This window comes from Ipomoea nil, unplaced genomic scaffold, assembly GCF_001879475.1.
Source record: "Ipomoea nil cultivar Tokyo-kokei standard unplaced genomic scaffold, Asagao_1.1 scaffold1416, whole genome shotgun sequence".
Lineage (NCBI taxonomy): Eukaryota > Viridiplantae > Streptophyta > Magnoliopsida > Solanales > Convolvulaceae > Ipomoea > Ipomoea nil.
In genome coordinates this window covers 1,938,302-2,010,390 of record NW_017617844.1, presented here as the reverse complement: position 1 = coordinate 2,010,390, position 72,089 = coordinate 1,938,302, and the positions used below count along the sequence as shown (strand labels likewise).

Sequence of the window (72,089 nt, the reverse complement as noted above, 5' to 3'; positions counted from 1 at the left end):
TATTAAATTAAATATATTATTACGCCCTAATAATATATATATATATATATATATATATATATATATATATATATATATATGTACGTTATATATGTTACAACACTAATAAATAAATAAATAAGCACACACACACACACACATTTCCCAATGATCATCATTATCTTTCTAAACCTACTTAGTATTCTAACTCCTACTCCTAATATATAAGCATATACGTACACACGAATTTCCCAATATATATACTAATCAACATCTTCCTAATCTCTTCATCGACTTCTGTTTTTGTTCTTCGTTTGTTCCTCATCTTTCTCTACGCGCGCGCGCGCGCACACACACACACAGAGCTGATGGTGAGTCCGGCGGTTCTGTTGCGCAGACGGTGGCGGTGTTGACCAACGGTGTAGTCGGATAAGGTAACGGCGGCGTATGTATTGATGTTGAAGGTGATGATGACGGTGAGTTTTTAATGATGTAGTAATATGTATTCTGTTATAAATTAAAAATGATAGGATAATTTTGGATTATGATGAGCAATTGGTTCAAAATAGTGTAGATGATGATGAACAATTATGTTTATAGGTGAACAACAAAACCTGCAAATGAAAAATGAGAGGGACATTGAATGCAGAGCACACCATGAAGTCTCTGGGCTGCTTTTGCTTCTTCAGATTGTCTCCATAGTCGTCAAACTGAAACCACTATATCCTCTCTGTGTCTCTCTATAACAAAGTTCTAGACAAATTTGTTTTCGAAGCTTTGCAATCTGAAGGATGCAAATAAATCATAATTTACACCAACTACGAGCCGCAACAACATCTTTTTACATTAGAAAGAGCCATCTTATTTTTTAATATATGTAATTAAATACTGAATATAAATAAATAAATAAATGCATAAATAAATAAATAATGAATATAAACATCAGTATATTGTTTTTATTTTATTATTAAGTATGTTAATATCTACAATTTATTATATATGTTAATATTTAAGTAACATTGGTGAGTGTTTTTTTTTTTTTATATAGTTAAATTGATTGATTTGATTTTTTGCATTGTGATGGTTTAATTTCAATATGTTAGAGATATAAATGCCCAAACATTCTAATGTAAATAAAATAACTCTTCAATTAGTTTACAATAATTAAACAAATATAGTTTACAAATAAAAGTGTGTACATTTATCCCAATGTGAAGTCATTGAAAACATCAGTATATTATTTTTATTTTATTATTAAGTATGTTGCTATTTACAATTTATAATATATGTTAATATTTAAGTAACATTACTTAACATAAGTCATATCCGTGCATCGCACCGGTACAATACTAGTTACATAACTATATATACATCCATAATTACAAAACTATATATTCACAATTTCAAAAATACTATATTCAGAATTTAATAACTTGACTTTCCAAATTTCATGTATCTATATTTATAACTTCATAACTATATATTTAGAATTGCATAAAATTCAGTCAATTAAATTAAAGACGCTTTATTCATAATAAGAAGTTACCAGTATCAATGTCATTGGACCAACGAAGTATCTTAAAGTTTTTTCCTTGTATGACTCAATTGAATTAATAAGAGAGGTGTACGTGTAGCGGCACCAATTGTAGTCCTTAATCTCCCCAACGTTGATCAATGACTTCAAGACTCGGTAGTTGGCGTTCCTAATCTAGTTTTCTCGAAGCATACAGGAAACTGTGAAGACTATGAAATCTCTTTTGAATTCATCCCCATGGTCTGCCCTATTCACCATAACATCTGACATTTGGGTTGTTATTGGTGACCCTATGGAGATGTTCCATCGCTGCCTCCATGCAGTTATCAGATTTGTGTATTCGGGGCTTGATTTTTCTTCAGATTTTGATCACTCCTCAACATCCTTCTGCCCTCGCGGGATCCCCAATGTGTACTCCACATCTTCTTCGTCTATGTGCATAACATCATCCTCCAATACAAAGTCACATTTGAAAAGGTTAAATCTTTCTAGCAAGTATTTCACCAAATGTGATTCGTTGGTGCAAAGTTGAAGATGTAGCAGTCCTCCAAATCAGATATCAATCACAGCTTGTTTCTGCTATGATGATAGCCGTTGAACAAGGTCGAACATTAGTTTGGGCCCCATCCTTGTATTGAAATAGTTTGACTTTCCCTATTTATTCTTGGTTGCTCGGTGTCTCTTCCGTGTAATTGTTTGCTCCCTTGTTGAAGTCTTTACATGGCTTCTTTGTGCCCTGTCATGTATTGTTTTTTTTTATCTTGTTTCTCTAGCTGGCTCACCACTGCTCTGTCGCTCAGGGCTCAGGCTGTGGTTGGGATGGCTCAACAGATTGCAAATCCAATACTGCCTTCGTTGTTTTTCTTTTTCTTGTTGTCCTGACAATTTCTTTGATGGTAAGATCACGCTCCATTGCTGTAAATAAAAATGTTATAAAGTTATCACACAAAGCTAGGGATGCCTTTTGTTATATATTTAAGAAGATATAAACTATTTATTCATAAATATAAAGCTATACATTCATAATTACATAACTACATGTTCAAAATTATACCAAAAGCATCAAAGAAAGTCAAGAATGTTATTGTCCTAAATTCAGTAGTTAGGAACTATACATTCATAATTATAAAGCCATACATTTATAATTACATAACTACATGTTCATAGTTATTTCAAAAGAATCACATAGCCAGGAATGCCATTGTTATATATTCAGAAGTTATGAACTATATATTCATAATTATAAAGCTATAAATTCATAATTATACAACTACATGTTCATAGTTATATCAAAAGCACCAAAGAAAGATAGGACTGATATTGTCCTATATTTAGAAGTTATGAACTACACATTCATATTCAGAAGTTATGAAGTATACATTCATAATTATAAAGCTACACATTCATAATTACATAACTACATGTTCATAATTATATCAAAAGAATCACATACCCAGGAATGCCATTGTTATATATTCAAAAGTTATGAACTATATATTCATAATTATAAAGCTATAAATTCATAATTACACAACTACATGTTCATAGTTATATCAAAAGTACCAAAGAAAGACATGAATTCTATTGTCCTATATTCAGAAGTTATGAACTATACATTCATAATTATAAAGCTACACATTCATAATTATATAACTATATGTTCATAGTTATTTCAAAAGCACCAAAGAAAGACAAGAATGCTATTGTCTTATATTCAGAAGTTATGAACTATACATTCATAATTATAAACCTATACATTTATAATTACATAAATACATGTTCATAATTATATCAAAAGAATCACATAGCCAGGAATGCCATTGTTATATATTCAGAAGTTATGAGCTACATATTCATAATTATAAAGCTACACATTCATAATTACATAACTACATGTTCATAGTTATATCAAAAGTATCACAGAAAAACAGGAATGCTTTTGTCCTATATTCAAAAGTTATGAACTATACACTCATAATTATAAAGCTACACATTCATAATTACATAACTACATGTTCATAGTTATTTCAAAAGCACCAAAGAAAGACGGGAATGCTATTGTCTTATATTCAGAAGTTATGAAGTATACATTCGTAATTATAAATCTACACATTCATAATTATCATAACTACATGTTCATAGTTATTTCAAAAGAATCACAGAAAGACAGGAAATTACTCTGTATTTTAATGTGAACAATCACACAATTTTTGAATCCATATTTATAATTTTTGAATTCTATATTCATAACTTTTGAACTTTATATTAAAAATCTTTTTACTCTGTTTTCATAATGTTCATATTTACACGATTTGTTTGCTTAAAGTTCATAAATCGACACTAAAAATTCAAAATCATTGTCCAAAACTCTACTCTAAAATCACAAAATATAAACTGAATCTACATACTTATATTCTATAAACCCATAGTGTGAGAATGTGAAATGCATAATTCCTGTTTGAAGAAGAAGTAGAGCTTTGTTTGACAATGTCAAGAAAAGCGGACTGCACACAGGTTTGCGGTGAAAACAGTGATAATGGTGACTCCGAGGAAACCGCAAAAATGGCGATGAAGACGGTGATAGTGACGATGGAACTCTGTAGTGAGGGAAACTTGATGGAGAGGAAAGTGCGAATATGGTGAAAATATCGTCACTTGAAATTTTTATAATTAAAAAAAAAATTGATTGGTGAAAGAAAACGGTGCTACTAACAGCACCGTTAGTCCACCATAGCAAAACGTCATCGTTTGGAACCGTGTCCACCATGCATGGTGGACACGGTTCCACAGCATAACAATTGCCCCATTAATTATCCGTCTTCCAAATAAGTTTTGTTGTGATCATTGGGCTTTTTGCTGTGAAAAGTTCAAGCCCATTTAATGTCATTGGCCCAAATTATATAACTAGGACTCGTCGGTATAAAATGAAAAACCCTAATCCCTTCACAGCATTCAAGCTAGGGTTTTCGGAATTCTAAGGAAGCAGCAGCCATGGGTACATTTCGCACGATTGTTTTGATTGCATCTGTTAATTTAATCGGTAGAAATGAATTTTGATGAGATCTGATTTTGTTTCGATTTGCGGTGAAAATGCAGCGAGAATCAAGGTTCACGAGCTGAGGAACAAGAGCAAAGCGGAGCTGCTGGCTCAATTGGCTGATCTCAAGGCCGAGCTCGCCCTCCTTCGCGTCGCCAAGGTTACTGGTGGTGCTCCAAATAAGCTGTCAAAAATGTATGCGCTCTTTCTTTCTATATGTGTGTGCGTTTGCTGGCTCAATTGCATGCACTTAACATAAGATTTAGATGTGTGGTGGATATTAGTTTCTTCAAGAGTTCATATAATCTATTATGGAACGTTGGAGATCAAGCTTGGATCTTTTCCTAAGATTCGGAATGGGAGCCTGTAGCTTGCTTGGAAAATGTCTTCTGAAGTTCAAATATGTTTTTTTAAAAAAAATAAAATAAAATTGAATGGGTGGTGTTAAGATTTTACTTGGATTATGTATTGATTTGATTATTTGAGTGGAGTTGTACTGATTCAGATGATCTAAATAGGAATATAATTTCACAAGGTAGCTAGGAAATGATGTCAGAGATAAAATTGTAGTATATTTTGAACACTGATGATGTGAATTCCATATTGCTGTGCTGTACTGTACTGAAATGATTTCAGTGTGATTGAATTGAGTACGGTTATGCAAAATATGAATATTTATTTACAGAGTAGCATGTATCTGGGTATTTATTTATGCATAATGTGAATGCTTTCAATGTGATTGAAATCATTGAATTGATTATAGTCATAGAAAATGTAAATTATTCAGAGTAGCATGTATCTGGGTAAATGCGATAGGAGAATTATATATTTTCTTTGCTACCCTATATGTGAAACCCTATTCACTTGTTGTTAGTGAGAATTTTATAGCATACTTTTCTGGGTTATTAGGATTGATTTTAAAATCAGGGATGTATGTTTGAGTCTGGTGTAATGTTTAGTCCATTATTATTAGTTGCATTGAATAGTGAACTTGTTGGCAGTTGCACACTTGTTTCTTGTATTTATATTGGTGTATTTCTTGGAGGTTTGTCAGTGCTCCAAATAAGCTGTCAAAAATGTTTGCGCTCTCTCTTTCTATGTGTCTGCTTTTGCCGACTCAATTGCATGCATATAACATAAGATTTAGATCTGTGGTGGATATTATTTTCTTCAAGAGTTCATATAATCTAGTATGGAAAGTTGGAGATCAAGTTTGGGTCTTTTCCTAAGATTTGGAATGGGAGATGCAAAGTCTGTAGCTTGTACTTGGGAAAATGTCTCCTGATTCCTGAAGTTCAAATATGGGGGGTTTTTTTATTTTTGAAATTTGAATTGGTGGTGCGAAGATTTTGCTTTTATAGTGTATTGATTTGATTATTTGAGTGGAGTTGTACTGATTCAGATTTTCTAAATAGGAATATAATTTCACAAGATAGCTAGGAAATGACATCAGAGGTCAAATTGTAGTATTTTTTTGAAGATGCAGAATGATGATGTGAATCCCCTATTGCTCTGCTGTACTGTATTTCAGTGATTGAATTGATTATATTTATGCAAAATGTGAACATATATTCACGGAGTAGCATGTATCTGGGTAGTTATTTATGCAAAATGTGAATGTTTTCAGTGTGATTGAATTGATTGTAGTCATGCAAAATGTGAATTATTCACGGAGTAGCATGTATCTGGGTAAATGTGATAGGAGAATTATATATTTTCTTTGGTACTCTCTATGTGAAACCCTATTCACCTTTTGTTAGTGACAATTTTATAGCATTCTTTTCTGGGTTATTAGGATTGATTTTTAAAATCAGGGATGTATGTTTGAGTCTGGTGTAAGGTTTAGTCCATTATTATTAGTTGCATTGAATAGCAGACTTGTTGGCAGTTGCACACTTGTTTCTTGTATTTATATTGGTGGATTTCTGGGGTTTTGTCACGATCATTAAATTAGGATTATAAATGTATTTGTGAGTGCTTGTTGAGGTCATGTTTTAGTTCGTAGGCAAATTTGGAATTTATGGGAGATCTGTTTGTGGATGCAGCAAGGTAGTAAGGCTGTCAATTGCACAGGTATTGACCGTGATTTCTCAGACTCAGAAGGCTGCACTTAGAAATGCTTATAAGAACAAGAAGTATTTGCCTCTTGATCTCCGCCCCAAGAAGACCAGAGCCATCCGCCGGCGTCTGACCAAGCACCAGGTACTTTCTACTCCTTAATCTTGGGTACTCTTACTGAAGCACTGCCCATTGGGTTTGGTATGTGGAGCACCTTTAAGTTGATGTTGTTATAAGCACACAGATATTATCCTCGTTTCTATTGCTTGCTTGTATTTAAACATGGTAATTGTGTGCAGGCTTCTTTGAAGACAGAAAGGGAAAAGAAGAAGGAGATGTATTTCCCCTTGAGGAAATATGCTATCAAAGTGTAGAGTAGGACTATGCTCTCTCTGTTTTGAACTGAGTATATCAGTTAGAACATTGAATTCAAGAATTTTGTTTACTGTGTTAATGTGTTCATGTTAACTTTGATTGGAAGATTAATCAGTTTGCAACATACCATTAATTTCAATTTGTGTGAAGTAATCTTGTATGATAGATTGCCATCAATTCTGTAACACTTTGCAAGGCTGCAATTGCCAAGTTCCAAGTAGTTTGGTCCTAAATTTATACCTATCTTGCACATTTATCTTGAATTTCAATCTCTACCTATCTTGCACATTTATGTTTTTTATATTACATGCTTATTGCTTAATAGAGCTCAAATAGATTATAAGTAGTTTAACATGCTTAGACTGAAATATTTTTTTCACACTGGTTTGGGTTGCAAACTTGTAACTGCAGCAAGTTTGCAACCCGAACAGCAGATGTGACAGCCTTTTGTATTTTTTTTTTTAATTTTTTATTTATTTTGTTTTGATGTGATGTGAAAATGAAATTCCTTTTAAAAGTGAGAGTATTGTAAGGATGTAGAGAGAATAGTAAAAGAATTGCAAATTTGGTGATATGAAAATATGATCCATTTTGAAAGTGAGACAATATTACGGAGATAAAGATAGCATTTCATTCTTATTGAATAAGTGCACTATGCCTGAAGTAGGTTATGTTTTAGTTGACCTGAGTTATGGCTCGTAAATCCTAAACATTTGAGTGAGTTAGAAGAGGGAGATGATAGGAGAAGGTAAATTTTTTGTGGAATTCACAAGGAAAAAAAAAATGAAATAAAATATGATTTTTTTTTTGTTCCTCACTCGCAAACTGTTGGTGATATTCTTATGTCATCTTGGTGTCAGATACTAAGATTTATATATTTATTTTTTTTCAAAATAATTGCCTTTTAGAAAAATGGGTTTCTTAGAATTTGAGGGCTTACATTAATCAATAAATGAATTAACAAGGACCGACGATATGATCAAGTCATTTAATAGGAAGAAAAATGAGGTGTTTGGATGTTAACGAATTGGCAGCGTTTAAGACAACCTGGTCCAACACGTGCCACACATTTATACTTGTTGTGATACTTATTCCATTGACCTTAAAAGAGTGAAAGAATGAGCAACCAGAATGATGATTGATTCCAATATTCATGCACCAACCAAACCTGTCATTTCCCAATTAATTAGGGTCCAATAATCTTGCATAAATCAAATCAAAATTGTTTAACCAACTCTGTTCGACCGTGACGTGAGAACTCTTGGGATTAGAGATTCAAGATTTGTATGGAACAACAACAATCAAGATGTAGACTATGAATATAAAGAGTTCATCACACTTGTAATATGCCATCATGTTTGACAAAATATTTGATCAAAATTATATTCTTTTTTCTAATATAGTTTCATTTGATCAATTTATAAGAGCTTTTTTTTTTTTTTTTGACTTTTGGTCCCTTGAGTATTGTACTTCTCACAAGTTTGATTCAAAACTATCAGTTTTCATATTTGGCACATGACTATCAAATTCATGTCACATTTGATTCTTTTGATTAGTTTCCTAGTCATTCATGTCTCATCTTCATCATTGCTAATTCTAAACCCAATGTATGTCACTATGCGATTTACATGTTGTTAAAATTCAAATAACTCACATGATTGTTATGTGAAAAATTTTGATTAAAGTTAGAAGAAAAATTAATCAAAAGGATTAAATGCAATAATAATTTGACCGTCATGCACCAAATAAAAAAAAAATAAAACAAAGAGATAAAAAAGTGATAGTTATAAACCAAATATATATATAAAATATGTACAATAGTTAGTTGATGGATCAAAAGTGAAAAAATGTCCATTTTATAATAAAGTCAAAACAATTCACTAATAGCCATGAATAGAAAAGACACGTGTCTTAAAACAACTGATATAAACTTTGGCATTAAAAAAATACTAATATCAAGGGTAGTCATAGCAACATATATATGCATGTTTTGAATAAGTCCGATAATTATTAAAAATAAAAATAAATAATTAGGGATTTAAATTTAAAAATAATCACAAAGTAACAACAGTACTGACGGTAAATATGTTACCGATAATAATAATATTATAATAATGCTATGTGAGAGAGTAACAATAGTTGTATTGCTTTTGTCTCAGTATAGAAAATACAGTGTCTCCCTTTACTAGCTGAGGAGAGCCCTATTTATACTTCGAGTCCTAACGGTAACAACGTGGGACATAAATGGGGAGCCTAAGCCTTTAATTCTCTCTCATCAATGGGGGTTTCAATGCTGGCTTCAATGACAGTAAATGTGGCACCTGTTGGAATTCCTAATCGTTGGAGTTCTGGCCGTTGGGTTCCCACGTGATGCTGAGTCAGATGCCCATTTGTGATCCGGGTTGGGTGTCAGCCCTATTATCCTGTCAAGTACGAAAACAAGAAAAATTCAAGTCGGGTGTAACGCACTTTCATAAAGCTAATTTGCTACCTCTCGAGAGTGCTAGGAGCATTATAGTATTAATTTTTCAAGATAAATTGGATTTATATCTATATTACTCTTGGCGAACTAGAACAACATGTAGAACACAAGAGAATTATAAGGAATGTGTGGCCAAAAGTTTTCCTGAGAATAGAGAGCATTTTCAGAGTAGAAAAATAATTTTTTCAACATTGTTGTAAACCATCTGTCAAGCACTATAATATTTATAGGAGATAATAGAAATAATAACATTAATATAGCAGTTAAATATGATTTAAAATTTAGAGTAAATACCCAAAATGGTCCATCGACTATAGCTAAATTCACAAATTGGTCATCGACTTTCAATTTCAACCAATTAAGTCCTTAACTTTGCAATTTTAACACAATTTGGTCCTCTGTCTATTTGACCATTTATTGACTGTGATTTTTGAGGATATATATGTAATTTCATGGTCCATCGTCGGATTTTTAAGGTTCCGGTCGCATTTCCAGATCGCACTGTTACATTTGAATCCACTGCCGAAAGCAATCTACCAAATCCGGTCGCCTTTCTTCATCCTCCCTTTGGATTCAATGTAGTTGAGTTCGTACCAGAGCAAAGAAGACGACGTGTTTCCGAACCGGTGCAACGTCATCCTGGAGTCCTCCACGTGCTCCGACGAGAGCTGAAGGTTCTTCTGGAGATCGTCGATCACGGTCAACAAATGGTCAAATAGATGGAGGACCAAATCGTGTCAAAATTGCAAAGTTAAAGACTAATTGGTTGAAATTGAAAGTCGAGGACCAATTTGTGAATTTAGCTATAATCGAAGGACCATTTTAGGTATTTACTCTAAAATTTAATTATAACTGACAATTTAATATGGAAATAACACTTGTTAGATGAATAAGGGTTAGTTAGAGTTAGGTGGTTTTTCTCTTGTTTGAATTTCAAATCCTGTGGCTGGAGCTCTTCCAACCTTTGTATAAATAGGAGTTCTCTTGTACAGAAATATATGAGAATATACACTGTTTCTTGTGTTTCAACACTTAACATGGTATCAGAGCCGAGTTAGTGAGAGTGAGTGCCTGGGCTAGGTCGAGGGAGGACGTGCGACGCTGCGCCAAGAAGTCCGGCCGCCGTCAGTGCAGCCACGCGCCCTCACGCGCCGCCGTCGCCGAGCAGCTCCGACGCCACGCGCCGGCGCGTGAGGCGGTTTCCGGCGACTTCGCCGGTCGATTTTTTTCCTGCTCCAGTCTCGCCTCGTCGTGCTGAGTTCTAGGAGGTGGGAGGTGTTGAAATCTGGAGGTGTTGAAGTCTGGTTGTGTCTTCGGGTACAGGCACTGTGAAGGTTGGGGCTGTTCTGCTTACTGCGTGAGGTTGGTACCATTAAGTTTTTTCTGTTTTCGTTGGTGTGCTGTTTAGGCCTTTGGTTGTGTTGGGTAAAGGGTTAGAATGGCACAAGAGAGGAATATCACTGTTATCTCCACACCGTCTAAATTAATTGATATAGTTTTGGCTCCGGATGGGTCTAATTTTCCTGAATGGAAGTTTTTGGTTAAAGTAAATTTAGATGGTATGGGGAAGGGTGATCATTTGGAAAAAGAGTGTCCTACAGGTGCTACAGCTGAGGACTGGAAAACCACTGATAAAGCATTAATGTCACGTGTAATTAATTGCATTGATAGGAGAATTATTTTATCTATGCAACACTGCCAAACGGTTAAAGAAGTATGGGATTTAGTGAACAAATGGTTTAGTGGAACTAGTAACTTGAGAAAGTTATACCAATTATCTCAGGAAGCATATCGGTCTAGTCAAAAGGGACGTGAACTTAGAGATTACTATTATGATTTTAAGAGTATTTCTGTTGCTTTGTGTGCTGCTATGCCTATAACAAATGATGTGGGTGAAATGACAAAACAACGTGACCGATTACTTGTGTTTAGTTGGATTGCTGGTCTGGATAAAGAATATGATGTTATTAGATCCCAACTGCTAGGAAATAAGGATTTAGAGTCTTTGGATCAAGTATTTTCTATGCTACAAAATGCATCAGGAAATAATGATTCAAACGAGCTCCAGGAGAGAAATGTCCTTATGTCACAGGGTAATATGGATTCAAATGCTCTGGTAGCCCAAGGGGGAAGTACCGGTGATAACTATGGCTATGGTTCTCGAGGAGGGGGTAATAACCGCTCCAGAGGGCGCGGGGGTTCCTGGAGAGGTCGTGGAGGACGTGGAGGCCCACGAGTTTGTTTTAATTGTGGGGATCCCGGACACTTTCGAAATCAGTGTCCTAAGCCGCCGAGACAACAAATGGCTGCTAATACGGCTTCCACGTCAGAAGGTCATACAGTGGTGATGACGGATGAGGAGTTTGCTAGATTCAATCAGATGAAGCTTTCTTCTTCCTCGCAGTTTCCATCCAGTCAAGTGCCTACCTCCGCAACGTTTGTCCAAACAGGTAATTCAGTTGCATGTGTTTCTTCTGCGCCTCGACAGTGGGTCATTGACTCAGGGGCTTCTGAGCATATGACAGGTAATTACAATGTTCTTTCTACATATTTGCCTGTCACTTCTAGTCATACCGTTACTCTAGCAGATGGGTCTATAGCCACTGTTTCGGGTAAAGGTAGTGCCGTTGCAACGTCCTCATTACCCCTTGCTTCTGTGTTATACCTCCCAAAATTTCCCTTCAACTTACTCTCGATTAGTCAAATAACTCGTAACCTGAAATGTTCTGTTACGTTTTTTCCTGGTTATTGTCTGTTCCAGGATCTTTTGACGAGGAGGATTATTGGTAAGGGGAAGGAGGTTGACGGTCTGTATGTCTTAGAGCAGTCTACATCACTCGAGAACGTCTCTACTGGTTTGGTGAGCAACGTTTCCCCCTTTCAGTTGCACTGTCGGTTTGGCCACCCGTCTTTACCAGCGCTCAAGAAGATGTGTCCTGGTTTAGAGGCTTTGACTATCTTGCAGTGCGAGTCGTGTGAGTTTGCAAAACACCATCGTGTTCCTTATGTTTCTCGGGTAAATAATAGAGTAGATTCTTTATTTGAGTTAGTTCATTCTGATGTTTGGGGTCCGTGTCGGGTTACGTCCAAACATGGTTTTCGGTATTTTGTAACTTTTGTTGATGACTTCTCTAGGTGTACTTGGTTGTATCTCATGAAGTCTAGGGGTGAATTGTTTGATGTTTTCCAAAGCTTCTGTGCTGAAGTGAAAACTCAGTTTAATAAGACTATACAATGTTTGAGAAGTGATAATGCTCGAGAGTATCTTCTTAAGTCCTTTTCTACCTTTATGAGTCAAAATGGTATCATACATCAAACTTCCTGTGTTTACACCCCCCAACAGAATGGTGTCGCGGAAAGAAAAAACCGCCACTTGTTAGAAGTTGCTCGTGCCCTTTTATTCCAAATGAAAGTGCCTAAAGTGTTTTGGGCAGATGCTGTTCACACTGCTTGTTTCGTTATCAACAGGATGCCTTCCTCTGTACTCCGTGGTCAAAACCCATATTCAGTTGTGTATCCCTCCAAACCTTTGTTTGCCCTGTCCCCCAAGATTTTTGGTTGTACGTGCTTTGTACAGGATGTTCGTCCACTAAAGGGAAAACTTGATCCTAAATCTCTTAAGTGTATCTTCCTGGGGTATTCTCGAACTCAAAAAGGGTATAGGTGTTACTCTCCTGATTTGGGGAGATATCTGGTTTCGGCTGACGTCACGTTCTTTGAGGAAACTGTGTTCTCTGATAGCGTTCCCGGGGATAAGTCGTCGGGGATAGAAGGGGATTTTCTTACTTATACTATCACTATTCCTGTACCCACAGTGGGTCCTGATTCTGGTGTCGTACCTCCCGTTACGCAAGTGTATTCTAGGCGGCCCCGAGATGTAGTGGCGCCAACGGCGAATGCTCCTCCCTTACCACAACCTCCGTCAACTGATCTTCCAATTGCCGTTCGAAAAGGTAAACGTAGTTGCTGTCATCCGCTTTCTTCCTATGTTTTTTATGGTCGTCTATCAGAGTCTTCTCGTACCTTTATATCCAAACTAGATTCTGTGTCTATCCCTAAAACGTTGTGTCAGGCTATGTCTCATGATGGGTGGAAATCTGCTATGGAGGAAGAAATGGCAGCCCTAGAAGAGAATCAGACTTGGGATCTTGTCCATCTCCCCGTCGGGAAGTCGGCAATTGGGTGTAAGTGGGTTTACGTTGTCAAGACGAACCCTGATGGTTCGGTTGCTCGGCTTAAAGCACGGTTGGTGGCGAAAGGGTATGCGCAGACTTATGGAGTTGATTATATGGAGACTTTTTCACCGGTTGCTAAGTTAACTTCTGTGCGGGTTTTCATTTCTCTAGCTGCTGTTAATGATTGGCCGTTACACCAGTTAGATGTCAAAAATGCCTTTTTACATGGTGATTTGGCAGAGGAAGTGTATATGGAGCAACCGCCTGGGTTTGTTGCTCAGGGGGAGAACGAGAAGGTTTGCAAGTTGAAGAAGTCTTTGTACGGGTTAAGACAGTCTCCCAGAGCGTGGTTTGGGAGGTTCAGTAGTGTTGTTATTGAGTTTGGCATGCAGCGTAGTGCCTATGATCATACTGTTTTTTATAAACATTCTAACCGTGGCAGCATTTTGTTAATTGTCTATGTGGATGATATAGTAATCACAGGTGGTGATGCAGCGGGAATTGATGCGCTCAAGTCTTTTCTTAAGAAGAAGTTTCATACGAAAGACCTGGGAGTGCTAAAGTACTTCCTTGGAATAGAGGTTGTCCGTTCTAAGAGAGGCATATTTCTTTCACAACGGAAATATGTGCTAGATTTACTTGAAGACTCTGGGCTCTTAGGCTCGAAGCCTTGCGAGACTCCTATGGACCAGAGTGTTAAGCTTGTAGCCGGTGAGGGGGAGCCTCTTGAAGATCCAGAGCGGTATAGGAGATTGGTGGGGAAATTGAATTACCTTACTATCACTCGCCCGGATATTGCCTTTCCGGTGAGTGTGGTGAGTCAGTTCATGGCAAATCCGGAGAAAATCCATTGGGAAGCTGCAGTTCGAGTTGTGAAGTATTTGAAGGGTGCTCCTGGGAAAGGAATTTTGTATGCCAATCATGGGCATGTGAGGGTTGAGGCCTTCTCTGACGCTGATTGGGCTGGGTCACCGAGTGACAGGAGGTCAACGACGGGGAATTGTGTGTTCCTTGGTGGCAACCTAGTGTCGTGGAAAAGTAAGAAGCAAAGTGTTGTGGCCCGCTCTAGTGCAGAATCTGAGTATAGAGCAATGGCTCATGTGGCGTGTGAGGTGACGTGTTTGTGTAATATCCTTGGTGAGACTGGTGTAGAAGTGAGTAAACCAGTTCCTTTATGGTGTGACAACAAAGCCGCTATACACATTTCGAGCAATCCTGTGTTTCATGAGCGCACGAAACATATTGAGGTAGATTGTCACTTTGTGCGGGACAAGATTCAACAAGGGCTACTTTCTGCTGTCCATGTCCGAACTGGTGATCAGCTAGCGGATGTGCTTACAAAAGGCCTCTGTAGAGCTAGGGTTGAGTATATTTGTAACAAGCTGGGCATGATTAACATCTATGCTCCAGCTTGAGGGGGAGTGTTAGATGAATAAGGGTTAGTTAGAGTTAGGTGGTTTTTCTCTTGTTTGAATTTCAAATCCTGTGGCTGGAGCTCTTCCAACCTTTGTATAAATAGGAGTTCTCTTGTACAGAAATATATGAGAATATACACTGTTTCTTGTGTTTCAACACTTAACAACACTAATGATTACAACGTTAATTCTCAAAAATAAAATGAAATTAATAAGAATTAATTTCTAAACTGATCAAAATTAACACATTTTCATAATGTTACATTTGAGGGGTGCAACCCTCAAAGTGCCAATGGGTACACAAGTCGTGGGTGCACAAGTCAAGCATTTTCAAACTCATTTTGAGATTTGACTTCCACTCCGTGTGAGAGTGAGAGTCTCTATGTTATACAATTCGAACTCCTCCAAAAAGGGAAGTGTATTTATACTAGTGTAAGCACATTTCTATTTTCGAATGTGAGACAATTTTCTTACAAGTCTTCCCATCTCCAATTTATTCAATGTGTACACTTTGAGAATTAATTTCTCATTTAATCATTATCCATTTTATCCAAATTCCAAATCTACTTTGACCTCACCCAAATCGAATGTGAATCCCACAAATATTTGTACCACAAAATGATTACTCAAAATACCAATTTTGCTAAATTTTTCAACACCATATTAAACAACAGTTTTATTTATGCCAAGTAATATAGGATATGATATACATTACATAAGATTTCATATCTTTAAATAAACAAAATAGTCAACATTTTAAGCTGTACTAAATTAATGGATTAAATCTCATCCAGTCATCTTGTACACGTGGGTCGATTCGTTAGATATGAAGAACGAGTCATGCTCATTGGTTGACTTTTTAAAATACTGAAAAGAAATAAAATATAAATCGTGCAAAATATCATAAATAAATATATCATGGTGCACTCTTCCATCCATTGATATAACTAGTATTTGTCCCGTGCGATGCACGGAAAATATGTTATAAAAATATACACTATATGAGATTTATTCATATATAAAATTTTTGTTATTTAATAATTATTATGTGTGAATTCCTATGATAAAATTATGAACATAAATATATTTACAATTAAAATAATATTTAAGGTGGGTGATTACTACAAATCTTAAACTATATTAAAAATTTAGTACATAGTATTTAATATTATAAATTTTTAAGAACTTAGTAAACTACAATAGTAATTGAATTACAATTTTAGAGTCACCACGGATCAAAATTTTTAGACCTTTGAGATTTCTAACTCTAGAGGTAGCAACATACAATTGACCTTTAAAGACCAAAATCACAATCTTAGTTAGAACATTGATTTTTTTTCTTCCAAATACTATCGAATTAAGCGTGTAATTAATAAAAGATGAGAACTAATAATTCGAGAATATAATCTTAATGTTACTAAGCCTACTTCACGTCGATTAAGTTGGAGAGTGTTGCTGGATAGTGTCAGATGAATCCACGAATAACGCATCTTTGTCTCCGTAGTCCTCAATATGCACATCAACAATCTTAAATATTAAGCCACATAGCTATGCTATATATTAATTTCAAACTTATGGACTTTGGGGTTGCATGCATGCTTCTTAAAGCCATATGGCTTTAAGATGTGAAAATTAAATGTTGCATTTAATTTTCACATCTTAAAGTAATTTTCACATCTTAAAACCCATTTAATTTTCACAAGACTTTCACATCTTAAAGTCATATGGTATTGTGAAAATTAAATGCAACATTCAATTCTCACAAGACCATATAGCTTTATTATATATAGGATAGGATATGGTTGGCAAATAGTCCGCATGGGAAATTCGGTTGGTCACATGAGTAAAATTTGAAAACAATAGTCCGGGTCTAGTCTATGTATTCAATTAAATTATCATAATTTATATCCTCCCAGATGCTCTGTCGGGTCGTGGCGTGAAGAATCCTTAGAGTTGGGGATTTAACCTTTTAGGACAATAACAATGTTGTGGGCAAATAATCTCCATTACAATTGAACTTGATGGTAATAAATAACAAGTGTAATTTAAATGCCATATATTTAAGATGAACATGAAGTAGTATTACAACAATGAATAACTAATAGGGATGTATCCGGCCTTCTCCATATTGCCAGATGTGTTTTGGGCAATTTATTAGGGTGTGTTTGGTTCACACATGGGAATTAGAATCAGAATCAGAATCAGAATCAATATCAAATACTTGATAATGGTAATGGATTTTAGTGAAAGTATTTTGCATGTTTGGTAGTAGGGTGGAATGTGAATGATTATCAATAATCTTGTTTGGTTATATGTATGATCCAATAATGGGAATAAAAATTTTAAAAATACAAGAACGCAAAATCAAGACAATTGATTCTAATATAAAGACATCCAAAACACCAATATGAACATAAAAATAAAAACAAAAATCTAAAAGCACTAATCAAAGGGGATGAGAAGGAATAACAGAATGAAGGGGGATGATACCCTTATTTTATTTGGGTATGAATTTTTCAATTAAGGGGGTATTTGAAACCCATAGTAGTATTCTAAAAACCTATCAACCAAATAATACCAATCACTTTAATACCTATTCTTTAGAGGTAAACCTGTCAACCAAACACACCCTATGTGTTAATGATCTTTTAGAATAAATATATTTTAAAATTAAGTTTGAGAGTGAATTTTTAGTTGCGACCAAATTAAAAGGATTTAAGTGGGATCTCTCGGTGCTTGACATGTGCATCTGATTAGAGAATAGTTTGCGTTGATTACCAAACTCAGAGATTACACGGAGATACAATAGACTCATATGACTAGCCTAATTATTCCTATACATTAGCTAGTAGTTATTGACTAAATCAAAGTATAACTATATACTAATATAATGTTACATTTAAGAGTACAAAATATATCATATCTAACACACCCCCTCAAGCACAAGGTGGTGGAGACACAACGTTGAGCTTGCCTCGCAAAGTGGTGAACCGAGTCGCAGGTAGGGGCTTTGTGAAGATGTCAGCTAGCTGATCTTTTGTAGAAACAAAGTTGACTAAGAAGTCCCCCAACGCAACTTTGTCCCGAAAAAAGTGATAATCAATTTCCACATTTTTAGTCCTTGCATGAAAAACTGGATTAGCGCACATATAGGTCGCGCCGAGATTATCACACCACAACATCGCGGGAGACCCAGAATGCAGACCCAGTTCCCATAGGAAGGACACGACCCATGTGACTTCAGCCGCAACATCAGCAAGACCCTTGTACTCAACTTCGGTGGATGAGCGAGCCACAGTAAGCTGTTTGCGAGATACCCAGGATTAGAGATAATTCTTCGTTAATTAACTCAAGAATAGGAGTACAGAAGATATCTAAAATAATCTATCTCTAACAACCCTGACTAATAGACTAGACTCACTATACACCACATGTTACACAATTATATTACATGGATATAATAAAGCAATAATAAGAATAATAATAATAATAATACTAACACACCCCCTCAAGCACAAGGCGTGGAAGTCACCACGTTGAGCTTGTCCCGCAGAGCACAGAACCGTGATGTAGCTAGTGGTTTGGTGAAGACATCAGCGAGCTGATCAGTGGTCGAGACATAGTTCACAACAAATTCTCCTGAAGCGACTTTATCTCGTACAAAATGATAGTCAATTTCTACGTGCTTTGTCCTGGCGTGAAATACGGGATTAGCACATAGGTAGGTAGCGCCCAGGTTGTCACACCATAATGTTGCAGGACCCCCTGAGTGTAGCCCAATTTCCCGTAATAACGAGACAACCCATGTCACTTCGGCCGAGACATCAGCAAGAGCCTTGTATTCCGCTTCCGTGGAAGACCGGGCAACCGTGCGCTGTTTCTTTGACTGCCAAGAGATAAGATTAGTCCCAAGATAAACAGCAAACCCACTGGTACTCTTACGGTCTATCGGACAGCCAGCCCAGTTAGAGTCAGAGAAAGCGTGGATAGCGGAGGAGGATGACGGTGTGAGACGCAACCCATAATCCATTGTCCCCTTAATGTAGCGTAGCACCCGCTTAACGAGACCCCAATGCTCAACCGTGGGCGAGTGCATATGCTGACAGAGACGATTAACAGCAAAGGCAAGATCAGGCCGTGTGATCGTCAAGTACTGTAACGCGCCCACAACTCGGCGATATTGCGTGGGATTATCAAACAACTCAGTCGACGGAGTAACCGACTTCGTCACAGCGGCAGGTGTGGTGAGTGGTTTGGAATCAATCATGCCAGACCGTCCCAAGATATCGGACATATAACGTCGTTGAGAGAGTATGACAGTGTCCCCTGAAGGAACCATTTCAATGCCCAAGAAGAAGCCTGGTGTGCCAAGGTCTCTAATTTTGAACACTGTAGCGAGCTGGTGTAGCAAGGTGCTGACCAATTTAGAATCATTGCCCATCATGATTATGTCGTCGACATAAACCAACAAGAATACCTGTGAAGTCCCGGACGTATAATAAAAGAGGGATACGTCAGTTTTGGATGAGATGAACCCTACAGATAACAAGAAGTCATGCAACCGTTTGAACCACGCCCGGGGAGCCTGTTTCAAGCCATATAGGGACCGTTGTAAAAGACAAACGTGGCCCGGTGTAGTCGGGTCCTCATACCCCGGTGGTTGCTTCATGTACACGGTTTCGTCCAGATGCCCATTCAGAAACGCATTATGGACATCCAGCTGTCGTAGTGTCCACTGTCGAGACACAGCTAGGGAAAACAACATACGAATAGTCGTTGGTTTGACTACAGGACTATAAGTGCCGAAGAAGTCCTCTCCTGCTACTTGGTTAAACCCTTTTGCTACTAAACGCGCCTTATAGCGCTCAATGGACCCAGTGGCCGTGCGTTTGGTCCTAAATACCCACTTGCAGCCAATGATGTTCATATGAGGTTGCGGAGGGACCAAACGCCATGTATTGTTGTGCAAGAGTGCATTAAACTCTTGGTCCATAGCCTCGCGCCAATGAGCATGCCCCACTGCCTGAGAATAGCAAGTCGGGTCAGCTACAACATTTAAGGCATGAAACGGCTCATCTGTCCCACGTGTCATGTGCCGGAGTCTCATGACATGATCCCGACTATGAGGTTGAGCCCGGGGTTTACGTGGTCTGGCTGGTGCGGTGTGAGTAATAGCCAGCCTGGGGGGTTCCTGTGCAAGTGGTACTGGATTACCACTAGAGGAATCAGTACGTGGGGCTACGGGAACCTCAGATGTAGCAGATGATTGAGCAACAGGTATAACCGCCCAAGGTAGGGGCGGTGGTGTACACTCTTGTGGTGTTGTGCCTGTAGCAAAGGGGAAAACATTTTCGTTAAAGCGGACATGCCTGCAAATGTAAGTCTTTCCACTTTTCAAGTCAACGCATCGATATCCCCTAAACGAAACAGGGTAACCTAGGAAGACACATGGGGTGGTCCTGTACTCAATCTTATGCCGATTGTAGGGGCGTAGATGTGGGTAACAGAGACACCCGAAGACCCTTAGGAAAGTGTATGGGGGATTGACTTTAAATAGTTTAGAGTACGGGCTTTCAAAGTTTAGGGCTGAAGAGGGTAAGTAGTTTATGAGGCAGGTGGCTGTTTCAAAGGCGTAGTCCCAATATTCACGTGGAACTTTGCCTTCGGCGAGTAGAGCTAGGCCAGTTTCGACAACATGTCTGTTTCGCCGCTCTACTTTACCGTTTTGTTCATGCGTATAAGCGCAAGATTGCCGATGATTTATTCCAAGACTTTGGAAAGTGTGGTGGAGTTTACGATATTCACCCCCTAGATCCGATTGGATTGATTTGATAGAGCGCGAAAATTGGCGCTCTACCAGAACGCGGAACACATCAAAGACTTTATATAAATCTGATTTTACCCGAAGTGGATAAAACCAGCAAAAACCGGAATAGTAGTTTACAAAGAGGCAGAAATAACGAAAACCACTAACTGATAGTACGGGAGAGGGACCCCAAATATCAGTGTACACTAAGTCTAATACAGATTGACTAGTTCGTGGTACGCTTTCTAGTTTGAAACGTGACGATTTTCCTAAATGACAAGAATTACAAGAATCAATTTGGCTATTTTTATTATGTGACACAGGACAAATTTGTAACACTTTATTTAGAGCCTTCTTGTGAGGGTGACCGAGTCTTTGATGCCATATTGTGGGGGAGGCCCGGGAACTGACGAACGCGAAACTTGACCGACACACCGGAAGCTTGTATAGCCCGCCCGATGTGGACCCTCTAAGTAGAACCGCCCGCGTTGTGGAATCCTTCACAATAAAACAATTACTGTGAAATTCAAAAAAAACATTATTATCGACAGTAAACTTATGCACAGATAATAATGGGACCGAAAGACTGGGAACATGTAATATGTCTTTTAGATTTAGATTTTTGGACACGGATGGGATTGATGCTCGACCGATTCGTGTAATTTCCAAACCTGCGCCATTGCCCACCCGTAACACGTCCGAACCGCCATACTCCTCGGAATGCCCCATCATTGCCGCATCAGGAGTGGCGTGAGCTGTGGCACCGGTGTCCGGATACCAATTGCCTGCCGGAACGGGGTGCGGGGCTGCCGGCGTGTCGCCGGAGATGGCCACATGGGCTTGCGCCGGCGGTTGAGTGTTGTAGCGCTTGTAGCAATACAAGGCGGTGTGACCGTGCGACCTACAGATCTGGCAACGAGGTCTGCCCCGGCCACCGCGCCCACCGCGCTGTCCTCCGCGGTTCCAGCGACCACCACCGCCGCGCTGCTGGTTCGATGAATGGCGACCACCACCGCCATGCGAACCACTGCCTTGCGATCCTCCGCCACGGTTGGTTCCAGCGTATAACGCCGTGTGAGAAGTCGCGGCATCACTCGGCGAGAAATCATCCACGAGGATGAACTCGTGAGCCTGTAGAAACTCCGACAGGCTGGACAGCGACACCGCAGCGCCGGACGCCGTGTGACTGGTGGCCAACGCCTTCAACTCCGGTCGTAGACCTCGAATTATGTACAAGGTCTGCTCCATTGGTGACAAGGGACGCCCGGCCTGAATTAGCGACTCGACAAGGACCCCGGCTCGCGCAATGTAATCGGCGATGGATGCATTGCCCTGTCGAAGCTGTTGAAACTGCCCAAGGAGGTTGATGCAGCGCGCCTCGCTGGTGGAACCGAGCGCAGACGAGATGGCGGCCCAGATGTCGGCGGAGGTATCCCGTCCGAGAGCGAGGTGTAAAACCTCATCCGACATCGCAGAGATTAGTAAAGACACGATGGTCTGATCTTGCTTGATCCAGGCATGATATGCCGGATTCGGCACCGGAGCCGCTGGCGTTGTCGACGCGGAACTGCCGGTGGTGGAGGCCGCCGGGATCATCGCTGGCGGACACGGATGGCTTCCGTCTACGAAGCCAGTGAGTTCCTGGCCGCGAAGAAATGGAAGAAGCTGCATCCTCCAAAATAAATAATTCGTGGAGGTGAGCTTCATGGTGACATAATGATGTGCACCGGAGAGAGCGTTGCCGGCGGCCGGCGTGGGTGAGCCGGCGGCGGAGTGAGTACGCTCGGAGGAATTGGTCGACATGTGTGGGTGAGGGAGGGAAAATTTGCGGTGGAGAGAGGAAGAATTTGGTTGTTTCCGATAACCTGTCGTCTGATACCAGATTAGAGATAATTCTTCGTTAATTAACTCAAGAATAGGAGTACAGAAGATATCTAAAATAATCTATCTCTAACAACCCTGACTAATAGACTAGACTCACTATACACCACATGTTACGCAATTATATTACATGGATATAATAAAGCAATAATAAGAATAATAATAATAATAATACTAACACACAGGAAATGAGATTCGATCTGAGAAAGACAGCATACCCACTGGTTGATTTCTTGTCGACAGGACACCCAGCCCAGTCAGAATCGGAATAGACGTGGATGTCTGAAGTCGGTGACGCAACAAGCCTAAGCCCGTGTGACAGCGTACCCTTAACGTAGCGCAATACCCATTTCAGAAGACCCCAGTGCTTGTCAGTTGGAGCATGCATGAACTGACACAGCCGATTGACTGCGTAGGAAAGGTCTGGTCGAGTGATGGTAAGATACTGAAGAGCCCTGGCCAGTCGGCGATATTGAGTGGGGTTCTCAAAGGGTTCAGTTGAGGGCGACGCGGCCTGAGTGAGAGCCGCAGGAGTGGATAGGCTTGCAGTCAGTCATACCTGCCCGGTTTAAGATATCATCCATATAGCGACGTTGAGAAAGTAGAAGGCCGCCCTCAAAAGGAATTGTTTCGATACCAAGGAAGAAGCTGGGAGTCCCCAAGTCACGAATCTTGAAGGTGGCAGAGAGTCGATGTAGCAAGGAAGAAACAAGATCCGAGTTATTCCCGAGCATGATTATATCATCTACGTAGACCAGTAAAAACACCCGGGAGTTATCAGTTTTGTAGTGAAATAGGGAAACATTAGTTTTGGATGAGATGAATCCAATAGTCAACAGGAAGTCATGCAGCCGCTTGAACGAGGCCCTCGGGGCTTGTTTTAACTAATACAGGGATCGCTGAAGATAACATACATAATCAGGATGAGTCGGGTTTTCAAAGCCAGGCGGGTGACGCATGTAAACGGTCTCTGCCAAGTGCCCATTGAGAAAGGCATTGTGGACATTCAGCTGACACAGAGTCCAACCCTGTGGGACTGCAAGAGAAAGAAGCAGACGTGCCGTAGTCGGTTCGACTACAGGACTAAAAGTGTCAAAGAAGTCTTCACCAGCAACCTGGTTGAACCCTTTGGCCACCAAGCGAGCTTTATACCGCTCAACAAACCCGTCCGCCTTGCGTTTAGTGCGGTACACCCACTTGCAGCCAATAATGTTCATATCGGGTTTGGGTGGAGTGAGACACCAGGTGTTGTTATGCATGAGAGCATTGAACTCCTGGTCCATGGCATCACGCCACTGGGATGCCCAACTGCCTGAATGTAGCAAGTTGGGTCCGCAGAGGCTGTAAGAGCATGAAACTGCCCGCCTGTCCCGCGTGTCATGTGACGAAGGCGCATGACGTGATCCCGTTCCTACGTTTGTATCCAGCGGGCCCGTCGTGCCGCGGGTTGAGCCGTCTGCTAGGTTTGGATAGCCAGCGGTGGTGCCTGGACAGCTAAGGGAACCTCGTTGAGTGGCGGTGTAGGAGGTTCATACGGGACTATAGGCCCTAAAGCCCATGGAATGTTCGATTGTGTGACCGGGGTGGCTACCGGTCTTGTGAGCCTGAAAAAGGAAAAAGATAGACTCGTTAAACCGAACGTGTCGGCAGATAAAGGTATTTCCAGTATTTGGATCCATGCATCGGTAACCCCTATAGGACATAGGATAGCCTAAGAAAACACAGGGTGCAGAGCAGTATTCTATCTTGTGGCGATTGTAGGACCGCAGATAGGGATATCACCTGCACCCGAAGACACGGATTGCAACGCAGACAATATTTCACGTGAATTAGATAATTAATGAGATAGGTTGCCGTTTCAAACGCGTAATCCCAATATTTCACGTGAATTGAACTTTCGGCTAGTAGAGCCAGACCGGTTTCAACAATATATCTATTCCGGTGCTCTACGCAGTCGTTTTGCTCATGTGTATAGGCACAAGATTGCCTATGCACAATACCGTGTGAATGAAAAATGACGTGCAGGCGACGATATTCGCCCCCGATGTCAGATTGTATAGATTTGATAGAATGCGAAAACTGGCGTTCTACCATCACACAAAAGGACTCAAAGATTTTATAGATGTCTGATTTTAACCTTAATGGGTAAAACCAGCAAAAATGGGAGTGGTCGTTTACAAATAAGATAAAATACCGAAAACCCCCGGCAGAAACAACGGGTGTCGGTCCCCAAATATCGGTGTACACTAAATCAAGTACATTATTATTGGAATAAAAAATCCTATCTAATGGGAAACGGGACGATTTCCTAAGCTGACACAACGAACACAATTGGGACGAACTTGATTTTTGTGAGGTGACCGGACAACTCTGTAGAACACGTTCCTGGACTCGCGCATGAGGATGGCCAAGTCGACGATGCCAAACATCCGCCGATGCACGAGCAGTTATATACGCAACATGTGACCGAGACAGTGACAGCTTGTATAAACCCCCCATGCTAGGACCCTTAAGGAGCACCGCTTTGGTTTTGCAATCCTTCACAACAAAATAGTTATGGTGAAATTCAAAAAACACATTGTTATCGGTAGTGAAACGATTGACAGATAATAACGGGAGTGAAAGATCAGGGACATGTAAAATATTAGATAAACGAAGAGGTCTAGACTCGGAATACAACGACGCATGACTAATACCAGAAATCCCCAAACCTGAACCGTTGTCCCGCGCAACACATCGCCTCCAACGTAGGTGTAACACCCCACTTTTTTAACTCTTAATTATAACTCTAAACAGTCATTAACATAAACTAAGCAGCGGAAATAACTAAAAAATAAATAGTGGGAGTGTCACCGCCACAACCACCACTCCGTGGTGATTGCACAAGCTAAGGGGTAAAACTAGAAATAAAGTAAAAGTCTAGCATCCATCATAAAAAAACATAAATAAAAAAAAAAAAAAAACGAAAACATAAGGGGGAAAACATCACCCCAATCGTCTACATCATCCTCAAAACCATAACATCAAAATAAGTCTAAATCCATAACAAAGATCGCCAATGATTGGTTGAGGGCAAAGGAGTAATTTCATAAGCTAGAAGATGAATCAGGAAAGGAATTTTGGATGTCTAGTGGTCCACCATGAAACATGAACCATAGATTAGAAATGCTATTTTAAATACTTTGGGGTTGAAAATGAATTTTCTCAAAAAGCTAATTAGATGAACCCTTATTTAAAATCTTTTCGAATACTCTCGGTCTCACTCAGATAAATTTCTCGATTAAAATCTTGGTACGCGAAGTACCCGAAATTTAGGAATTTTCGAAAAAGAATAAATTTTGGTGTCGAATTAATTTAAAATGTGATGAAAATATTTTATTCAAGCACCGATTGATTGCAAAAACTTTTAATGGAGTGAAAAAGGTTATTTTGACATTTCTTAATACCGGATTTATAAAATGAAATTTTGGGTTGTTACACTCTATCCCCCTTAAAAGGAGTTTCGTCCCGAAACTTAGAAGGAACGGGTGGCTTAAGCTCTCGAAAAGAAAGGGTGATATACTCGAAAGGTTGGAATTTTCTGTTGGAACACTTGGGAAAGATTTATGAATCTTTGAGTTCTTATCTAGCTCTACTAACCTCTAAACATCTACTCAAACAAAACTGCTAACTGAACTCAAAAGCTTAACTAGTTATCTTGATCAAAGCCTCCGCATGAACCACCTGGTGGCATGTAGCTCGGATCCCAACCATAGGGAGTCCATCTTTGCACATTCTCGATCTCCATCCTTTGCTCTATGACTGATGCCCGTTGATCAAAGTTGGAAAATCCGTAGCTCACTTGGGCACTCAAATTGTCGAAACGGTTGTTGATCATAGCATATAAATCTTCATAAGTAGGTCCTTGAGGCCCACTCATGTAACCCTGTGATGCTCTCGGCTGAGTAACCGTAACTGGTGCTCCTTCCTAACTCATACCAACTCCCGAATCAGTCCCCATTGCAACCCCTTCTCCACTAGCCTCAGCTATGTGTCCGGCTTCAATTCCCACATTCGACCACTTCCTTTGGGGTACATTCAAACTAACCACCAAAGAAATTCTCTCATCCAAGGGCTTCTTAGCAATGTCAGCGAGGGACAGATACTTGTTCTCGACAACCTGATACAACTCATAATATTTCAAATTTGTGGCATTCAAGGCCGACCTAGTGGTTCTTTGTATCCTTTCTCGCAACTAGGGTAAATTCATCTTTTTGAAAACCCAGCTTAACATCATGCCATAGGGTAGATTCTTCCTGTTCTTTGCCTTAAAGTAAGCCATGTGCTTAAGTATCAAAACTGGAAAATTAATAGCACGACCAAATCTCAACATAAAGGCAATGGTACACGTCCAACTACCAATTTCCGTAGAGTTGTTCCTACACGGAAACAAGCACTCTTCTATCAACAAAACTAACAATTTCTTCTCTCCGGTCAAGGTAGGTCTCTCGGGACAATATTCCTTAGGGAACTCTTCCCTACTCCGGGTCATGTATCTCAAATACTCTTGATGAGTCAACCCCCCGCGTGGACAACCCAATCATCCCTGTCATACATATCCAATCCATCCAACGGCAAGTCAAACCAATTTGACAATTTTCATAAACTAAGCAGCGGATAAACAACTTAATAGATAAACTAGTGGGTATGTCACCGCCACAACCACCACTCCATGGTGATTGCACAGGCTAAGGATGGAACTAAATCAATAAACCAAACTAACATTCATATTACTTAACTTAAAGTCACTTGGGGAAAAACACCCCGATGTCTATCATCGAACATAAGCATAAAAAGTCTACAATCCATCATCAAACATCATAATAATTGGTTGAGGGCAAAGGAGTAATTTCATAAGCTAGAAGATGAATCAGGAAAGGGATTTTGGATGTCTAGTGGTCCACCATGCAACATGAACCATAGATTAGAAATGCTATTTTAAATACTTTGGGGTTGAAAATGAATTTTCTCAAAAAGCTAATTAGATGAACCCTTATTTAAAATCTTTTGGAATACACCTGGTCTCACTCAGATAAATTTCTCGATTAAAATCTTGGTACGCGAAGTACCCGAAATTTAGGAATTTCCGAAATAGAATAAATTTTGGTGTCGAATTAATTTAAAATGTGATGAAAATATTTTATTCAAGCACCGATTGATCGCAAACGGCAGTACATTGCCGTGTGTTTGAGCGCCGCCAAAGGGAGTGAACTCATCCACCCAGATGAACTCTTGCGATTGGACTTTGGAGGAAGTTGGCGAGTTGCGGAATGGACACCGATTTTGCTCGTCCAATGAGACCGGACGGCCGGCTAGTGTTAGATCTTCTACTAGAGGCTATGCTCGGCCAAGATACTCGCCGGCGGTGCTGTCACCTTGCCGGAGGGATTGGAATTGAGCCAGGAGATTCAGACATCGCGCCCTTGTCGACGAGCCCAAAGCCGAGGTGATGGAAGTCCATACGTCACGGGAAGTTCCTCGGCCGACGGCAAGGTACATAACCTCGTCGGACAGAGATGAAACGAGCAATGACAGGATCGATTGATCCTGTTGAGTCCATTGGGCATGTGCCGCTTGAGTTTGCCTCGCTGGTGGCTGGAGCAGGGATGACCGCCGGAGGACAAGGCGTATTGCCATTTACGAACCCCAATAAACCTTGCCCGCGGAGGGACGGGACTAGCTATGTGCGCCAGAACACGAAGTTTTTGGTAGTGAGTTTCATTGACACGAAGTGGTGTGCCGTGGATAGTAGGTTTTTGCGGTGGCCGACGATGGGACAGTGGTGGCGGTTTGGTGGACATGGTTGTGGAGAGAAAGAGAGAGAGAAACCTGGTCTAACTGATACCAGATTAGAGAATAGTTTGCGTTGATTACCAAACTCAGAGATTACACAGAGATACAATAGACTCAGATGATTAGCCTAACTATCCATATACATTAGCTAGTAGTTATTGACTAAATCAAAGTATAACTATACTAATATAATGTAACATTTAAGAGTACAAAATATATCATATCTAACACATCTTGTTGAAGTATTAAGATGTTGTCTAAGACGTGATTGGACTTGTAATATTAGCACATACCTGGTGAAGCGAACATCTACACAAATTGGATGACATCACGATTTCATATTCATCAATTGAGATACTGGATTTAATTAGTTGATAGTATTAATTATTGTAGATAAGTATTTGGCAAATTATATTAATTGTTAGCTGATAACTGATTACATGCAAAATGACTTTCTAAAAAAGTTTATTGAAAAAGCTGTTTTAAACAGCTTTTTAAATTTTACTCTATAGCATTTTGGAGCAATAAGATGTTACAAAAAACTAATTAATCAATTTGTTATTTAACCAAGTCAAACAACTAATAGTGGTCAAATAAACCAAAATTGATTGATAAGCTATCTATGTTACCGAACAGGGTCATTGTTATTTATTAATTATTAATAATAATAAGACAAAATATGGGATAACTCTAGCTAAGTTGGTTAGACAGTCGATTTGACAATTAAAAAAATTACAAATTTGACTCTTATATGATTTACTGTTTGTATGTGGTTTATATTTATTACTCCGTATATTGGAATAGAGTTTATGGTGATTGTTGGTTTCCTTATTACCCATATAAAAATACATAGTTTCAAATGAATCTTTTAATATGATCTATATTGCTTACAATTTTCAAACTAATGGTGCAAGTATAACTATATCTTATATAGATGAAATGAGAATATTTTACTTCTTTTTTGGTCAAAAACGATACAATTATAATATTAATTAACTAATTAATTGCAATCAAAGTAGATAATTCTAAGATTACATATGATATCTTAATGATTTCAATAAAGACTAGGTTGGGACTGTTGAATTAGTCAGCTAAATAAGGAAATTAAAATATATTTAATACTCCATATTTAGGTGGGATTTGAGGCAAATTATACCGTGGAGAACGAATAAATATTCAATTTTTAGTATATTTAAGTTCTAAATGTTTATTTTTAGAATGCAAATGAAAAAGCTATTTCAAGTAACGTTTTGAGATTAGTTTATTGGAGTTTATTTGCAATTGTCTAATACACCCTTGTCTTCTACTTCCACTGCACGACTAGTGATATGGACCCTGTTTGGTAAATAGTTGTTAGCTAATGATGTTACTTATGTTAGTTGTTTAGAGGATATGTCTAGTTGACACCATTAGCTGATTGTAGAAAGGTGTTTGGTAAATTAGTTGTTAATTGATAGCTATTTGGTATAATATAATTTCTTTTCTCTAAAAACTAATTGAAAAAATTGCATTGAACAGTTTTTTTAGCATTTTGGAGTTACAAAAAATTGATTAACCAAACACTTATATTGATTTTTTTAACCAAATCAAACAGCTAATAGTGATCAAATAAGCCAAAATTAATTGATAAATTAACTATTTTACCAAATAGGCCATGATGCATTATATCTTGATAGGCTAAGATCAAGTGTTTTTTTTATGGATCCATAGAAATGGTCTAATATACCCTTGTGTTATACTCCATGTAGTCTCCAACTAAACAATATATTTGATAACATATTTAGCTTATCAGTCAATTTTGCTTATTTAACCACTATTAGCGGTTTAACTTAGTTAAATAATCAATATGAGTGTTTGATTAATTAGCATTTTGTAACAGATTATTGCTCCAAAATGTTAAAATTCAAAAAGTTACTCAAAACAATTTTTTCGATCAACTTTTTAAGAAAGTCATTTTGCATGTAATTGGCTATCAGCCAACCGCTAATTTACCAAAACACTTTTCTACAATCAATTAATACTATCAATTAGTCATACCCACTAACCTAATCAGCTAACAGCCATTTACCAAACACCCCAATGTTGTTCCTGTTTTTATATATGCAATGGTTAATACTTTTTAAGGATCCATAAAAAAGTATAATTATATTTTAACTACAAAGTATTACATGTCTCACGAGAAGTCTAATGAGTAGTTTCTACTAAGAGCCAAATTTGAAATCTTAACATTTTATAGTTACCAGTCAACTATTCAACTAAACATTGTTGTTCCTATCAAACATATTTCTGATCTTTGAAGTTACATTTTCATAAATTTAATTGGCTAGAAAATACTAAATGACATCTTATACTCTTAAACTAGTGGATATGGGATCTGAATATCTAAATCATTTTATTTTTAAAAGAAAATGCGATCATAAAAATTATCACAACTTTTTTCAATAATATCAAGACATTAGCTAAAACATTACTCCAAACTCTTTCTATGTAGTAAATTAAAAAACAAAACACATGTGCCTAATAATAATAATAATAATAATAATAATAATAATAATAATAATAATAATAATAATAATAATAATAATAATAACAATAATAACAATAATAATAATAATAATAATAATAATAATGAAATTTTTCTTGTCAACATTCTCTTGGTTGAGCTTGCGCATCAAATCTTTATACTATAGTTTATCTCTCATGTAATTTACAAATTATTATACATAAATTAAGTTTATGTAGCAGTCACTCTAGAAGCTGTAAAAATTCTTTAGGAAATTAAAAAAATGGTGTATTCTAGCTTAGCTTGTGCTTAACAAACATTGTTTTTTACAATATATATGATCCAAAGATTAGCAAGAAAATGTGGAATGATGAGGAAGCTTCGCACCACCACATAATTCAATGCTTGGAAATTGGCAAGAATATAATCACCCACCTCAGTCTTTCTCCTTTCGAGAAATTAAACATAAATATAATTTTTTGACTAATTGTCTAGTTATGTTTCTAATTTTTTAAAAAGAAATTACTAATTAATTTTTTTTTTATACTATTAACTCTATTACAAGATAGTATCTGTTTAATATATTTTCTCCTATATTATAGCCCGAGTCAATACTCGAACACCACCGAAGTTCGATTTTGTGACATTCCCTTAAGAAGAGTCACAGAGGTACCAAAAAAAAAAAAAAATTTAACAATTTGGGATATTTGCTAAACGAATTGTCGATAGAGATAAAAGGTTGAAAGATGTGCAATGTTAAAGAGCTCTAAACTAGGTCTTTCCCAAATACTCATTATTAGAGTATGGATGAGATGTCGTGAGTCTCTTTTTAACTTACTAAAAGATTTCGAGTTTAAGACTTTAGAATGTAACTACTTTAAAACTCATGACTGAGTGCAGTGTTGCAAAAATCCAGCCTAGGCACCGATTAATCGACGCCTAGGCGCTAGGCGCTGGCCAACCACCTAGCGTATCACCATAATCGGTGGTCTAGACGGCTGACCGGCTAGGCTAGGCCGCCTAGGCTGCTTAGGCGTTGACCGCCTATGCCTCCTAGGCGCCGCCTAGGCCTTCTAGGCACCGACTAGGTTGCCTAGTCGGTCGATTAGCTATTGTTCATGTTTTAAAAAATGGGTTATATCACTCAAAACGACATCGTTTTGAACAAAATAACCCTAAAATGTTCAAACTCTAGATGTTTTTTAGGTTAATATTTAATATTTTAGTATTAAATACTTTATAATTATCAAGTGTTAAAAAATTAAAAAAAATTTAAACATATTTTAAAAAAATAAAAAATACACGGGCGCCTAAACGCCGATTAATCCCCGCCTAGGCGCCTAAGCGCTAGGCGCTCCTCTAGCGTCTGGGAAGCGTCTAGCGATTTTTTCAACCATGAGTGAGTGTTTAATCATCCTCTAAAGTACTACGCGACCCAAATGAAATTAATTTTGTTGTGTGGAGACTTAATGTTCATGACTGATAAAATCTTAAGAACGCAATTCAATTCAAATCTAGATTAATCTTAAAATGGTGGAATATATTAAAGAACTCTGGGCTCAATTCGTTGATCGTTCTGCATGCAGTCATACAGTTTAATAGAAAATAAAATTGTCTAGAAACTTGACTCTTAAATCCTTAGTTACTTATCTTCTCTTCTGGAAGCATATAGGGTAGAATGAAAGTGTGGAATTTTATAAAAGGAATTTTAATTTAATATACAAATTATAATTACAAATAAAATGGTTGTATGTGGCAATGAAAGTGTGGAATTTAATAAAATGGTTGTATGCAATTAACAAATTACATATCTATAAATAAATTAAAAGTACATATATGTTAACTACATACATGTATATAATATACTCTTAACATATTATGTGTTTGTAATTAATAAATTATGTGTCTTTAATTTTTTTACATGCACAAAATTAATTAACGGGAAGACACATAATTGATAATGCAATGGTGGACCATGGTCCATAGTATAATAATTGACAATATATACTTTATATCATAAATGTAATACTTTATGACAAAATTATAATAGATAACTTGCATAAAATAAAATAATAACATAACAAAATTCCAGATATATAATCAATATACTTTAAGCCTTCGGGCCGGGGTGTGGGGGGCCCTTAGGGTTGGGGTTCAGCCTTTGGAAAAATATACTTTAAGCCTTGTATATAATACTTTATAGCATAAATGTAATAATTTATAACAAAATTATAATAGAAAATTTGCAGGAAATAAATTAAAGTTTCATTACATAGCATAATTTTAGATATAATCAATACTTTAAACTTTATATATGATATTTTATAACATAAATGTAATATTTTATAGCAAAACTAGCTACTCTGTAATAGACACAGATACCACAAGGCCCAAATTTTGCTAACCTGATCCGTCTCACGGATTGAGACTTATGAGAAGATTTCAGAGGAGATTTTGACTAAGTAATACTATAAGTATATAATCCAACAACGTAATTGTTAATGTAATCATAAAGTTGAAGATTTAACATTTGTAAAGGGTGTGTTGTATTGCATATATTTTCCTTTTTTCGGGGTGACAAAAGAAATCACGACCATTATCCAAACGGTGCAGGAATAAACATTATTTATGTGTAATAATCTGTCAACCACACAAGCAAGTTTTTATATACTCTAAATTTTTTACTTTGTAGTAATGTGAAATGCTACTAGGTGCTTTGTTCAAGAGATGTTTTTAAGTAATGTAACACTATTGAAAATCTCACATAATATAAGAATATGGGGAGGGTGTAATTCTATGAATATTGTTAAAAATGAACTAAAAAAAGGTTTAAAATTTTCATGTTCCTTACTGTTATCTCACATGTCCATAAACCAAACAAACGAATATGATATTACTATATTCACATTAAAATTTTAGATATGTGGCTAAAGCACAAAAATGCATCCAATAAAATAACTCGTCAAGTAGTAATCTTATACACTGAGTTTTGTAGAACTGGAATATGACATCTAGACGAAATCAATTTTTAAGAGTTAATTTGTCTCTTTTTTTTTTTTTTTTTAATAACGATTTCAAATTTATTCTCAGACTATCGTTTATTGTCATTTAACACCCTAAACTATCATATTTTGGACACGTTTGATTTGTTCGATGATTTTTTCGGTGAAATCTTATTTTAAGCAAGGATATTTTCATCTCTTCATTTTGTTTTCCAATGAGTTAACTTCTGCGGAGGTCCCTTGTTTTGTTTTGTTTTGTTTTTTTTTTTTCTTTGTTTTGTTTTGTTTTTTTGTTTTGTTTTTTTGTTTTGTTTTTTTTTGTTTTGTTTTGTTTTGTTTTTTTTTTGTTTTTTTGTTTTGTTTTTTTTTTTTTGTTTTTTTGTGAGAATTCTAAATTTAGTCCCAAACAATCGATTTTACCATTTAACAAAGCAGACTGTCATATTTTGGACACTTTTAGAGTTTTAGTCACTCCGATGACTTTTTTTTTGGTGAAATTCTCTTTTAGGCAAAGGCATTTTTGTCTCTTCCAATTTTCTACGCCAGATTTTTTTCGTCTCGATCGGCATCAGTTTGACCTGCTATTGTTTTAGCCCATGATTCTGTGAATCATTTACTATAGTTGTAGACTAAAAAAAAAACATATTCTTTTTCACCGGAAAATACCCTTTCATAAAATAGGGTTTCACTGGAAAAATTCATTGAAATGATCAAAATATCCAAATATGATATGAGGTATTAAATGACAAAAACGATTGTTTAGGACTAAATTTAGAAATGCCACCAAAGACAAAGGACCTCTGCTGGAATTAACTAATTTGAAAAATAATTTTTTTTAAAATATTTTTTTTTAAATGAAAAGACAAAAATACCATTGCCTAAAATAGGGTTTACAAAAAAAGTCATCAGAATGACCGAAAGTGTCCAAAATATGATAGTTTGAGGTGTTAAATGACAAAAATGATAATCCGAAACTAAATTTTAAATTGCCCCAAAGACAAGAAACTTCAGTTAACTCATTTTTTTAAAAATTTGATCTAATAACTTGTTGCAAATAATAATAATAATAATAATAATAATAATAATAATAATAATAATAAAGTCTAATAACATTTTTTTTTGGTACAGATAAAATCTAATAACATGTCATATCAACAACACTTAAATTTAACATGGAATAACCATAGTCAAGTTGGTTGGACAATTAGGCTGGATAACCATAAGGTTTCAAGTTCAATTTTCTATGAAAACTGTCATTGACATTCTTAATTTGAACTGGTCAACTACAGTCTACAGCCACCCAAAGTACACATTGAATTAACAACGACGGACTTTCTTGTAAATAAATATATTTAAATCTAATATTGTAAAAGAAATAATTATAAACCAAGTCATGCACCAAATTCATAACAATTCATGAATTTAAATTTTTAGATGAATTTGATGCTCAGCTTCTATGTTGTTCAAGTTAAAAATGATGAATTTAACAACTTGACACCGACCTTACAATGTGAATCCAAAGTTTCAAGATTTTTCTTGAATACACTCCGTAATAGTTTAGTCATGAAATTTACTACATAAAGACTTCGAAATGTGGTACTACTTTATAGCAAAATTATAATAAACAATTTGTAGGAAATAAAATATTATTACATATCAGTGTAGATATAATTAATATTTTAAACTTTATATATAGTATTTATAGCACAATTACTGTAACAAACACACATACCATAAGTCCATAAGACCAAGATTCTGCTAACCTGACCCGTCTCACGGATTGGAACCTGTGAGATGATCTCATAGGAGAATTTAACTAAGTAATACTACAAGTCTATAATCCAACAATGTAATTGTTAATGTAATAATCATAAAGTTGAAGATTTGACATTTGTAAAGAGTATTGTATTGCATATACGTTGGGATGACAAAAGAAACCACAATCACTATCCAAATGATGCACGAATAAACTTTATTTTTGTGTAATAACCTGCCAACCATACAAGCAAGTTTTTGTATACTCTAATTTTTTACTATTTACTAATGTGAAATGCTAGGTGCTTTGGTCAAGAAATGTTTTTAGGTAATGTAACATTATTGAAAATCTCACATAACATAAGAATGTGGGAAAAGTGTGATTCAATGAATATTGCCAAAAATGAACTAAAAACACTGTTATCTCACATTTCCATAAACCAAACAAACAAACAAATATGATATTTTTATATCCACATTAAAATTTTAGATATGTGGCTAAAGCACAAAAATGCATCCAATAAAATAACTCGTCGTCAAGTAATAATCTTATACAGTGATTTTAATGCATCCATTAACATTTGATCTAATAACTTGTTGCAAAAAAAAAAAAAAAAAAAAAAAAACAAAAACAAAACAAAACAAAATTAATGTGTCATATCAACAACACTTAGATTTAACATGGAACAACCATAGTCAAGTTGGTTGGACAATTAGTCTGGATAACCATAAGGTTTCAAGTTTAATTGCCTTTGAAAACTGCCATTGGCATTCTCAGTTTGAATCGGTTAACTACAATCCACGGACACCCAAAGTGCACATTGAATTAACGACTGCCGACTTTCTTGTAAATCAATGTATTTAAATCTAATATTGTAAAAAATAATTATATACCAAGTCATGCACCAAATTCATAACAAATCATGAATTTAAATTTTTAGATGAATTTGATGCTCAGCTTCTATGTTGTTCAAGTACAAAATGATGAATTTAACAACTTGACACTGACCTTACAATGTGAATCCAAACTTTCAGGAATTTTCTTGAATACACTCCGTAATAGTTTAGTCATGAAATTTACTACATAAAGACTTGGAAAATTCTGAATTTGATCTAATAAATAACATGAAATTTTCAACAAACTTGAAAAAATTCATACCTCATGGCCATTGAATACTGCAGCTTCAGAATTGTTTGGGAGAAACCAAAGGCACTCAAACACCCTCTATACCCCTAAGGCCCTAACACAAACCAAGTCAATTCTCACCTACCCCACATAAAACCTTCTTTATTTCTCCCTCTATTTAAACTCAGATTTTCTCACATCATTATTGCATACACAGCAAGGCATCCAAATACAGCAAGGCCTCACTGACCAATTCTCAGCATCTTTGAGATTGCAATGACCATTCTTGATACCAGGAGAGAGAAATCATTGCCCTCAACGCCGAGGAGGATGAGAGCAGACCTCTTTGCTTCATCAAAAACCAAATCTTCCCTCTCTTCCTTTTCGAGCCATTCACCACCTGCAACACCTTCCCACACTTTTTCAGAGGCAATGATGGAGGAAAACATTGATAATGCCAAGGTGCTTATCAAGAAATGGGATCCTAATGGGTCCTCCTACGAGAAACTGTTCGAGGAAAACAGAAAAGAAGCCAAGGAATTCCTCACAAGTGTTAAGGAGTTGAGAAGGGCCATGCACTTCCTGGTTTCACAGCATTCGAGTTCTGGCAAGCTTGTTAAAGCTCAGAACTTGATGCACATGGCCATGGCAAGACTCGAGAAAGAGTTTTATCAGATATTGTCTGCAAATAGACAGTATTTGGATCCAGAATCAGTGTCCAGTAGATCCTCTCACCTGTCACAGTCACTTTCAACTGATTCAGAGCAGGAAGATGGTGGTTGCTCAGATAATGAGATTCATGCAGCTGGTGAATCCGTATCTGAGGTGGAACGGTTGTCTGTTCTTGCTATGTCTGACCTCAGGCTGATTGCTGACTGTATGGTCAGCTCAGGTTATGCTAAAGAGTGTGTTAACATATATAAAATCATCAGAAAGTCAATTGTGGACGAAGGGCTTTATCACCTTGGAATTCAACAGTACAGCTCATCCCAAATCAGCAAGATGAGTTCAAATGTTCTTGAGGATCAGATAAAGAACTGGCTGCATGCAGTGAAAATTGCAGTGAAAACACTCTTCCATGGCGAGAGGTTTCTCTGTGACCATGTCTTTTCTGCATCTCAAACCATGAGAGAAGCATGTTTCCACGTCATAGCAAAAGAAGGAGCCACTAACCTGTTCAGATTCCCAGAACTTGTTGCGAAGACCAAGGGATCACCAGAAAAATTTTTCAGGCTAATGGACTTATATGAGGGGATTTCAGAGCTATGGCCTGAGATTGAGTCAATCTTCTCATATGAATCAGTCTCAGCAGTCAGACTGCAAGCTCTCACCTCTCTTCACAAACTCTGCAGTTCAGTCCAAACCCTACTTTCCGAGTTTGAGTCATCTATACAGAAGAACTCATCGAGAACACCAATTCTTGGTGGAGGGATTCATCCATTGACCATATCGGTGATGGATTTTGTATCATCCCTGGGAGACTATAGCGATGTACTCTATGACATAATTGGTGACTCTGCTGGATCTCCTGCACGATCACCATTTCCAGAATCATACTTTGAGAGCCCTCCAAGTGCCTCTGAGACTCCAACTTCAGCAGTATCTGCCCGACTTGCTTGGATCATCCTCGTACTCCTCTGCAAACTTGACAGCAAAGCTGAGCTCTACAATGATATTGCTTTATCCTATCTTTTCCTAGCCAACAACCTCCAATATGTAGTGGAGAAAGTAAGGTCAAGCTTCCTCAAGTGTCTCCTTGGTGATAACTGGGTTTCAAAGCTTGACAGGAAGGTAAAATCATATGCAGCAAACTACAAAGCAATGGCGTGGGCAAAAGTGTTTTCATGTCTGCCAGAGAGATTGGATCCATCACTATCGCCTGACAGTATAAAGGAGCATTTTAGACAATTCAGTGCTGCCTTTGAAGAGGCATACCGGAAACAGACAGCATATGTGGTTCCTGATGGGAAGTTGCGAGATGAAATAAAATTGTCAGTAGCAAAATTACTAGTACCAATGTACAGGGAATTCTATGATACATACCTGGAAGTACTGAGCAGTGAAAATAACTCAGAGGTGATGGTGCGGTACTCTCCCGATAATTTGGGAAACTACCTGTCAGATTTGTTCCATGGGACATCAATGTCAAGGAGTTCGTCATCATCATCTTTATCATCAAACTCCCGTGTACCACGGTGCCTTAATTAAGTCCAGGCCATTTACAGCATCTGGATCATATGTTATTTTCATATAAACAAATGTACAACTGTTTCTAGATTCAAGCTGTAAGTTCTTGCTATAAAGAAACTGTCTCTCAGGGGATTCAATACCAAAAGTGAAAATTTTCTTTGTAACAACTATCAACCCTTCTGACCAGTATCTAACTTCTGAAACAATTCAAACAGTATCCAAGAAACTCCATCAATACAGAAAAGTATAGTAAGATTTTGTGATGAGCAATTAGAAGGATAAGCAAATTAGTCAAGTTACACCCCTTCCATATATTCACAAATGATAACATTATACTAACACTGAAGTCTTACACATATAGCATCTGCCAATACATTTCCCCTCGTTGCATCACGGAAGATGAAACTTTTTGTTTCCAAATTTAGAGGATACAACCTACACAACTTACTATTGTTTTCAAATAAGAATAAAATATTCTCCAAGTTTTTGTTTCTGACATGAAAAGAGATATGCTATCTACATTCGAGACTAATAATTTTCTTATTGACATTGCATATGATTGGCACATTATTCTGCTGGCCGAGGAAGAGATTGCCAGCCTGTGCAAATTTGCAGTACAGATTTGAGGGAGTCTGAAACCGTTTCCAATGTCCAGTTAGGGTAAAATTCACTTGGATGGAAACATTGCTCACCAACTCCATTTAATAAGAATCCTTGAGCTCCATTCAGAAACAAATCACCCTCTGATCTAATTATGCCTGATCTTGCCTCCTCCTTATCTGCTGCCTAAATCATCAAAATAACTCAATAGCTGATGAAGTTGGTCACATAAATGCACATAGTTACACTTTTTAAAAGCAGTGGGATATTCTAATTACCAAAAACATAATGAGAAGACATAGCATAAGAAACAATATGGGAAATCTTTGGTTATAATCCCAATCAATGTTGTTAAGGCGGACTTTCATAAGTTACTGCATACATTCTTAATCCATCTCCACATATTTATCATTCCAATACAGAACCCTTCTCTAGCATGGAATGTCATAGAGCCTTCAATTGAAATATATTGAACAATTGGAGATTATATTCACTAAAGTATAGATGAATAAGATAATCCATATGTTCCATAAGGGGACACAATTATTGTATTTCCATTTCCAGCACAAATAGAACAAGAGAAAATCTATGCAGAAAGGGCAAGCCCAGAAAGAAGCAATAGGATGACCTTGTTGTGTGTAATAAGCTTGAGTTTGAGCACATTATATGAACACCTCAGATATCTCTTTAAGAAATGAGTCAAGCAAGTGTAAACTCAGCTTTCCTCATATAATGTAAAATATTATATATGCACAACATGTCAACACACAACTAATACATTTTTAAAATAAAATAAAACAGTTTATATGAACAATTTGTTTGAATAAAGTGAGTCAAGTTCAAACACCAACTGTTCCTTAACCAACCAAGCTGAGATCAAGCACAAGAAATACCTGCTTGGCTCAACAATAAAATCATCAGATCATTTTTTTTTGGTTCTAATATAAAATTTTGGTTTTACAATTCCAAGTGTGTATAATGATAATGCAAATTAATGTATAAAACTTGTGGAGTTACCTTCTCTGTGTAGTATTCAAAAGCTTTTTTCTTTTGTCCTGCTTCATAAATGTTGCATTGAGAGTAAATCTGGAACCAACCATAAAATGGGTTAAGTGGTTACCTATTTTTAACATGCATGAGAAATAATATACAAGAACCAAACTTACCTGTGATTCTACACTGGCACACACAGCATATATACCCCAATTTCTTGTGTAATTGTTGTACAGGTGAACTTTACCAAATCTAACACGAGGCTGCCTTTGGCGTGTACCATCAAAAAAACAATGGTGAATGGTCACTCTTATACACCGATCATTGACATGAGAGGGGTCTGCTCCAATAAGCATTGTTTTGTCATGATTTGCAAAATAGCATCTGCAAGGCAGAATTCTTCATTACTCCATGTCAAACAACTCGGTATACAATGTCAGAAAAACTAGCTGACCTAGAAACAGTTATGTCTGTGCTTTGTCTTGTTATGTCTATTAGGCCATCATCATAATCTCGGAGTGAACAGCGATCAATCCATATGTGCCTAGAATTGGGTTTTATTTGAATGCCATCAACATCATGACCCCTGCCACCTTCAAACTCCAAGTTGCATACAATTATATGTTCACATTCCTTTAGACGTAATCCTTTGCCAGTCAGCTTTACCCTTTGTCCACGCCCGTCAATTGTCTTATAAGATGACACACTCAGGTAGGATGAGAGATGAATGACACCTGAAACTTCAAAGATAATCCACAGTGGCTCTTTCTTACGGCATCCATCACGAAGTGATCCTGGACCATCATCTACAAACAAGAAAACAAAATCACAATATCAGTCATACTGAAGTACCTACTAGATAACTTCCAGCAGAGACCCTTGTCCTGCTAGACCACTAGCACCTGAAAATATCATCAGATCTTGAAGACATCCCCAACAGCCAACCATCAGACAGGTGAACTTTTAAGAATAAGATGAAATTATAAACAGCCATTTGCCTTTCTGTTCAAACAACTATTCTTCAACTTGATCAAAACAAAGCTGTTTTTGGGGCAAAACAGATTCACTTATAGGAGTCACTACAAACTGATGAGTATATAAAACAAAAAAACTTTTCTAAGAAGCAGATGAAAGCTACATAACAAGCGTAGTGACACCCCCTTCTATCAAGTAAGATACACATTATGAAGAACTATAATGAGGAAATAAAAATTTCAACTAAACCATGTCAGAAACCTCTAAAACTTCCCGAGCCTTCACTTAAAGTTAAACATGTAGGCAGTTATAGCAATTATTATATCAAAACAGTAAAACCCTACGAATTAAATTCTAATAAGAAAAAAAAAAAAAAAAAAAAGGAAAGCAAAATCACCCATGTGGTCAAGTTAATAAAACACCATTTTTTTAACAGATACCCTCTTAAACTTCAGATAGACATTCTGATTCAACTCTAAACAATTTAGCAAAAGCGTTTTTTGTTGTGATTATCTTCACAAAACTGTGGTTAGGTTACAAAGTAATTTCGACTACAATATACGTCAACAATTACAAATTATATACCTAAGAAATCAGAAATTGGAAAAGAAAAGGAAATAAAAATAGGAATAAAGACCAAACCGGCCAAAGTGGTAACACGATAAAGGCCACCGTTGAGGCCGCCGATGGAGAACCTTCCGAATCCTTCGGCTCGACCGGCCAGAGATCTGAGGTTAAAGTCGACGTCAGCGTAAGGTAATGCTGCCATGGTGGTTCCTGTCCTGGCGGACCACTGATTTCTTCGGCGGTAACCGTCGCGGGAAGTTAAACCGGAGTTTTGTCTCGGCGGGCTGTTTTTTTATGTCTTGGGACGTTAACGTCACCGAGAATTTCACGGCGGGTTTGGCTGTTAATGTCAGTAAAGTTTTGGGGGTGAGAGCTGTCAATGTGGGTAAATTTTGTTGTGGAAGAATAAATTTTAGTTTTCGCCTCCTAATTATTATACATAAATTACATTTCGTCATTAACTATTAAATTTTTTTTAATTAAGTAGATAATTATATAATTTATATCACATTTAATCCTATTGTTTAATTTGCCGGCCAACTATTGTTAGAAATGCTCATTTTGAAAGAAGCAAATGCAGTGCTCTTTCCGGAGTGCTCTTTTCGGAAGAAGCAAATGCAGTACTCCTTACGAACATGTTTCTTTCGAAAGAAGCACTTTCAGCAATAATTGGTTGAAAAATTGGACAGTAGAACCAAATGTGATACAAATTACATAGGCATGGTATCTAATTAGAAAATTTTAATAATCAAGTACCAAATGTAATTCATATATAATACTCAAGGGCCTAAGAGTGAAATTTATATTTTTCTCAAAATAAAAAAAGTGGAATTTTCTCTTCTGTGGATCATTAAGGTGTTTGGTTGGATGTAATTGATTTTTTTTTTTTTTTTTTTTGTTACAATGGAATTTAACACCTATCAAAACTACATTGTTTGGTTGGATGGAATTGCAATTCCCTCATTTTATTTTGTGGAATTGCAATTCAAATGTCCCCTAATGAATTGCATTTGGATAGAAAGTAGAAAGTAGAAAGTAAAAAAGGGTGAAAATGACAAAATTACCTTTAGTTATATTATTACGCAATGACATTTTAGTTTTTATACCACTTCTTTAATTCTCGACGTGTTGGATGTGGATCGCCTATCCTATAAGTCAAACACGCTTAACCATGGAGTTCTGCGGTTATCTGGTTGTCATATATTTCTTAACATTATCCAGCACTTGTTACACTACGCCTTGTCGATCTCAGTTCGGATACCAATTGATGGATCTAAGCTCTGCACTATGCTTACTTCCCAGTGGGTCACCCATCTTGTAAGTCAAGCACGCTTAATCACGGAGTTCTTTGGTTATCTGGTTGTCATATCCTTTTTAAAAACCAATTGATGATAAGTAGGTGAACATTAACTATTTTACCACATACATCCATTGTAAGCCACAATGCCACGTCTCGAATCGAGTAGGGGCTGAACTCTGCCGACTCAACCGAAACCCAACAGAACGCGCAATGAATATAAGCATTATTTGATACATTTTTAATATACTAAAAGTAAATGCATTATTTGATACTATACAAAGTACACAAATAATACTTTTAGTATATTAAAAATGTATCTTTTATTTATTGTCCACAAAACTGTGTGGACCACGGTCCATGGAATAATGACTGGTCAATGTGGGTGTGGGCCGTGTCGAGGATCAAAACCTGCAACTTGACGAGGTGGGTATAGAGTCACTTTCCAATTGTTATATCATGGATTATGATCCATTTTACATGGTGCATGGGTGAGGACACAACCTGGACTTCCCTGTCGGTTTCCTGTTTTGTAAACACAAAGGACTCCGATAATTAAAATAAATTAAGTTTTTTTTTTTTAAAAAAAGTTTTATTCAACAAGGTTGATAAGGGCGGACCGTGATCAATTGTTACATTATTCTATTGTCGATCTTCTAATTCTTAGCAGATGACTTAGCTTGTTTTTTATGTGGTGTGGGCTCCTCATCTAACTCTTTGTCTCCTTATTCTGCAATTTGGCCGTACTCTCACTTTTTCGATGTCAATGGCTCGGGGCCCTCGCCTTTTCGCCGTTTTGCTCTGGATGATTTAATAACTGAGTAAACTATCCCCTCTGAAGGAGATCTTCTATTTATCTCTTCAGAACGTGACACTCATTAGTGTTGTGTCCAATCTATCGGTGGAACCGACAGTACTTGGTTTGGTCTACCTTAATAGTCCAAGATCACACTAACCAGATGGATCAGCGGGGTTAAATGACGCAAGGGGACCAAATGGGGTCCCCCCGAGGATTGATTTCTATTTTCCTTCCTTGATAGAGCCGAGCCCTACACCTAGTTGGTTGGACCCATTTTCTCGGGCCTTCTTCATTTTCTCTCTTATTCTTATTGGCATCCTCTGCTTCTACAAAACGGTTGGTCATCCTCATTATATCTTCGTAAGAGCGATGATGGTGGGTCATGGGGTGTTTAGTTGCCTGTGAAAGTCTCCGGACCTAAGCGCTTGGATAAACACCAGAATTGCCACTTTTGAGTCAAAATCGTACACATTATTGACATTCTTCTTCCATCTGCTCAGGAAATCTCTCAAACCCTCACCCCTGCTCTGGCTTACCACGCAGAGGTGAGAGAAATTCTTCTTGCGATGTATATTGTTAGAGAAGTAAGTCAAAAAACTTTGGGACAGCTCTGAAAAACTCTAGATTAATCCATATAGGATTGTGTTGAACCAATCCTAGGCCGCCCCATCCAAGGTGGACAAGAATGCATGCACATGATGGCGTCACCCACTCCAATCATCACCATGGTCTCCTTACACCTCGTCATGTGGGTACGCGGGTCGGAGCTTCTGGTGTAGGCTTTGATGGCTGAGAACCTAAAATCTTTAGGAAGGGGCGTGCCCATTATACTCGGGGTAAATGGTGCGGCTATGAAACACCCCACTTTTCTAACTCTTAATCACAAATCTAAACCACAAGTATCATAAACTAAGCAGCGGGATAAATAACTAAAAAGATAACTAGTGGGAATGTCACCGCCACAACCACCACACCGTGGTGATTGCACAGGCTAAGGGTAGAACTATAAATAAAATAAATATCTAACATCCATATTAATTACTGAAAATCATAAGGGGGAAAAAGTCACCCCAAAAGTCTACGTCATCAAGCGTCTACAAATCATCACAAGTCTAACATGTAAGACTTAGATACTTAGATACTTCAACATGTAAACGTCACAACAAACTTAACAAGCAGCTCATGCTTACAAGTAGTATCATGCTAATTGTTAGTGTTGTTATTTTCTCCAAAAACCCCAACATATAATTGGCAATATTATTATGGCAAACTAAGATAGTGTTTAGCTTGATGTCTGTTTATTGTTACAGAAGACTGATTGATCAGGTTCATCAACAGACGCACTAACACTGAAGATCTGATAAAGGAAGATGTTTCCAAAATGCTGAACGCGGTTTGAGAAGACAGTTTTGGAAAGAAAATCAGCGGGTCTGTTTTGGAAGGTATGGACCGAATCTTTAAGATTGCATTCTTCACAAATTGTCCTACCATCTACAATCAAAGATATTTTTGGAGAGTGTTCTTACCAAGGAGTATAAGTATCCTCATTCGGTCATGAATCAGGGTTACGAGTTTGAGATGACAAAAACACTCTATGCTACTCAGAAACATATATCTTTGATTATTATGTCTCTTCTCAAGACAATACGTTCTTGGTGATTATGATGAAGAACTTGAGAAGAATTATCGTTGCCTAAACGAAAGGACGCGAAGATCACTCAGTTGTGGGAACAACGTGGGACTGCGTCATTGAAGCGGACTGCATCAGAGTTAGCTCTCCAATTGAAGGGATTTCATGGGACTTCTGCATGCGTGACTCTTCGACTTCAACAATCCACTAAACCATTGTAGACTGGGTACGTACCTTGTGTGGGCACTTGGGTGAGATTGTTGTTTCTCTACCTTTGTACATTGGATTATGAGTTAGTGGATTGGACACCTCGGTGATCGTCCCCCAGATGTAGATACACACTGTATCGAACTGGATAAACATTGTATGTGTTGTTTTATTATATGCTCTAGTTTTTGATCTACAAACTAATCTACAATCTATCTATCTGACTGACAATTCACGTCTCCGAATCAGTCAGTCCAATACACCAGTTGTTTATCTCTAATAATCATCTTGAACTGAGGAAATGCAAAATTACACTAATAAACCATACAACAGGTATTCTCATGCCCTCAAGTTCTCATCACATAAACTGGATGTAACACCCCACTTTTCTAACTCTTAATTATAACTCTAAACAATCAATAACATAAACTAGGCAGCGGAAATAATAACTAAAAAGATGACTAGTGGGAATGTCACCGCCACAACCACTACTCCGTGGTGATTGCACAAGCTAAGGGGTAAAATTAGAAATAACATAAATATCTGGCATCCATATAAAATACCGAAATCATAAGGGGGAAAAACGTCACCCCAATAGTCTACATCATCCTCAAAACCATAATACCAACATAAGTCTAAAATCCATAACAAAGTCATCAATAACTAGAGTTTAGACATATCAAACTACGAGACTAATCTAACTCGATCTCTTCTCACTGCTGGCCCACCTGAAAGGGGTTTTTCAAGCAACACATAGACAAATAGGAAAACACCCGTTAGCACGAAGCTAAGTATAACCACACTCAACCCTGTAAAGCTTATAACAAATACTTTGAAAACAATTGATTTCTCTTGTAGACAATGAACTCATCTCACATCATCTTTAGATCTATCACATACTTTCTAGATGCTTGCAACCTATAATATCAACTGGCATGCTCATATATGATTGAACACCTAGATACTTCAACATATAAACTTCTCAAATAACTTAACAAGCAACTCATGCTTACAGGTAGGATCATGCTAATAAACCATGTAACAGGTATTCTCATGCTTTCACATTCTCATCTCATAACTTGATAAACAAGACTTCTAATACAACAAAACAATCATAAATCAACATTCTCATTATGTACTCTCATGCAATACTATACTCATATGCAATCTCGTGCAATATCATACATCATACTCATATGCAATCTCGTGCAATACTATACATCATACTCATATGCAATCTCGTGCAATACTATAATCATACTCATATGCAATCTCGTGCAATACTATATATATACTCATATGCAATCTCGTGCAATACTATAATCATACTCATATGCAATCTCGTGCAATACTATATATATACTCATATGCAATCTTGTGCAATACTATAATCATACTCATATGCAATCTTGTGCAATACTATAATCATACTCATATGCAATCTCGTACAGTACTATATATATACTCATACACTCTTTATAAAATAGAGTACTTTCTGTGGAGGCCTCTTTCTTACTTTCTTTCTTACATTTGAGTCTCTCTTGATTCGCTTTATTTCTCTTGAGTCTCTCTTGACTCGCTTTCTTTCTCTTGAGTCTCTTTTGACTCACTTTCTTTCTCTTGAGTCTCTTTTGACTCATTTTCTTTCTCTTTACTCGTAGACGGCTTAGGGTTTCACCAAAGCTTGAATTACCACATCGGGAACGGCATAAATCCGACCCAATATCTCTTACCATCTACGGAACCAATCTCGTGGTTCTATCTCTGTGGAATCAGGTATCGAACTATTAGTGTGCACACCCCCTAACCAGGACTCTAAGCCTGGCGGGAAGTTTCCAACCTCGTAACGTGGGAATACGCCGCGTACATATACTAGGACCGCAATGTCCATAAATATCTCCCGAGAGGACATAGTCCAAACGGTATCCTCCAAAACCTCACTGATATAGATAATACATAGATATATCTCTCATGCATCAATCTCCTGCGTGCAACAACTCTACTACTTCTCAATGCACCAAAGAATGATATATCACATGCTTATGGTTTTTGAAAATAATACTTGGGCTCACGTTGACCCCTTATGCATTTTTGAAATATGACATATGTGAGATGCCAAAAATGCTCTATAACATGCTTATAAACCATGTATAAAATAACATGAAGTACTTAGAAATATAATGTCATGCTCGGTTTGCAACATAGCAAATTCTATACATTTCACTCAACAAATATGCTCCTATTCTCATTTATCAAATATCACAATCTAGTCATGCTTTCATAATAAATCATATACTCGAAGGATCATGCTACTTCACTCAATAACAACATCAACAGATCACATAATCAAATAATTCTTCATACACAGTAAACTAGCAAATATGCACTGTGTAGGAAATCAGTAAATTCTTCATAACATACTTATTTTTTATCCAAAATCAATGAAATCAAAACCAAAACGTGCGTCGAGACAATCCCGAAGAGCCGAGCCACAAGGGCCCATAACACTCGACCCGAAACAACATGTAGCTGAGCCACAAGGGCACAACCACTACACAAAATCTCCTCAGAACAAAACTCAGGGACCTAGGGCGGGACTCCTCATGGTCCGCCCCATGAGCCCCGTTACACCATCGGGTCTAGGCGGCGGCCCTCCTCTAGGGCCGTGCCCTAGACCCGTGTAACCACGGCTTTAGCCGGCGGCCCTCCTGATGGGCCGCGGCTAAGGTCGCTGGTCTGATCTGGTGCACTCTGTGTGTGCACCAGATGATATTTTCATTTGCAAAACTCAATCCAAACAAGTCCAAAACATTCTCAACAACTCATAAATAAATACTAGATCACTTCTAAGCATAAACACAATAAAATCTCATAGTTTCTACTCATTTCTACTCAATAATAAGGCTTCACAGAGCCAAATTTAAGAAGGAATCCATGGGGTTATACCTCTTGTAGTCTATTCTTCTAGCTTGGATCTCTTCTTCCTCTCAACCTAGCTAGTGCCTCCTTCACCACCTATACTTCCCAAACAAACCATACAATCTTAGCCTAGAACCTCAGAGGTTAGATGAAACTAGAAGAGAAATGAAGGCTAGGATTGAAAGAAGAAGATGATGAGCTTACTGTGTGTTGTTTCTCCCTTCTACTTGGTAGACAAAATGTTTGGAGAGGCAAAGAAAGAGATCAGGAAACCAACAATGAATTAGTGAGGTTTATATAGGGTCCAAAACCCTAGGTAGAAGGCAAATGATTGGATGAGGGCAAATTGGTAAAAGCCTGGATAGAAAGTGTTCTCAGCAAAGTTTTCTTGGAATGAAGTGGTTCACCTTGTATCATGGACCAAGGCTAGAAATGCTAACTTTAAATACTTTGGGGTTAAAAATGAATTTTCTCAAAAAGCTATTTAGATGAATATTTGTTTAAAGTCTTTCTGAATTCTCCCGGTCTCACTCAGATAAATTTCTCGATTTAAATCTTGGTACGCGATGTACCCGGAAGTTTAGGAAATTTCGAATAGAATCAGTTTTGGTGTCGAAGTAATTTAAAATGTGACGAAAATAATTTATTCAAACACCAATTGCTCGCAAAATTTTTTAATGGAGTGAAAATGGCTATTTTGGAATTTCTTAATACCGGATTTATAAAATAAAATTTTGGGTTGTTACACTCTATCCCCTTTAAAAGAAGTTTCGTCCCGAAACTTAGAAGAAACGGGTGGATCAAGTTCTCGAAAAGAAAGGGTGATATAACCAAAAAGGTTAGAATTTTATGTTGGAACACTTTGGGAAGATTTAGGAATCTCTGAGTTCTTATCTAGCTCAACTAAAGTTTAAACAACTACACAAACGAATCTGTTAACTGAACTCAAAAGCTTAACTAGTTACCTTGATCAAAGCCTCCTAATGAATCACCTGGTGGCATGTAACTCGGATCCCAACCATAGGGAGTCCATCCATCTTTGTACATTCTCAATCCCCATCCTTTGTTCTATGACTGCTTCCCGTTGATCGAAGTTGGCAAATTCATAGCTCACTTGGGCACTCAGATTATCGAAACGGTTGTTGATCATGGCATATAAATCCTCATATGTAGGTCCTTGGGGCCCACTCATATAACCCTGTGGTGCTCTCGACTGGGTAGCTGTAACTGGTGCTCCCTCATGACTCATACCAACTCCTGGATCAGTTCCCATTGCAACCCCTTCTCCACTAGCCTCAGCTATGTGTCCAGCTTCAATTCCAACATCGACCACTTTCTTTGTGGTACATTCAAACTAACCACCAAAGTAATTCTGTCGTCCAAGGGCTTCTTAGCAATGTCAGCTAGGGTCAGATACTTGTTCTCAGCAACCTGATACAGCTCATAATATCTTGCGGCATTCAAAGCCGACCTAGTGGTTCTTTGTATTCTTTCCCCAAACTCAGGTAAATTCATCTTTTTGAAAATCCAGCTTAACATCATGCCATAGGGCAGATTCTTCTTGTTCTTTGCCTTAAAATAAGACATGTGCTTAAGTATCAAAACAGGAAAATTAATTGCACGACCAAATCTTAACATAAAAGCAATGGTACATGTCCAACTACCAATCTCTGTAGAGTTGTTCTTACACGGAAACAAGCACTCTTCTATCAACAAAACTAACAATTTCTTCTCTCCAGTCAGTGTAGGTCTCTCGGGGCGATATTCATTAGGGAACTCTTCCCTACTCCCGGTCATGTATCTCAAATACTCTTGATGTGTCAACCCATCATGGGAAACCCAATCATCCCTATCATACATATCCAAACCATCCAACGGTAGGTCAAACCAATTTGACAATTTCTAGGGTGTCAATTCAACTTTGGTACCTCTCACATTAGAGATAATCGTAGTCATCATTCCCTTCTTGTGTTTCGTGGACAAATTCTCATAAAATTCAATCACTAAATCAGGGTAAATTTCTTCTTGAATTCTTAGAAATTTCCTCAACAAACCTCGATTCTCCAATATACTATTAAAATCTTCAGAAAAGAATTCGGGAAAATAGGTTTTACCTCCTATCACTGAGTAGGTAGGTGCTTCCTGACTTGTTCCCTCTACTTGTTATTTTCCCTTCACCATTGTGGTCCAAGCTTGTTGACTTGATCTTGTTAAAATTGCAGTGGATGACCCAACTAGTATTTTTCTCGTGCTTAGAATAGCCTGGGGAAGACACTCTTGAAGTTTCCTTGATGAAAGATGTTGATTTGGAGGAGATAGGTTTTTGGTTGAGGTTGGGGCAGTGTGCGGCGAAGAAGAGAAGAAGAAGAAGATGTGAATTTGGTCTCTGCTTTGGAAAAATCAGCTCAGGGTTTAAGGTGGTGGGGCTTGGCAGCGGGCCTCCAAATGGCCCGCCCCAAGTCCCGTTGTCAGGCGAGGCTGACACGGCCTCAGGTCACGGACCATTACGTGGTCCGTGACCACGTTCCATCACACGGAATGGGTCCCGTTCCGGCTCGTGGCCCAGACATGCCACTGGGTCGGGTAACCGGGTCGGATCCGGTTCAACCCCAAATTGAAATCGGTCCTCTGACTTTGTCAAATCTTCAAATTGGGTCAAAATTGAACGTAGTCATCGACTTTAATAAGTCCCGATTTCGTTGTCAATCCTTTGACTTTCAAATTCCTCCCGGGAATTGCTTAAGCTAAATTCTTATCCCATTTCTTTTCTCGTTTTCACTTCTATTTCGGTAAACATCTCTCTTATTTAAACCTCAATCGTTTCCTAACGATTCTTCATTCTTACTCATATCGATTCTCATTCTTCTAATTCTCTTGTTCGTTAATTCAAAGCGTTCAAGTCTAAGCTTTTCTCTAAAACAAACTCATTTAACTTCTAAATTTCCAAAATTCTTAGATTAGCACATCTTTTAACATCTTGCAACAACTTGTAATAATTTCTCCAAGCATACACATCTAATTAAGCATTCAAGAAAAATCAACACACTCATTCCAAGTTAGAGTGTTACCTTTCCCGAGATTACGATCTCCGTCCTGAGTCTGTCCCATGACCATAATCCTCCCTAGTCCAGCTCCTCCGGTACGTCTTTGCTGCACTCCACCTCGTCCATGATTCCCATTTCTGTGCGGACCTCCTCTCGGTGGATAGCCACGTCCCATAGCTTGATTCGGCGCCTGGTTGATCGGACCTCTGGGTGGCTGGCTCGGGATCGTACCATGGGATCCCTACGTCCTTGGGGAACAACAAATAGCGGCTCTATGGCCCGGCTTCCCACACCGGAAGCAAACTACAGGCAATCCTCCACAAGTGGTCTTAAGATGATCCTTGCCACATCTCGGGCATACGAAAATCCCCTCTCTCGGTGGTCCTCCAGCTCCAGCTCCCTGTCTCATATTCATGTTCCTCCTTTCCCCGCCTCTATGGTCAGTCCTGCTCGTCGGATTGAACCTGTGCCCCTTGTTCGACTGTGATTCCATCCCCTCATTCTTTTTTTTTTTTTCATTCCTTGCATGGCATCTCGGTGCAACTGTTGAATCCTGGAGTAACCAGCAGCTGCCTCATAAGCTTCATTCAATGTAGCAAATCTCGCCGCGGAGAAAGATTTCTGAGCATCATAGTGCAATCCTCGGATGAACTTGCGAGCCCTACTAGCCTCATCAGGTACCAGGTAGGAGCAAATCGAGATAGTGCCACAAAGCGGGCATGATACTCCTGAACGGTCAAGCTTCCTTGCTCGAGATGCAAGAATTCCTCATACTTGGCAGCCTTGACATGCTCTGGGTAGAATCTCTCTCTCATCACCATCTTGAACATCCCCCCCAATCAAACCCTTCTCTTGCCTGAATAGCTGGTCCTTCCATGACCCACCAGTGGTCAGCCTCTCCCTGAAGATAGTATACCGCAGCCTCTACTCGCTGATCCTCTGGGCATCCTACCACGTCAAACAACTTGTCAAACGTGCGGTTCCAACTCTCAAGAACTTCCGGATCCTCCTAACCCAAGAAACACGGTGGATTGCGTCCCGTGATCTTTCTGGACACATCACCGCCACCGTTCTTCCCATTGAGCACGACAACTCCTATGGTCTGAGTCAACTGGGTGAGCTGGCGCAGACTCTCAATCAAGTCTTTAGATGACGACGCTCCAGGTCCTGAGGAGCGAGGAGATTCCTCTCTAACTCTTCGCGGCGGCATCGCGGAACCCTTTGAACATGACCAGAACAGATCATTCTTGTTAGCACGACTAATAAGTTAGCTAATTCTAACTTCTCTGATCTTAAGACAAAACTTGCAACAAGCAAATCTCACAAAGAAACAAAGGCATCTCTTCTCATCTACTTTAACAACTTATCAAGAACAACTTCTCTTCATAGCTTTAACTTTCAAACTCTTGGTTTTTCTCTTTCAACTTCTCTCTTTACTTATCTACTTTACTCGAAACAGATAACAAAGGCATAACAAGCACATTGGTAAATCACATAAGCAAGAAATAGGTATAAAGTCTTATACTTTTTACATTATCTCTTTTACAAAATTTCCACTTTTCAAACTTTAACTTTCAAAATCTCAACTTCTAACTTTCACTTCAACTTCTCACTGAAAACTTCTCTGCTTTACTTTCAAAAGATAAACAAAAGCACTTTAAACACAATGATAAAGCACAAAAACATATAAGCAAACACAAAGGAACTCACGACCTCACCGCGTTCCTAACTGATATTTAAAGTTTCTCTTAACTCTGATTCTCATACTTAATCACTCAACTTAGAGTCTTTCTTATCTCAATCTTCATAACTTAGGGCTCTTTCCCTAATCTTATCCTTCTTAGGATTTCCACTTAATGTTCTCTTCTTATCTTGTCTTTCTTAAGACTTCAACTTAGAGGTCTTTCCCCAACTAGTCCTTCCTAGGATTTTCACTTAGAGTTTCTATACTCAATCTTAAGGGTCAAACTTCCTAAGTCTCCCGCGGTTCGTACCGCTCTGATACCAATTTGTAACACCCTACTTTTCTAACTCTTAATTACAACTCTAAACAATCAATAACATAAACTAGGCAGCGAAAAAAATAACTAAAAAGATGACTAGTGGGAATGTCACCGCCACAACCACCACTCCGTGGTGATTGCACATACTAAGGAGCAAAACTAGAAATAACATAAATATCTGGCATCCATATAAAATACCGAAATCAGAAGGGGGAAAAACGTCACCCCAATAGTCTACATCATCCTCAAAACCGTAATACCAACATAAGTATGAAATCCATAACAAAGTCATCAATAACTAGAGTTTAGACATCTCAAACTACGAGACTAATCTAACTTGATCTCTTCTCACTGCGGGGCCCACCTGAAAGGGGTTTTGCAAGCAACACATAGACAAATAGGAAAACACCCGTTAGCACGAAGCTAAGTATAACCACACTCAACCCTGTAAAGCTTATAACAAATACTTTGAAAACAATTGATTTCTCTTGTAGACAATGAACTCATCTCAAATCATCTTTAGATCTATCACATACTTTCTAGATGCTTGCAACCTATAATATCAACTGGCATGCTCATATATGATTGAACACCTAGATACTTCAACATATAAACTTCTCAAATAACTTAACAAGCAACTCATGCTTACAGGTAGGATCATGCTAATAAACCATGTAACAGGTATTCTCATGCTTTCACATTCTCATCTCATAACTTGATAAACAAGACTTCTAATACAACAAAACAATCATAAATCAACATTCTCATTATGTACTCTCATGCAATACTATACTCATATGCAATCTCGTGCAATATCATACATCATACTCATATGCAATCTCGTGCAATACTATACATCATACTCATATGCAATCTCGTGCAATACTATAATCATACTCATATGCAATCTCGTGCAATACTATATATATACTCATATGCAATCTCGTGCAATACTATAATCATACTCATATGCAATCTCGTGCAATACTATATATATACTCATATGCAATATTGTGCAATACTATAATCATACTCATATGCAATCTCGTGCAATACTATAATCATACTCATATGCAATCTTGTGCAATACAATACATCATACTCATATGCAATCTCGTGCAATACTATAATCATACTCATATGCAATCTCGTGCAATACTATAATCATACACATACGCAATCTCGTGCAGTACTATAATCTTACTCATATGCAATCTCGTGCAGTACTATAATCTTACTCATATGCAATCTCGTGCAATACTTATATATATATGTATATATATATATATGTATATATATATATATATATATATATATATATATGTATATATATATATATATGTATGTATATATCTATATATGTGTGTGTGTGTGTATGTGTGTGTGTATATATATATATATATATATATATATATATATATATATATACACACACACACACACACACAGATATATATATATATATATATATATATATATATATATATATATATATATATATATATATATATACTCATACACTCTTTATTAAAATAGAGTACTTTCTGTGGAGGTCTCTTTCTTACTTTTGAGTCTCTCTTGACTCGCTTTCTTTCTCTTGAGTCTCTTTTGACTCACTTTCTTTCTCTTTACTCGTAGACGGCTTAGGGTTTCACCGAAGCGTGAACTATCTCATCGGGAACGGCATAAATCCGACCCAATATCTCCAACCGTCTACGGAACCAATCTCGTGGTTCTATCTCTGTGGAATCAGATATCGAACTATTAGTGTGCATACCCCCTAACCAGGATTCCAAGACTGGCGGGAAGTTTCTTACCTCGTAACGTGGGAATACGCCACGTTACATATACTGGGATCGCAATGTCTATAAATATCTCCCGAGAGGACATAGTCCAAACGGTATCCTCCAAAACCTCACCGATATAGATAATACATAGATATATCTCTCATGCATCAATCTCATGCATGCAACAACTCTATTACTTCTCAATGCATCAAAGAATGATATATCACATGCTTATGGTTTTTGAAAATAATACTTGGGCTCACGTTGGCCCCTTATGTATTTTTGAAATATGAATATGTGAGATGCCAAAATGCTCTATAACATGCTTCTAAACCATGTATAAAATAACATGAATTACTCAGAAATATAATGTCATACTCGGTTTGCAACATAGCAAATTCTATACATTTCACTCAACAAATATGCTTCTATTTTCATTTATCAAATATCACAATCTAGTCATGCTTTCATAATAAATCATATACTCGAAGGATCATGCTTCTTCACTTAATAACAACATCGATAGATCACATAATCAAATAATTCTTCATACATAGTAAACTAGCAAATATGCATTGTGTAGCAAATCTTCAGTAAATTCTTCATTACATACTCATTTTTGATCCAAAATCAAAGAAATTAAAACCAAAACGTGCATCGAGACGATCCCGAAGAGTCGAGCCACAAGGGCCCATAACACTCGGCTCAAAATGACACGTAGCTGAGCCACAAGGGCCCGACCACTGCACAAAATCTCCTCAGAACAAAACTCAGGGACCTAAGGCGGAACTCCTCATGGGCCACCCCATGAGCCCCGTTACACCATCGGGTCTAGGCGGAGGCCCTCCTCTAGGGTCGTGCCCTAGACCCGTGTAACCATGGCTCTAGCCGGCGGCCCTCCTGATGGGCCGCGGCTAGGGCCGCTGGTGTGATCTGGTGCACTCTATGTGTGCACTAGATGATATTTTCATCAGCAAAACTCAATCCAAACAAGTCCAAAATATTCTCAACAACTCATAAACAAATACTAGATCACTTCTAAGAATAAACACAACAAAATCTCATAGTTTCTACTCATTTCTACTCAATAATAAGGCTTCTCAGAGCCAAATTTAAGAAGGAATCCATGGGGTTATACCTCTTGTAGTCTATTCTTCTAGCTTGGATCTCTTCTTCCTCCCAACCTAGCTAGTGCCTCCTTCACCACCTATACTTCCCAAACAAACCATACATTCTTAGCTTAGAACCTCAGAGGTTAGATGAAACTAGAAGAGAAATGAAGGCTAGGATTGAAAGAAGAAGATGATGAGCTTACTGTGTGTTGTTTCTCCCTTCTACTTGGTAGACAAAATGTTTGGAGAGGCAAAGAAAGAGATCAGGAAACCAACAATGAAATAGTGAGGTTTATATAGGGTCCAAAACCCTAGGTAGAAGGCAAATGATTGGATGAGGGCAAAATGGTAAAAGCCTGGATAGTAAGTGTTCTCAGCAAAGTTTTCTTGGAATGAAGTGGTTCACCTTGTATCATGGACCAAGGCTAGAAATGCTAACTTTAAATACTTTGGGGTTAAAAATGAATTTTCTCAAAAAGCTATTTAGATGAATACTTGTTTAAAGTCTTTCTGAATTCTCCCGGTCTCACTCAGATAAATTTCTCGATTTAAATCTTGGTACGCGAAGTACCCGAAAGTTTAGGAAATTTCGAATAGAATCAATTTTGGTGTCGAATTAATTTAAAATGTGACAAAAATAATTTATTCAAACACCAATTGCTCGCAAAATTTTTTTATGGAGTGAAAATGGCTATTTTGGAATTTCTTAATACCGGATTTATAAAATAAAATTTGGGTTGTTAAACTGGATATACAAGGCTTCAAATATAACTATACAATCATGCTCGTTGTACAATCTTAAATCGACATTCTCCATACGAGAACTCAAGCAATACTATACTCAAATGCAATCTCGTGTAATGCTATAAATATACTCATATGTAATCACGTGCAATACTATACTCATATGCAATCTCGTGCAATACTATAGATATACTCATATACAATCTCGTGCAATACTATAAATATACTCATATGCAATCATGTGCAATACTGTACTCGTATGCAATCTCGTGCAATACTAATATACTATAAATATATACTCATACACTCATTGTAAAAATAGAGTACTTTCTGTGGAGGTCTCATTGAGTCATAAATGACTTGCTTTCTTTCTTTCTTTCTTTAGAGTCGCAATGACTCACTTCTTTCTTTCTTAGAGTCGCAATGACTCATTCTTTCTCTTTTAGAGTCTCAAGACTCATACTTTCTCTTTAAATGGACGAGGTAGGAACTTCATCATAGTGTGAATGAACCTATCTGGGCACGGCGTCTAGCCGACCTAATACTCTGCTCGTCCACCGAACCACTCTCTTGGTTCTATGCTCAAACTCTGTGGAATCAGGTATCGAACTTTTGGTGTGCACACCCCTGACCAGGATTCCAAGCCTGGCGGGCAGTTTCCAACCTCGTAACGTGGGAATACGCCGTGTTACATATACTGGGACCGCAATGTCCATAAAATCATCCGAGAGGACATAGTCCAAACGGGATCCTCCAAAACCTCACCGATATAGATAATACATAGATATATCTCTCATGCATCAATCTCATGCATGCAACAACTCTACTACTTCTAAATGCATCAAAGAATGATATACCACATGCTTATGGCTTTTTGAAAGTAATACTTGGGCTCACGTTGGCCCCTTATGCATTTTTGAAATATGATATATGTGAGGTGCAAAATACTCTATAACATGCTTCTAAACCATGTATAAAATCCATAAAATTCTCAAGGATATCATCTTATACTCAGTTTGCAACATAGCAAATTCTATACATTTCTATCAACAAAATATGCCTCAAAACTCATTAATCAAATATCACATTTTAGTCATGCTTTCGTAATAAATCATATCCTCAAGTGATCATGCTTCTCTACTCGATACAAAAATAACATTAGATCACAGAGCCAAGCATTTCTCATACACAGTGAACTTAACCATATATACTGTGTAGCAATCCATCATAACATACTCATTTTTTATCCAAATTCAACGAAGTCAAAGCCAAAACGTGCATCGAGACGATCCCGAGGTACCGAACCACAAGGGCCCGTGACACTTAGCCCGAAATGACACGTAGCTGAGCCACAAGAGCCCGGCCACTGCACAAAATCTCCCAGATCAATACTCAGGGACCTGGGGCGGGACTCCTCATGAGCCACCCCATGTGTCCCGTTACTTTGCCAAGACTAGGCAACAGACCTCTCCTAGGGCCGTGCCCTAGGCCCGGTTGGCCCCGGCTCTAGCCGGCGGCCCTCCTGATGGGCCACGGCTAGGGCCGCTGGTCTGATCTGGTGCACACTGTGTGTGCACCAGATGAAGATTTTCATCTGCAAAAATTATTCCAAACATGTCCAAAACATCCAAAACATTCTCAACACTTTAAAGACAAATACTAGATCACTTCCAAGCATAAACACAACAAAATCTCATAATTTCTACTCATTTCTACTCAATAAAATAGGCCTCAAAGAGCCAAAATCAAAGAGGGAGTCCATGGGGTTATACCTCTTGAAGCTTCTTCTTCTTGTATGGACCTCTACCTCATCTCTACTCAAACACCACCTCCTTCACCACCTAAACATCTCAAACACAAGCCAAGACTAAGAAACCTTAGAGATTGAAGGCTAAGAGAAGATGAAACCTTAAGATGGATGGAAAATGAATGGAGGAAACTTAATGTAACGTTTCTTTCTCTTATCAGACAAGAGCTTGGGAGAGGCAAGGTTGGAGATCAAGGAATAACAAATGGATAGTGTTGTTTATATAGGGTGAAAACCCCTAGGTAAAAGGCAAATGATTGGGTGAGGGCAAAATGGTAAAAACTTGGCTAGAATATGTTCTCAGGCAATGCTTCTTGGAGTGGTGTGGTTCACCTAGCATCATGGACCAAGGACTAGAAACGCTATTTTAAATACTTTGGGGTTGAAAATGAATTTTCTCAAAAAGTTCTTCTAGATGAACACTTGTTTAAAGTCTTTTTGAATTCTCCCGGTTTCACTCAGATTGATTTCTCGATTTAAAACTTGGTACGCGAAGTACCCGAAAATTTAGGATTTTGGAATAAAATAAGTTTTGGTGTCGAATTAATTTAAACTATGACTAAACTAATTTATTCAAACACCAATTGATCGCAAAAATTTTTAATGGAGTGAAAATGGCTATTTTGGAATTTCTTAAAATTGGATTTATAAAATAAAAATTTGGGCTGTTACAGGCTATCCTTACCTCAGGCTCCGGCGACTGCTCCCTCACCTCTATTTTCTTTTCTTACTCATCTATTTTCCTCTACAGCTACTCCACCTCCTCCTCATGCCAGTTTGATGTTCTCTTTTGCATAGTGGATCTGCGAGGAGCCGACCCTCCACACTCACCCACCCTTTCTGACCATGGCGACCGCTCTCCTTCACATATTGCCCTAGTTTTGTCCTGGTGAAGTCCCTTGGTGGATAACCCCTCGGCTCTTAGCTGTGGTCCAAACCTCTGCCGGATATACACTGTAACAACCTAAAAATTATTTTCCTAAATTGTATTTTATAAATTCCAAAATAATTATTTTTACTCCTTCGAAAAAATTTTCTAAAACAAGTGTATGAGTTAAATATTTTAAATCGTGATTTTTATCAATTTGACACCAAGTAGTAGCCCTTTTCGAAAATCCTACGTTTCGGGTATATCTATGTACCAAGTTTTGATCCAAAAAGTCAATTTGAGTGAAACCTGAGAAGAACTTGTGAAATCTGAACCAAATGTTTTTATCTAGAAATACCCTTATAAGAAACCCATTTTTATCTCCCAATAGTGTTTAAATCCATTTTAACACTTTAAGCTAAGCCAAAGAAGAAGCCTAATATTTTGAAAGTTATTTTACCAATTTGCCCTCATCAGCCAACTTTCTACCTAGGGTTCTGGACCCATATATATAGAACACTGTTTCATCAGATCCCTTCTCAATCCCTCCATTTGCCTCCTTCAACCTTAGAAAGCAAGAATCTGATAGGAAGACATGGAAAACACACTAAGTCATTCTCTCCTTTCATCTCCTCCATTTCATTTCATCTTCCCAGACTTGTCTTTGTCCATCTCTCCCCTTTCCATCTCTGAGGTTGTGATGAGTATAGTATGTGTTTATGTTTGTCTGCGGAAAGAAGGGACTCATACTAAGGAGAAGCTAAGCTCAAGGTATAAACCATAGATCCCTAAAACTTTTATTTTAGTCTGTTAAGTGTTAGATTCTTGAGATTAGATGCTTAGAAATGTTAGAGAATATTTGTTGATGAGTTTATTATGTGTTGATGATGTTATATATTTGATTCTTGGTTGTTTGGTAGTGTTTGTTGGAGCTTTGAGCTGAGTTTTTTTGGAGATGAAGACATCTGGTGCACTGTCTGGTTTACCAGCTGGGTAGCCTTGCAGCCCTAGCCAATGGATCTAGGAGAGATTCGCTAGCTAAGACCGTGGTCCAACGGACCAGAGTGACGGATCCCAGAGAGATCCGTCACTCTAGGCCGTTGCTTGGTGGAGCCAAGTGACGGGGCTTCTCAAGCCCCGTTACCAAGCTCCGTCTGGTCAAATCAGTAGAAGACCGAGCCCTTTGAGGCTCAGCTATGTGTTATTTCGAACCGGGATTCGTGGGCCCGTGAGGCTCGGACACTCGGGCTCGTAACGACGCGCTTGTATGAGTTGTATGAGTTGTATTCGTTTGATTTTAAGAAGAAGCATGTTTAGCAGACAAGAATGAAAGTTGACCTCTATGTTGTTATTTGGCTTTGAATTCAAGTTTGTGAAGGGAAGTCCTAGCATTTGATTATAAGAATGTTTGAGTAATTGTGCTATTTGTTTTGTTTAGCTCTTGAATAGAAGATTTGTTGAGTTGATTGAAATTACATGCATAAGGCAGTGCATTTCCAAGTTTTACACTAAAAGAGCATTTTAGCATATTCAAAGCTTAAGTACAGTAAAAGGCTCAAAGTGAGGCCTAAGTTATTTTCAAAACCTTATATCTCTTTTGGAAAATCTATATCTATATGTGCATTGAGAAGCTTGCATGATGAATAGATTTCTAATATGAGAAAGATAAGTTATATGAGATATCTGTGCAGTGCATTGAGAAACTTGCATGATATCTAGATCACTAGCATGAAAAAGAAGTTGCATGTGTTATATATGCTATTTATATTAAGCGAGGAAAACCTATGTTTTGGAGGTTCCAGTTAGGACTATGTCCTTTCGGAAGAAAAGAGAAAGAAAGAAGTTATGAGAAAGAGAAAGAAGCGATCACAGAGGACCTACAGTTTATTTCTAGAAGTAACTTGGAAGATCAATCCCGAGTTGCTAGGTTAGATACTACCCACTGGGCTTGGAATCCTAGTTAGGGGGTGTGCACACTGAAAGTACGATACCTGATTTCACAGAGTTATAAGAACTACGAGTACCGATTCTGTGGGCAAGATGAGTATTAGGCCGGCTAGATTGCCGAGCCCGAATAGGTCCATTCACGATTTGTGAAGTTCCTACCTCCCCCATGAGTTTCAAAAAGAAAGAAAGAAAGAAGAGAAAAGCGAGTCAAGTGACTCAACAGAGATCCTCCACAGAAAAGTACTTCTTTTAAATAAGAGCGACAGTAAAAGTATATATTTATAGCATCTTTTCCTTGTTCATATCATGACATAGCATTTGTCTCATTTTGAGTATTTGAGATGTACAGTTTTAATCGTTGTTTAAGTGTTAGCATGAAAGCATGACTTTACCTGATAAGCTTCAGTTATTATATTTCATTATATATCAACATGACTCTGAGAAGCGCATAGTAGAATATAGATGGTATATATCTGTTTACAACATGTGAATGTGCGCAAGTATGAGTTATGAGTTAAAGCCTGTTTATATGAGATTATAGGTTGATGAGCATATAGAAGTATATAAGTATATCCATTGAGATCTGTGACTAAGTGTCTTGATTTCTTATCTTCATACTTGAGATTCGTGTATGATTGCAAAACGTTTTCCAACCTATATCTATAGTACTTTACAGGGTTGAGTGGCTTTATACTTAGCATTATTTGCTAACGGGTTTATTTTCTCCTATGTGCTTTTATAACCCCTTTCAGGTGGACCTAGTACTTGAGAGCGCACGTGATAGAGTAGTGCGTAGTACTAGCTTGGTAGTCATTAGCTCAGTACCCTTCTCCTTTAGTAGTTTTTGTTGTGGGTTGTAGTTGGACCACTTGTTTTGTTGGTGCGTAGACAACGGGGTTTGTTCCCATTGTTTTTATGGTTGTATTGAGCTTTGACTCTAGTTCAGTAGTTTTTGTTAGCCTGTGCAGTTACCGTGAGTGAGTGACTGTGGCGGTGATTTTCCCCTTTAGTTTTTTGCTATGGATTATTATCTTAGTTTACTTAATCTACCTTTGATTTATCCTGTTTAAGATTGTTTATTTCGGGTTTTAGATTTTAGAAAAAGGGGGTGTCACAGATACCTTCTTGCCCAACCGCTCCAAGATAGGCATGGAAGCAATCAACCGATGTCCAACAGAGCCGTCTCCTTGAACTCCTTCCCCCTCGACCCCTCACATCTATTCCCATGGAGCAAGGTTGAGTTTCAGGGCGGCCTCCCATTACGTGGGTTGCACCTTGTTGTTAGGTTTTCTTTTCCCACGAGGACTCCACCTCAACTTCATGCATGCGTTGGTGGCAGGGCCATTTAACCTTGCATCCCAGCCACCAATTGAGCCAACGCTATAGTGGCGTGCTGAATGGCCCGGCCAGTTTCCTGGAGGTCCATAGACGGGACCGGTGCCTCAGGGCCTCCACCGTAATTGTTGTTGAGTTGATCCCAGAGGTCCCGTGAGTTCGTAGGCCAGGCATCCATGCTAACGTTGCTATTGTGGTTCAGGTTGCGAGATTCATGGGAGTTGCTTGGATCCTGCCATCTTCTTCTTTGTGTGATATAAAATTTAAAGTTGTTTAGATTCTTGAGTTTGACTTTTAATGAAAGCACCACTGACGGTAAATAAAGTTACCGGAATATATTCAAAAAGTAGTTTTGGTACTGCAATGAGTTCTATGTATAAGAATTTGAGCATGTCCCCCTTGCTACGTGGGTCAAGTTTTATAATGCTAACGGTTAAAAAGCTACCTAATAATAACTACAACGTCTCTTCATAATAAGTGTCCCTGCTACATAGTAATTGAGGTGCTCTCTTCCATAAGTGCATTGGCCCTCCATAACTCCTGCTATTTGACGAGGTGATGCTCTTAATAAATGCATAGGCTCTGCTTTAAGCGTATTGTTCCACCTCCTTTGACTCTGACCGTTGACCGCGGTTAAACTAATAGCGTTAGGTCAAGTTCCGTGTCTTATTCAATTATCCTGTGAAGCATTTTTTTACTTTCTTGGTTCATTAAAATTATATCGTTAACGATTTTCAAAAAAAAATTATATCGTTAACGAGTGGACTAATGTTTTGCTTTTTACCTGCTCTCAATTCTTGATAAGAAAGTGGACTTTTTGCTTTTGTCTGCTCAGAAATGTGCTTAAAGGATGGATTGCTTTTGCTTTTGGGACGACAGACTTACATTCAGCTTTTAGGATCACATATTCTCTATTTATAATTGGATTTGTCATATAGTGGGTTCAACTACTCATTTGTACCATCTTCGCGTGAGTATTAGTAAACTTATTTTGAATTAGTTACATGTGAAGGGTGTAACCAATGCTATAAAAACAGTGCTTTATTTGTCATCAAAGTACGTGTATAATATGTTCTTAAATTTAATTTCAAGAGAAAAGGGGAAAAGATACAATTCCTTGCCAAATCTTTGTTCATCATCTGTAATAGGGCTTTATTTTATTTATTTATTTAATTATAATTAAAGTAGAATTATTAAGGGCAAATTATTCCGTGGACTCGCGTCCATCTTGCAAGGTGGATCTGAGTCCATTCACAATTTACATATTAAATGTTTATAATTTATCTTTTAAAAATTTACAATTTCTATATAGTGTTAACATATATGTACTTTGATTATCTTGTTTTGTATTTACATTTTTCTTTCAAATATTGCAGTCACACAATATTAACAATATTAGAACTTGATGACCATATATTGTATTCATAAATTCCCTTCTACAACTGTTATGTGTTAAGGAATTTGGGAATACAATATATGGTCATCAAATCCTAATTTGTTAATATTGTGTGACTGTAATATTTGAAAAAACTTGTGAATACAAAACAAGATAATCAATTACATATATATTAACATTGTGTGTCCATACTTCGTAATATACAAATTGTAAATTTTTAAAAGATAAATTGTGAACATTTAGACCTGAGTCCACATAATAATTTGTGATATATAGAATACATTTATTAGGGTCCACGTAATAGAATAATTTTTTTTTGAAATTATTCCCGAAAATTCAACCCACGGTTTAATAAACTAAATCAATAAATTGGTTCGTCTTCGCTACACGCAATAAAAACATGCATCTATGACATACAATTTTAACTCATTAAAAATATAAATTGTATTTATATTAGTGTAAAATCATATACTTCTTTTTAATACTTATATACCTTTTTTAATGATGCACAAATGCTATTTAAAAGCCTTTATAGTTTTTTTTTTTTTTTTTTTTTTTTAAAGTACACTTTGAAAATTAATTTCTCATTCATTCATGATTCATTCTGAGTATATAATATATTAAATTAAACATCTTACTAAGAAGAACTTAAGTATACTTTGACCCGATTCAAATTAGAATTGAAATTGATCCGCTTAAAATTATACCTATTAGCTAAATTTTTAACATTTACTCACACTAACAAAGACTCGTTGATAGATGGTTAATGATGGAAAGTTCCCCTCCTTTGGCGTTGACATCATTTCTACGAATATAGAAACAAGCATATGTTAAATAATTAAAATTCAACTTACATCGAGACAGAAACATATGTCAATGGTCATTTTTAATTTCATATATGGCCCGCATGCTGGCTAATTAATTAATTAAGGTGTATTACTTTTGACATAGTGGTGCATATTAGATGATACAAATAAACAATCTGCCAGGCTGTTATGTAATAAGGGCATTCTTGTCCTTTCTTCCTTTGACAGTTATAACCGCTAGCCAGCTTGCTTTTATACGTTCTCTGTTGTATCTTCTGTTTTAGAGTTTTTACACAAAATAATCAGAATAATAAAACCTTTCCCTCTTTCTTCTCTCTTCGATGTAATCCGTCATGGTATCAGAGCGAAGGCATTCTTATGCCGCCGTCGTCACCGGCGCCGGCAGCACCAGTCAGGGAGGACAGACAGCTACGCCTCTCGTCTAATCGCCGATTCAAACCACTCCTGAGGTGATTCCGCAGAGGAGTCCATCGTCTCGAGCTCGGAGAAACTTCAATATGGAGGATCTGGAGAATCCTCTATTTCTCAGTGCAAATGACAGTCCGTCTCTAGTCCTTGTGAGTCCACCTCTGACAGGCAGCTCGAATTACGGCACATGGAGCGTATCGATGAGGATAGCGCTCGAAGTTAAAAATAAATGGACCTTGGTGGATGGAAGCACCACACCGCCGAACAGGGAGCAAGCTCAATACGCCGCATGGAGGCGGTGCAATCTCATGGTCTGTGCTTGGATCTTCAAGTCTGTCCACTCATCCATAGCACAGAGCATTATGCACCTCGACAGAGCTGATGACGTCTGGGGGGATCTGAGAAGAAGGTTCTCACAAAGGGACGCGCAACGCATATCAATTTTGCAAAGTGAGATCCATAATCTACGGCAAGGTTCACTCTCTGTCAACGAGTACTACACGAAATGCAGAACTCTATGGGAAGAGATGAACACCTTGAGGCCGATTCCTCTGTGTAAGTGCACTCCTAGGTGTTCTTGTGATCTGGTTGAAACAATCCGGAAGGAAAAAGAGATTGATCAGGTAATCCTATTTCTGCAAGGCTTGAATGAGGACTATAACAACTTGAAATCAACTGTTATAGTGCTAGATCCTCTACCTGAAGTCTATAAGGTGTTTGTAATGTCTGAAAAATTAGAGAGGCAGATTATGGCATCTCATTTGAATTTAGGAAACCTGGACATAAAACAATCTAATGCAGTTCAAACATGCGAGAATGAAGATACTGTTGCTGCTTTGAATTTCTATAATGGCAGGAAAAATAACAATGTGAAAGCCAAGTGTACCTATTGTGGTATGAACGGGCATACAGTTGATAGATGCTACAAGAAACACGGGTATCCACCGGGTTGGGTGCAAGGTTTTAAATCAAAAGGGAAACAGCAAGGAACAGCCGCATCTGTCAACAATCCTAATGATCTGGGAATATCTCCTGAACAATTGCACAAACTGTTCTCCTCATTCCTTCAGACTCAACCGGGCCAAGCATCAGGATCTTCCAGCTCAAACAACCCTCCTGGATCACATGTCACAGCTGCAACTGCCTTGATCCCAAAATTTGAAAAGTCTTGCAGCCCTGAAGGAGGCAAGTTCTCTGTGTGTTCATCAATTTTAAATTCCTGCACTTGGATTATTGATTCAGGGGCCACAAATCACATTGTGTGCTCCCTTGACTCCTTAATCAATTATCACACAGTTAATAATGTTGAAGTCAATCTTCCTACGGGGCAGTCCATTGCAATTAAAAATATAGGTGATGCCAGGCTGTTCAATGGAAACCTATGGCTGAAAGAAGCATTACATATCCCCTCTTTCAGATTTAATATTATATCTGTAAGCAAGTTAATTCAAGATGATGCTTATAAGCTAACCTTCATGTCAAAGCAGTGCATGATTCAAGGGAGTCATGGTCAGATAGTTGGTTTAGCTAAGGAAGAAAAGGGGCTCTATCTAATGAAGGAGCCACAAGAAGAGCAGAATGGACATTTTGTTTTGCAGTGCAGTAAGTCTGAGGTCTGGCATCGAAGGCTGGGACATTTCCCGATCAACAAGTTACATCTCATTTGTGATATTGATATTACTAAGAACAATAATAACAAGGCTTGTGATGTATGTCATTTGGCTAAGCACAAGCGTTCCCCCTTCCCAATAAGTGTTACTAGTTCACATTCCTGCTTTGAATTAATACATGTTGATATTTGGGGGCCTTTCCCGGTTTGCTCCTTGAAAGGGGAATATTATTTTCTTACTGTGGTTGATGATTATTCGAGATTTACATGGCTTCATTTGATGAAAACCAAAGCTGAAACAAGGTTGCTTGTAAAAAGGTTTCATGCTTATGTTCTTACTCAATTTGGAATCATGATTAAAACCATTCGCAGTGATAATGGTACTGAGTTCAAGATGGATGATTTCTTCCTCGACAATGGTATCATCCATCAGCGCTCTTGTGTTAACACCCTCCGTCAGTGCATGTTTAAGTTAATTTAATTATATATGGACCTATAGAGAGTAAGAGAGATGCAATTAAGGCGCACTCTCAATTAAATGAAAACTTGATATATATTGATGTTCATGAATAGGGATTGCTAAGTAAGTGGAGTATGATTCATATACTAAAAAATTATAATGTAAGTCTTTTTAATGCAATTTACTTATTTTGTATGGTTTGTGAGTTATTATATAGGAGCATGGTTTGTAGCGATATTTACTTAGTGCATACTTTCGAGTAGTCTAGTAGTGATATTGATTAGCTAAATCGTACTCTCAAGCAAATAAATTAAAACTTGATATTGATATATCTCAAAAGAGGTGATCGACTGAGTGGAGCATGATTCTCGTACCTGAAGGTCACACGGTTTTCTTAGTGTGGTTTACCTCTCTTGCATGATTTGTGGACTATTACACATGAGCGTAGTTTATCTGGGTTGTTGGTTTGCAGCGGGATTACTTTGTGCACATCCTCAGATAGTGATATTAATTATCTTTGAGATGTATATAAAGCACACTCTCAATTCGATTAAATTAATTAAAACTTGATATTGATATAATGTAGGTCCTAAAATGGGTGATTGAATTTCATATAAAAAAGTTATGAGTTCAGTTTTTACCAACCCTCTTTTGGTAACATCAGTTACACAGAGTTTTTATAGGGTGGGTTGGGACTAGATTTACCCCGTGTAACAGTGATGCACACTTTTGTGTAGTAATTGTGGATGACTACGAGTCATTCAATCAATACATTGAGTAGCTTCGGATGTATATAATATGCATGGAATTAGTGGTATCAATTTTCAAGGTGGGGTTAAATCCTACCTCACCCCACTGCTATGTTCCCCACTTGTTTACCAGCTTGCATATGATAGAATTATATATATTCATATATAATTGGATTTGTCTCCGTTGAGGTTTATATATATACGTACTCTTCAGTGCCATCCTTTTATAGGTCGGATGGATGTGAATTATTGTGTAACAAGTAGTACAGTCAAGTACTAGCTAGGCAAGTGTGTTTTTTCATTAAGTCTAGGTTTTTGTTTTGTTTTTATTTTAATTTCTTTTCGACTCCTACTACAACTTGAAACAGTTCTGTTATATATATGCATATTTATAAATGAAGATGTTTTCGCCGCTAATTAATTTAAACCCACCACATATTTTGTCATCTTCACCTATGCATTTTTCCCTGCTATCAAATCTAATGCGACGCATTGTGATTGATTTACAAATAGTATCGCCTATATATCATTTTCCAACTTTTCCATCATCTTACTTGCCCCATTTTCAGACAAACAACCTAAGAACAATACCGTCATCATCAAAATGTACTGTGTTCCTGAATTTTAGAGGAAAAGACACTCGTCATAACTTTGTTCATCCTCTGCACGAGGCTTTTTGTTTAGAAGGAATCGATGTCTTCAAAGATGACATTAATCTCAACAAGGGGGATTGGATTCGACAAGAGCTCTTTCATGTCATTGAAACATCTTGGATAGCCATCCCAATCCTGTCCAAAGATTATGCTACCTCTGCATGGTGTTTGGATGAACTTGTGCATATCATGAAATGTAACAAAAAAACTAACCTAATTGTTTTTCCTGTATTTTATGATATATGTCCATCTGATGTTAGGCATTTGAGGGGTAGCTTTGCACGAGCTTTTGCTATGCATGAAATAGAGCACAAGGATTGCCCCAAGAAGGTGAGGAGGTGGAAACAAGCCGTGAGTGAGGTTGCCGAGATATCCGGTTTTGACCTACTTAATGAGGTCTATAAAGGGTACGTAATAAATAATGCTAAACTTCTATAACCCCAATTTTTTGAAGAAAAAAATATGTTATTAATACCTAAAGTATTCCCAAATAGTATACATCCTAAACCAGCTTGGTTGGTGTAAGTGGCCGTACACTCCCGTTCCTTAAGAGAGGTCGGCAGTTTGAATCCCCTCTCGTATGGAAAAGTCAATCTGGCAAGAACTTTGCCCTTTACTTGGGTCGTCCAGGTACGAACGATGATTAATCTGAGAATGATACGGGTTTAAAGGTGTCTCCTACAATTAAGGACTGACCAAAAAGTACTATACACCCTAAGTTTTCAAAGAATTTGCAGTATTAGTCCCAAAAACAGCAACCCTAAATTCCCTTAAGATTTTATTTAGTACATATGTATTTTAGTAACTTTCATATATTTTTTTTAATAATAACCGTACCTTCTCTAGTCTTGGTATTTCACTTTCAAAAGAAAGAACTTGATTTTCACATGTTCGTGTAGTGAAAATCAAGGACGATGTTTTGCAAATGAAATACATACTAAAATTGAAGAATTATAAAGAAGAATTTCCGCTTTTTGAGAAGTTAGGGACTATATATTCTAATGACAAAAAATTATGAACTAAACCAACTAGTAGGTAATAATTGAGTATTCAAAAAAAAAAGTAGGTAATAATTGAAATACTAAACATACAATTTCTCCCCCCTTTTAAATGCTATATATATATATATATATATATATATATATATATATATATATAGAGAGAGAGAGAGAGAGAGAGAGAGAGAGTCCTTCCCATGACTCAGTGAATAGATCTAGTCAATTAAAATTACAGGATTAATGGTCAGATATGGCCCATTATCAAATATCAACGTGCAGCACAGTTGCACAGTTAGTCAGTGTGGACAGATATGGTCAATTAAAACTAGAGATTAATGATCATATGTGGCCCATTATCAACTGTGCAGCACAGTCTGCACAGTTGCACAGTTAATAAATGACCATTGATCTCTAACTTTTAATAGACGAGATCTGTTCACACAGACTCATGGAGAGGGGTGAACTCACTTGAACAATGACATATATGTGTTTATATATATATATATATATATATATATAGAGAGAGAGAGAGAGAGTGTTAGGTTCAGGTGCGGCGAGGTCCTCCCGTGCGACGGTGCGGCGTCACCAACAGTTGAGCGATTATACACCATCAACGTTATGAAATGCACGACAAAAACACACACAAATTAGGTATTTATCACAAAAAAACACACAATTAGGTGTGATTAAAAAACATCATACAGTGTTCGAAAAATATACCACGGGGGTGGTGAGTTATATGGTGTATTTTTTTGGGTTTGCTGTGTATTTTTTGGTGTTTTTTTTTTTTGCATTTCATTGTGGTATGTTTCCCTTACAGTATTGGTATTTATGTATGTATGTATATTCTATAAATCTTATTTACATATTATTTGAAACAATTATACAGGGATCAACCAAAATGCATCCATGATATAACTGAAGAAGTCCAAAAAAAATTAGATGCTATAAGAAAGGAAGAGCATAAGAGTATTGCCTTAGTAGAATATCATTTGCCAAGATTGAACTCACTATTGAGAATGGAATCACCGGCAACAACTGAAGATGTTCTCTTCCTGGGAATTTGGGAAACAAATAATAACACTACCGTATTGATGAAGAAAATTTCTAACATGTTCTTCGACCAGTTTGAGAGCGTGTGTTTGATACAGTGAATAATTTGAGAAAACGAGGATTGGTGTCACTTCAAAAGAAGTTGCTAAAGA

General features: G+C 37.6%; 4 protein-coding genes across 4 annotated transcripts; 3 read left to right on the top strand and 1 right to left on the bottom strand.

Annotated features, from left to right (window-relative positions):
* The first annotated feature begins 4,426 nt into the window (after window positions 1-4,426).
* Window positions 4,427-7,216, top strand: LOC109187118 (60S ribosomal protein L35-like). The gene is made up of 4 exons (XM_019337269.1): window positions 4,427-4,508; window positions 4,610-4,745; window positions 6,596-6,752; window positions 6,908-7,216. Exons 1-4 carry the CDS (start codon window positions 4,505-4,507, stop codon window positions 6,980-6,982), a joined length of 372 nt encoding a protein of 123 aa, XP_019192814.1. The 5' UTR covers window positions 4,427-4,504; the 3' UTR covers window positions 6,983-7,216.
* A 29,594-nt stretch (window positions 7,217-36,810) lies between these two features.
* On the top strand, window positions 36,811-39,314 carry LOC109187122 (exocyst complex component EXO70A1-like). Its single transcript, XM_019337275.1, has one exon. The coding sequence runs from the start codon at window positions 37,237-37,239 to the stop codon at window positions 39,166-39,168; it is 1,932 nt and encodes a 643-aa protein (XP_019192820.1). The 5' UTR covers window positions 36,811-37,236; the 3' UTR covers window positions 39,169-39,314.
* Window positions 39,315-39,437: 123 nt separating this feature from the next.
* LOC109187123 (putative pectate lyase 21) lies at window positions 39,438-42,642 on the bottom strand. The gene is made up of 5 exons (XM_019337276.1): window positions 42,361-42,642; window positions 41,198-41,549; window positions 40,917-41,127; window positions 40,768-40,836; window positions 39,438-39,936 (listed from the first exon to the last, which is right to left on the bottom strand). Exons 1-5 carry the CDS (start codon window positions 42,485-42,487, stop codon window positions 39,718-39,720), a joined length of 978 nt encoding a protein of 325 aa, XP_019192821.1. The 5' UTR covers window positions 42,488-42,642; the 3' UTR covers window positions 39,438-39,717.
* A 24,054-nt stretch (window positions 42,643-66,696) lies between these two features.
* Window positions 66,697-68,210, top strand: LOC109187063. Its single transcript, XM_019337212.1, has 2 exons — window positions 66,697-67,600; window positions 67,903-68,210. The coding sequence occupies exons 1-2, from the start codon at window positions 66,724-66,726 to the stop codon at window positions 67,944-67,946; spliced, it is 921 nt and encodes a 306-aa protein (XP_019192757.1). The 5' UTR covers window positions 66,697-66,723; the 3' UTR covers window positions 67,947-68,210.
* The last annotated feature ends 3,879 nt before the right edge of the window (window positions 68,211-72,089 follow it).

Bases quoted from the DNA above. Each gene is read 5' to 3' on its own strand.
- LOC109187122 (XM_019337275.1), top strand. From the start codon at position 37,237: ATGACCATTCTTGATACCAGGAGAGAGAAATCATTGCCCTCAACGCCG.
- LOC109187063 (XM_019337212.1), top strand. From the start codon at position 66,724: ATGGTCTGTGCTTGGATCTTCAAGTCTGTCCACTCATCCATAGCACAG. The intron at 67,601-67,902 runs GCAAGTTCTCTG...ATGTCAAAGCAG, and splicing joins GTCTTGCAGCCCTGAAGGAG to TGCATGATTCAAGGGAGTCA.
- LOC109187123 (XM_019337276.1), bottom strand. From the start codon at position 42,487: ATGGCAGCATTACCTTACGCTGACGTCGACTTTAACCTCAGATCTCTG. The intron at 40,837-40,916 runs GTAAGTTTGGTT...GGTTGGTTCCAG, and splicing joins GTGCCAGTGTAGAATCACAG to ATTTACTCTCAATGCAACAT. The intron at 39,937-40,767 runs GTAACTCCACAA...TTGATGATTTAG, and splicing joins TTGAATACTACACAGAGAAG to GCAGCAGATAAGGAGGAGGC.
- LOC109187118 (XM_019337269.1), top strand. The intron at 4,746-6,595 runs GTATGCGCTCTT...TTGTGGATGCAG, and splicing joins CCAAATAAGCTGTCAAAAAT to CAAGGTAGTAAGGCTGTCAA. The intron at 6,753-6,907 runs GTACTTTCTACT...AATTGTGTGCAG, and splicing joins GGCGTCTGACCAAGCACCAG to GCTTCTTTGAAGACAGAAAG.